Source organism: Lacerta agilis, chromosome 15, assembly GCF_009819535.1.
Source record: "Lacerta agilis isolate rLacAgi1 chromosome 15, rLacAgi1.pri, whole genome shotgun sequence".
Lineage (NCBI taxonomy): Eukaryota > Metazoa > Chordata > Lepidosauria > Squamata > Lacertidae > Lacerta > Lacerta agilis.
This window is the reverse complement of record NC_046326.1, coordinates 40,980,938-41,048,564: the sequence shown is the minus strand read 5'-3', so window position 1 is coordinate 41,048,564 and position 67,627 is coordinate 40,980,938. Positions and strand designations below refer to the sequence as shown.

The window sequence follows — 67,627 nt, the reverse complement described above, 5'->3', positions numbered from 1 at the left end:
AGAGGGTAGCATCAACCAGTTGATTGACACTGGCAACACCCTCTTCAGACTTCTCTGCAGCTTTTTGCAAACCCTGACAAATAGTTGATTGTCTCTGCTTTTATCTTAATGAATTACTTAAGTTCTCTCTCCCCAACCTATCTTTTTTAAACTTCACAGCCTCCTTTTCCAGTGACATTCACTGCTGGAGATGTATTGAGGCTCATTGGCCAGTTCATTGTCTTAACTGGAGGCGTGTATCTCCTCATTGATCAGGTACAACATACTCTTATTGCTCTTCCTGCTGCTGTTTGGGATGTGTTTGATGTCTTAGGTTGGCTACAGAAAGCCAGAAGAAAATAGGACTGGCTGCAGAATTAAAGGTAAAGGTAAAAGGACTCCTGACCATTAGGTCCAGTCACAGACGACTCTGGGGTTGCGGCGCTCATCTTGCTTTATTGATTGAGGGAGCCGGCATACAGCTTCCAGGTCATGTGGCCAGCATGACTAAGCCGCTCCTGGTGAACCAGAGCAGCGCACTGAAATGCCGTTTACCTTCCCGCCAGAGCAGTACCTATATCTACTTGCACTTTGATGTGCTTTTGAACTGCTAGGATGGCAGGAGCAGGGACTGAACAATGGGAGCTCACCCCGTCGTGAGGATTCGAACCACTGACCTTCTGAGAGCCCTAGGCTCTGTGGTTTAACCCGCGGCTGCAGAATTATAGAGCATCAAATCTTTCATTTTAAAATAATTAACAAAGTACCTAGTCCTTAAAGTTCCACACACATAACCATGATTTGTTTATCCTAACTATGGTTAATTTGGACATACAAGCTTACAACATCAGACTCACTATGTTTTTTTCAATCAACCCACCATGATGTGAAGCCTTGGGGGGGAAAATAGGTGATATCCTAACTAACCCAAGAGATATCCTAACCCAAGGATACGATAAAGCAAAAATGAATATTTCACAGAGAATTAGAGGCACGGGGGGAGAACACTGAGGAAGAGTTGTTCTGCATGCTCCAAAACCAATCATTTAGGAACACTGAAATCACAAGCTGCTAAAGTTTCAAGAGACCATTGTGCAAGTTCTGTCATGCACAACTTCAAGGAAAACACAAATTAAACCACTGAGATAGAAGATCTGGAGCACTCCAGATGATTTGCCTGTGTATGTACCTGGCCTGTATGTATACCTGGTCATGAAGAGTCAGACACGACTAAACAACAACAACAATACCTGGCTGAAAGGCGACACATGGGTGTCTGCACTGATCATTGCAATGCATCGCTAATTAATACCGTATAATTTTAGAAGGTTGTTCAGACTTAGTTCTGACTTATCATGAAGGGATCTTGCACTTCTGAATTTGCCACTGCACTATTTCTGCTGTACTGACAAGAGTGTTCCTGTCCATTTGCTTATTAGGCTATTTACCTGTGGAGAAGGCGCCGGTCGCTGACAACTCTGCTTCAGGATGGCTACATCGAGATTTTTCTGTATGTTGGGGGGGGGGGGTGGGAGAGAAGAGGGTTGTTGTTTTTTAAAGTTGTTTTAAAACTGTTTTAACTGATAGTTTTATTGTTTCATGCTTTTTGTAAAGAGCTTTGATTTATTTATTTTTTACATTCAAGCAGCACAAAACTTTTATGAAATAAATCATAGAATCCTAGAGTTGGAAGAGACCCCAAGGGCCACCCAGTCCAACCCCCTGCCAAGCAGGAAACACCATCAAAGCATTCCTGACAGATGGCTGTCAAGCCTCCGCTTAAAGACCTCCAGTGAGGTGTAGTGGTTAAGAGCGGTAGACTCGTAATCTGGGGAACCGGGTTCGTGTCTCCACTCCTCCACATGCAGCTGCTGGGTGACCTTGGGCTAGTCACACTTCTCTGAAGTCTCTCAGCCCCACTCACCTCACAGAGTGTTTGTTGTGGGGGAGGAAGGGAAAGGAGATTGTTAGCCGCTTTGAGACTCCTTCGGGTAGTGAAAAGCGGGATATCAAATCCAAACTCTTCTTCTTCTTCTTCTCCAAAGAAGGAGACTCCACCACACTCCTTGGCAGCAAATTCCACTGTCCAACAGCTCTTACTTTCAGGAAGTTCTTCCTAATGTTTAGGTGGAATCTTCTTTCTTGTAGTTTGAATCCATTGCTCCGTGTCCGCTTCTCTGGAGCAGCAGAAAACAACCTTTCTCCCTCCTCTATATGACTTCCTTTTATATATTTGAACATGGCTATCATATCACCCCTTAACCTTCTCTTCTCCAGGCTAAACATACCCAGCTCCCTAAGCCGTTCCTCATAATATTTTTTTGTGTGGAATTACTGAAGCCAAGGTCTCTCATTGGGACATTTATAATGTAGTTGTGGTTTGTTCCTGCTTCACCGGTCATAGTTTACCCCCTAGGACAAATCAGAAGCCCTGCTTTGAATGTAATGCAATATCCAAACCATGGCTTAGCTCTGGGTACTGTGTGGCGGCAGCAGGACCAAGGGAGGAGTGAAGAGGCTGCCTTTCCCCCACTGAATATCCACCCTGTAGCTCATTCATGCTTAGCTGTGACATTTGGCTTAGCTTTTGTGTGGTAGGCAGGCCAAGCAGACTCCTGTATGCCTGAAAGGCGCCTTCTCTAAGTGGAGTCATCTCTACATCCCACCTCACCCCCCCCCCCATTTTCTCATAGGCTGTTGCAGTCAGTGACCCTGCTGGTTTCGGCAGTGATGTACCTTGCAGGGCTGGAAGATTACCTGTCTTTGATGGTTTTCTCCCTCCTGCTCGGCTGGATAAACCTGCTGTATTACATGCGAGGCTTTCAGCAGACTGGGATCTACGTTGTCATGATACACAAGGTTGGTATAACTCCATATTCTAAAGGTCTAACAGCCTGTATTCCCATGCTTTACTTTGCTGCATGTTCTGCAATTTTCAATCTCTGCTTGCGCCCTCTCACCAAAGAGTACTCCGAAACCTGGATCTAGGTATCTGAAGAAGTGTGCATGCACACGAAAGCTCATACCAAGAACAATCTTGGTTGGTCTCTAAGGTGCTACTGGAAGGATTTTTTTTATTTTTTTAAATTTTGTTTTGACTATGGCAGACCAACACGGCTACCTACCTGTAACTGGATCTAGGCATTCAGGAAATTGCCTCTTTATTTTTTCCTTTCTGCCAAATATCAAAATATGAAAACCAACACACTGTACATAATAGACCAGACACACCTTTCTCTTGAAACTTAAGCACCTGGTGTTTGCAGTGTTCTTAAATGCTCAGTTTGCAGCATACAGAACTCCTCCTCCTCCTCCTCCTCCTCCTCCTCCTCCTCCTCCTCCTCCTCCTCCTCCCCTCCGTGTTCTCCCTGTCACTCACCTTCTTCAGAGTGACCCTAGGAGCCCACCCTCCGTGGTTGACTCACTTCTGCTTACTCCAATTTCCTCCAAAAGGGGTGTGATGATTCCACCAGTGTGGTGTAGTGGTTAAGAGCGGTAGACTCGTTATCTGGGGAACTGGGTTCGCATCTCCACTCCTCCACATGCAGCTGCTGGGTGACCTTGGGCTAGTCACACTTCTCTGAAGTCTCTCAGCCCCACTCACCTCACATTGTGTTTGTTGTGGGGGAGGAAGGGAAAGGAGAATGTTAGCCGCTTTGAGACTCCTTCGGGTAGTGAAAAGCGGGATATCAAATCCAAACTCCTCTTCTTCTTCTTCTTCTTCTTCTTCTTCTTCTTCTTCTTCTTCTTCTTCTTCTTCTTCTTCTTCTTCCCTTTTATGCAGTTTAACCTGCCTCATAGGCTTGCTGTGTGAGGTTAAGCCTGTTGGTTATATGAAGCTGATTAATCCCACACTTCAAGTAAACACAAATTAAGTCACTGAGAAGGAAGATTTTGGAGCACTCAAATAATTTGCCCATGTGATTTGCTCAGAAAAGTTGATTTAACTGAATGGCAACACATGGAGATGAGTACTGCTTATTGCAACGCATCCCTAAATATTGTTATATATTTCTAATATTGTACAAACTTTGAGTTGTATAATATTAGAAGGGTGCATGGCTGTGAGGGCACGTTTCTGTGGATACCATGAAGGGACCCTGCATTTCTGAATTCGCAACCACACTACTGTTAAACAGCAAGGGAATGTGATTGGCCCAAGGTCAACCACTTGAAAGTCACCCTTGGGCAAAAATCTGAACCCGAGTCTCTGCCCAGTCCTCCATCATGCTGGGGTTCCTCAATTCACTTATATCCTGCTCTGCGTTCCAGGCTATTCTGCGGAACCTCATCCATTTCCTCATGGTCTATGTGATCTTCCTCTTCAGCTTTTCAACAGGTGAGTCTCTATCTGTCCTAACAGGGAAGGGCCAGAACTGGCAGCAGAAGCCAGAATCCTACCCACTTCCTCCTTTAGCAGCACCGTTGACTGTTTTTTTTCCAGATGCATCCAATATACGAAGACAAGGGGAAATGACACATAGTATTAATCATGCCTAGTAATCATGCCGCTTGATCTCAGTTGCAAGGCTGGCCCTGCTATTAGGCAGAGTAAGGGGATTCATTGATATTCGTGCATTCCACTCTCCCCTGCAAAGGCCAGGGTAAAGGGGTGTGTCTTTGGCATATTACGGAAACTATATAATGGAAGTGCCCAATGCACCTCTGTGGGGAGAAGTTTCCACAACTTAGGGGCTACTACAGAGAATGTCCTTTCTTGGGTCACCTACCCCAAACTTCAGAGGGTCACAGAACTTCCAAGGAGCCCCCTCTGCTGCTCTTAATGCCCAGGAGGGTCTGTAGGGAAGTAGGTGGGGTTCCCCCCCAAAAAAGCTGTTTGGGGCCTATGTCATTTATGACATGAAACACTCACGTGAGCGCATCAAATTGGACCTGGAAACGAACTGGCAACCCAAGATGAGTTGTGGATGGCACAGTCTCTGACTGGTAGGTCCTGAGTTGTGACATCTTTCGGGGTAGGATTCTCATGCAAATAGAGAGGTTTACAAGGAGATTCTTCAAGGACCCCCTGATTTAAATATTCTGATGTATCATTTCAGCCCTTGTCATACTTACCGGGGAGGTTCCCCAGCCAGCCCAGAATGGGTCTTCCCTCGTCAGCAGTGATGGCAAAGACCAAGTCAAGTATGTCGGGCTGTTGCAGACTTCCCTGGAGCTGTTCAAGTTCACCATTGGGATGGGGGAGTTGGAGTTTCAAGAGAAGATAAGGTTCAGGTACTTTGTGATGTTCCTCCTGCTCTTCTATGTCATCATGACTTACATCCTCCTGCTGAACATGCTGATTGCCCTGATGAGCGAGACGGTCACCGAGGTCTCTGAAGACGGTCAAAAGATCTGGAAGCTGCAGGTAAGTCCAGAACCACTGGCGCTTTTTCTGCTGGGTGGGGCAAAATATGAGCCAGGGCCAGTACACCAAAGGCCCCTCCAGACTGGTTGTTTCTGTGTGCTCTGCAACATGTCTCTTTGCTTAATTCATTGGTGTTGAAAAGCACGGTTGGCATTGTTCACTGGCCAGGGAACATAAAGCTATATGTTGCGGCATACAGATCCTGTAAATAAATAAGGACACAAATTCCTGTCTCCTCATTCCCCAACTCTTGATCCCACTCTGACAGCTGCCTATTCGCTCAACCCTGACAAAGGATTCACACATAAGGAGAGCCCTGATGGAACAAGGTCAGATTAAAAGCCCATGTGGTTCAGCACCCTGTTCCAAAGTGGCCCCCTGGGTGCCTATGGCAAGTCTACAAGTGGGACAGCATTTCAGAGCATCTGCTTTGCATGCAGAAGGTCCCAGGTTCAAGCCCTCCAGTTTTCAGGAAAGGGCTGAGAATGTCCCTCGCGCCTGAAACCCTCAAGAGCCACTTCCAGTCAGGTCAACTATACAGAGCTAGATGGAGGAGTGGTCTGACTTCATATAAGACAGCTTCCACTGCTCCTATTCAAATCACCCCTAAATCTGAAAATGTGACTATTCCTCCTGAATTGTACCCACAGCGAGCAACTGCTATTATGGAGTTGGAGAAAAGCTGGGTTTGGCATTGGCAGAAACCCAAGCGATCTGGTTGCCAGCTGTCTATCGGCTCTGAAGACGAGAAAGATAAGAGATATTTTTTCCGGTGAGTTTGACTGTGCCCTGCACTGTTGCAGGTCCATAGAGCAACAAGGGCTACACAGATAAGCAAATATATATTGACTTTGTCTTTCCCCCAAGTGGGTGATGGGATTCAGGTGGTTCACCATTTACCGTATTTGTATGTTTTGCAGAGTAGAAGAGCTTGATTGGGCTAACTGGAAGAAAGAGGTGGGAGTCCTCAAGGAGGATCCTGCAGACTCAGACCACAACGAGACAGTGTCAAAAGGCAAGTGAAGAACAAAACCCTACTGCAGATGTGGAGAACCTGTGACCCTCCAGTACATCCAGTGTTTGGGGATGATGGGAGTTGTAGTCCAACAACATCTGGAGGTTCACCAAACCTGTCCTAAACAAGACTAGGGGAACCTGCAGCCTTCCAGATGCACAATTACAACCCTCAGCAGGCAGCATGGCCCAATGCTCAGGGGTGATGGGAGTTGATATCCTGCCACAACTGGAGGAAACCACAGGCAATCCACCTCTCTGTTACTCAAAAGCCTTGCTTAACTTCTTGCCTTCACAGTCATTAATGCACTATCAGGCAAGGCTATGTGGCACTTGAGGCTATTGTACAGCACCACAGCCTGCTTGTGGCTCTCTCTTCTTTGGCTGGCCAGCAGGTGATGTTGCTTTATCAGAATCAGGAAACCAGTTGCAGGAGAAAGTCTCATGCCTGCAGCTGAGTGACTTCTCCTGGCTAAAGAGTATTTTTGTTTTATTTATTTTTTAAGATAATATTCATGATGTCACAACTGCTCTCTCTATACTTCCTAGATTTTCAGAAGCACTACAGGTTTTCAGGAAAGAGTCTTTCTCAGTTCTTTATGGAGGAGCCAGGATTTTTGTTTTTTAAAAAACATTTTTTTATGTTGGAGATGCGGATTAAACAAAGCAGATTACATACATATCTTCTTGGATTGTTCTCAAATAGAAATGTTCTGAAAATCTCTTCAGGCTAATATCTCTGATATGTTAGGATACCATATACCCTTGGATCCTAAAATATCTCTGCTTGGTTATCTAAAAGATGTTATTTTGGAAAATGATCAAGAAATAATGTTCAACCCTATAACTACTGCTATGATTAGAATTGTTAAAGGGTGGGGCATATATCCTACTTTATCTGAATGTTGTGAAAATTTAGTCCATGGTAAGTATGATTAAACTAACATTATATAAACCAGCCTAACTTTGTTTTGGAGGGGAAATGAAATTTTTGATTTGTTTTGGAACAAGAAGTTCAGTGATTATATCCAACCTCATGCTGCTTTCAACCTGCTATAATAGTATTTCTTTATGCTCTTTATCTTTGGTTCATTTTTTAAAATAAATAAAAAATAATAATTTATAAGAAGAGGAAGAAAGCCATACAATAATGAAGGGGGAATGGATTTTGGGGGAGCTTTATTTCATTCCAGACAAAAATATGCCTAGAGTTTTGCACCACAATCATGAGTGGACAGGAAGTGAAGGCAGAAAGATATCAGGAGGAGATAGCAGGGATCGAACCTGGGACCTTCTGCATACAAAGGCCCAGCTACGGCCCCTCCTAACTTATTTGCCTGGGCACAACCGCTGGCCTCCTTGGAGACTTGCCTGTTCTTGCTTCACAGCCTTGATAGATACTTCCCCATTCTGTCCCATTCCAGGGAAGCGCCTGTTGAACCGAGTGTCTCAGGGGGCGAGGGCACGTTTCACAATGCCGGAGGTGGCGGAGGAACAGACGCCGCTGCGAGACGGAAGCCACTGAGGGAGAGAACGCCAGGAGGGCATGATGGATTGCTCAGACCACATGAACGCCCACCTCTCCAGCTATGCTCCTTAAACTGCTTGAGAGCAATCTGAACACGGCAACAACAAAACAAATCACTGTTAAGGGTGCCTTTTACAGTCTTGCTTTAGAGCAGGCACGTCCAACAGGTAGATCATGACCTACCGTTAGATCACTGTGGTAGATCACTGGTAGAGCACTGGCTCCCCCCAAAGAATCCCAACAACTTTGGCTCCCCTAAAAAAGCTCAACATAATTGCCCTACACCCTTTCTTCCCCCCTAAAAAAACCCCTACAACTTTGTCATGAACCGCTAAAAACGGGCCTTCCTCCTTCCTAAAAAAAGCTCAACAATTTTGACCTGAACCCCCCAAAAGGTGGTAGATCACCGCCAGTCTTTAACTCTGTGAGTAGATCACAGTCTCTTGGGAGTTCAAAGAGTTTCCTATCAAACAGTTTCAGCCGAAGAACATCAGAAGGGCCTGGCTGCAGTGCAGTGAGACCTGGGTGTCGTGCCCTGGGACGCAGGTGGATGTCAGTAACACTCACTAATTCAGACAACTTCATGTAGCAGGTAGAAGAATAGCAACATTTTGCATGAAACGGAAAAACAATAATGAATTTATAAACTTTGCTCAAAACTATCTGTTGCTGTAGTAATTAGGAGCAGGCTGCTCTGACCAATGAGATTAGTTTTAGGGGTCCACAGGCTGTTCATGCATTCTGTTATCCAATCATATTGCTGAAAGGGATTGTTCACGAGCTAGAGAGTGTTATGAAAGCATTTGAATTTTGCATTCTAGGTCCAGAATTTGGAGAGCTCCTCTGCATCATTTATGCTTACTTGCAACCTGCAATAAAATCTGAACTCCTCCCACGATGCTGCTGTCTTTATTTGGCTAAAAAGCACACCTAAGTAAAGGGCTGCCCCCTCCCCCCCAACCAATTTGTGAAGACTGAGTGCATAAAATGATGGATGTGATGACCAGAGAAGGGGTTACTTGCGTTTCCATCAGGGGCGGGGCTGGGTGGAAAGGATTAATTTTGACCATCACCCCCTCTCTTTTGGCTGCTGCCAAAATTGTCAGGGTCTTGCAAGGCTTGCCCCAAGGTGGTTTGTTGCCAGGGGAACACACATAAGCCCTGCTCACTTCATTAAGATGAAGTAGGAGGCTTTCTTCAGCATCCTTCCAACCCCTGAGCCGAAATTCCTCAGGATGTGAATAAAGGCAGTCTCTGCAGAACTCGCTGCCTTTGGAAAGTACAGCTTGCCCATATGTCTATGGGGCGTTAGAAGTTTGGAAGCCAAGCTGATGCTCCATTTGCAGCTTAAACCAACCAGCAATGATGGAGTGATGTTAACCCCACCCCGGGTAACAACTTTCTTGCTAAAGATCTCCTGAAAGGGCAGCTTGGCTGAGTGCCTTAGTTTTTCAGACAGAGCGCCACCTATAGTTGGAGCAGCGACACAACATTTAAACCTCTGGGCGGCTTCCAACATTTATTTTAAAAAAACATTTAAAAAGAATGATCTGTTTATGAATTTGCATTTTGAGCATTAATGTGAGCTTATTGGTCCCTACTGCAGAGAGAGACAGAGAGAGAGAGAGAGAGACCCCCACTTGAGGGTGCTGTGGTACCCATGGGCCTCACATTGGGGATCCCAGGTCTAAGCTCCTTTTAAACCACCTGAGTTGGTGGCTGATGGTGTAGGACATTTGGGTGCCCTTGGGCCAGTTGCTACCTTCCCAGCCTAGCCTACCCCACAGGGTTGCTGTGAAGATGAAGCAGAGAGGGAAGTGGGGGATACATGCATGTTCCACCGTGAGCTCTGTGGAGGGTAAGTGTGATAGAAATGTACCGTAATAAATAAAAATAATGGTGTAGCAAATGCCATCGTTTAAGAATATACTACATTAAGAAGTTCCTCCTTTGGTCTCTCCTGAATCTTTCAGCATTTGGCTTCATGAGATGACCCTGTTGTGGGTTCTCATATTCTGGCAGAGGGAAAGCAGCTTCTTAGCTACTGTATTTAAAAATGTGCCCAAATTAATATTGGTCTGCCTAGTAGCCCAGTGTTGCCTGCACTGACTGGCAGTGGCTTTCCAGGCTCCTAGAAAGAGAAAGGTCATTCCCGGAACTCGCTCCTCAAGATCCTTGTAAGCAAAGATAATTGGGATTTGAACCTGGGGCCGTCTGCATGCAAAGCTGGATAGCAGCTTCCATCAGCCAACTTGGTCTGTAGTCAGGGGTGAGGCAAGTTGTAGCCCAGCAGCATCCAGTGAACCAAATATCACACACACACCCTTTCTCTGGGTAGGGTGCCAACAAGTGTGGCAGTCCCTAGATAAAATCTGTCCTTCAGGTGGTGCTGTTTTTGGCCTGGAAAGTGTCAGAGCACCCAAAGAAAACTATGGCAGGTGAGTAGAGTCTGGGGCCTGTTCTATCTACAACCACCTTTCCCCTCTCTGAACGAAGCAGCAAATGTAGCCTAGAAGATGTTGCTTTTCAAAATTTCGGAAGATAGAGCGTATGATGAGTTACCGGTAAAAGGTAAATTGGGGAGCTGGCTAGATTATTATCAAATACACGATGTGTATTTAAAAGACAAGAAAATAAAAGGTTTTGAATATCAAAACTCAGTATTAGATAAAACTCTGATCCAGAGTAATACCAAACCACTGTCTAGACTATACGACTTCCTACTTGAATGGCACACCAAAGATGAAGAGATCAAGGCAGTAATGACGAGATGGGCAATGGATATAGGATATAACTTAGACTATGATAAATGGGTTAAACTATGGACCTGTGGAATAAAATCCACTGCCTGTACGTTGCTAAAGGAAAATCTGTACAAGATGATGTACAGGTGGTACCTTACACCATCTAAACTATTTAAAATGTATAAATCAGGTAGTAAGAACTGTTGGAAGTGCGACAAGGAGGAAGGAGAGTTTCTTACATGTGGTGAAAATGTGAGAGTGTTAAAAAATACTGGGATAGAATTTACAATGAACCAAAGAAAATTTTCAAATACACTTTTAAGAAAAGACCAGAAGCCTTCCTGTTGGGAATGGTAGCCGATGACGTTAAGAAAAGCGATAAAAAAAAATTCTGTATGTATGCAACTACAGGGGCAATATTGTTATTAGCACAGGTATGGAAGCAACAGCAAATATCTTCAATAGAAGACTGGAGACAAAAAATAATGGAATATGCGGAAATTGCTAAATTAACAGGAAAAAATCAGACAACATGAGGCAATTTTCGACAGGGAATGGAATAAATTTATGGATTACATAGCAGTAGAGTTGAAATAAATCACATTTGGCATTTGAACTTCTCAAATACATAAACTTTATTGGATCAACAAAGGGGAAACAAGCAAATTAATTATGTATATACATGCCACAAAATCCTTTGTGCGTTAAGTGTAACTTTTTATGTTTTAAGTAAAACAAAGCGCTGTAAAACATGAATGAAGGAAGACAGCTAAGGAAGCTTGGAAGCCATTGTAGATATAGGAAACGTGTGTGTAAATAGAAATTAGTGAGAATCTAAAAACAGTAAACATCAAATGTGTAAATGAGAAAATGAATGTAAAATACTTGTTCATGTCATACATGTTATGTTGACAAAAAATGAAAAATAAATAAAAATTATTGTGGAAAAAAACACCAAAATTTCGGAAGACAAAAGACGTGCGGCCCACAGACAGGTGCAAAACTGAAACCCCTTTGAGTGGGCTTGAAAGAGAGCAGGTGGAGGAAAGGTGGTACGTGAAGATAGCCTTTGATGCAAGCGGCGCTTCGGCTTCGCCTGAAGCCTCAGAGGCTCAACCACATCTTGAAACTCATGTGAGCAAACCCACAACGGGCTTGTCTCGAGTTGTGTCTCATCAGTGACAGAGGCAGCCGTTCTGGAAAAGGCCTCCCCTCTTTCACACCACGAGCGGCTGCTTCTCGTGAGTTTTATCTCAGAAGCTTTTGCACTGTTCACCCAGGAGCATCTCAGCCATGACCACTCTTCAGTTCCTCCTCCTGCTTCTGGGTAAGTGAATCATCTCTTCTGCACAATTAACAGAAATATATATATATATATATATATCTTTTTAATGTAGCGCTGGTGGCGATATTTTTCTGTCCACCTCCCTGCATCCTTTTTGCACGACATAGGAAGCTACTGTGCATATACTGAAGTCCATCCAAATAGAAAATTCTTTCCAGTAGCACCTTATAGACCAACTGAGTTTGTTCTTGGTATGAGCTTTCGTGTGCATGCACACGAAAGCTCATACCAAGAACAAACTCAGTTGGTCTATAAGGTGCTACTGGAAAGAATTTTCTATTTTGTTTCGACTATGGCAGACCAACACGACTACCCATCTGTAACTGAAGTCCATCCAGTTTAGTATTGTCTACTGTCCAGTTCAGTGGCTCTCGGGGGGTTTAGACAAGGGGACATTTCCAGCCCTACCTGGAGCTGCTGAAGATTGGACCTAGGACCTTCTGCATGAAAACCAAGTGCTCTGGCACTGAGCTACAGCTCCTCCTCTAAAGATAAAGCAAGATTCTAGTCCTCGTTATTCCGATTTAAACAGGAAGCTGCCTTATGCCATGGTCAGAACATCGGTCCATCAAGCCCAATATTGTTGACTGGGCATGGCTCCCCAGGGTTTCAGGCGGGGGTCTCTCCCAGCCCTACCTGCAGATGCTGGGCTTTGAACTCTGCTTGCAAAGAGCAGAATCATGTGCCTTCCTCAGATTATCTGGGATGTGATTTTAGGTTATGTTCCTCCTCCCCCAATCCAAACTGTATCCTATCGTGCTTTCCAAGCACAAAAGCTTCTTTCAAAGTGGTTTGCAATTATTTACTCTTTTTTTAAAAAAAAAACTTCAAAAGAATTCATTCAGTAAATGAAACAAGTCATGGAGAAACCTAGTATAAAGCAGTTTTTGCAACACTGTATGTGCTTTTAAAAATACTCAGGCCCCAAATATCGGCCCCTACAGACTTCCACAGATATAAAAATCAGTGGAGGGGGACCCCCAGAAGCATGGAAGGGGGGCAGCCCTGGAGCGAAGCATTTTCTGCAGCAGCCCCCCAAGCTGTGGGACTCCCTCCCCACGGAGCTGTGTTGGACACCTTCACTGTCAAGTTTTCAATATGAAGATGCATCTCCTTTGACAACTGAGATGTACATTCTTGGGACCAACTGTATTCCTGAGACAGTCATTTGTTTTAAACTGTTTTTAATGTCTCGTTTTAAATTGTCGGGGTCTGCCTTGGGACCTTAGGGTGAAGAGCAGGTCAAGAAATCAGATTAATAACAGCAGCAGCAGCAGCAACAACACCCCAATTCTCCAAGTCGCCGTGTCGATAAAATAGCTCAGGAAGCTTCAAGTTTTCCAAAAGTTGTTGATTACCGGTAGTTAATACATGTTGCACTTAGCACCAAGGCAGGCTTCTGTTTCATAGGAGAAGACCTGTAGCTCAGTGGTTGTGCTTCGCACGGAGAAGGTTTGATCCTCGGTGTCTCCAGGTAGGGCTGGGAATTGTCCCCTGTCACAGGGCACTTCGGGTGGGATTCAGTCACACACCCTGCAAATCCGGGCTGCACCATCATCCTTGATGAGGAGGCCCTGCGCTTTGCCAAAACACTGAATATTCTTTTCTTTTCTTTTTTAAGTATTTTTATTAAAGATTTTCTTGATTTACAAAAGTACAGGTATGTGCAGTGTCTCTTTCCCCCCCATGTAACATTTTTGCAAGTCAGTTTCGTTTGTTGAGACATTAGGAAGGAAAGGGGGAAAGAGGTGGAGCAGAGGGGGAAGATGGGTGAGGGTGGGGTCGGATGACGATGTTTCTATTTTACATAATATATGTAGGGTTTGAGGTCAGCGTCGCTTGTGCAGGTTTTCTGTTGTTCGCTTGTGTTCCTTTGATGGTGAGACTCGTAACGCACCTCCTCTCAGCAGCCAGAAACACCAATAACCAGACACTGGAAAGACCTGTCAGGACTAAGCATGGACCAATGGTACCAAATAGTATGGGAAACAGCCTTACTAGAAAAATTAACCAATAAGCTGAAACTGACACGGGGACAAAAAGAAGAAGATGCTTTCACCCCGGTATATAGTAATAATAATAATAATAATAATAATAATAATTTGTTATATATACCCCACCCATCTCTTTGTTATATATTTCCCCAGCCACTCTGGGCGGCTTCCAACAGAACATTAAAATACAATAATCTATTAAACATTAAAAGCCTCCCTAAACAGGGCTGCCTCCAGGTGTCTTCTAAAAGTCTGGTGGTTGTTTTTCTCTTTGACATCTGGTGGGAGGGAGTTCCACAGGGCGGGCACCGCTATAAAGGGGTATGGCTCCCCTTTATCACACACACACAGCCCAACAAGACAACGACAGAAATCCGCCAACAGCATACAAATCAATATGACTGAACATTCATTTTGTGAAAAAGGGAAGTGAAGGAGAAATGCTCTGGAGAGCGTGGTGGGCTGACGCAATGTCTCCTCTGACCTCCCCACAAATAAGTCAGAATGAATACTCAATAAACAGGTCACCTGGAAGACCCCTCAAACGCTGCTGCTGGCCCTGCCAGTCAGTGAGGCGGTGAGAGGGCATGTGTTTTCTAGACTCATGGGGGATCCACGCTTGTGTTTTACTGGAACACTCAAAACCACTTCTTCTTCTTTGGCGATCACTCGTAGCCGAGCACGATGGTCTTCCAAAGCAGGGTTTTATCAGTGAGTCCATAAGTGACTGCGGAGGCCGATTCTGGATCCACACGTCCTTTCACCGTGGGGACGTTAGGTTTCCGGGCGGGAATTGATCCCGCTGAGGGTTTGCCAAGCGTGCCTTCCTCTTAGCGCGTTTCTCCCTTGCGCCCTGAGTTCGAGTGTCTTCAAAGCCCACGGCACCTTTGGTAAAGGCTGTTCTCCAACTGGAGCGCTCGCAGGCCAGCGTTTCCCAGTTGTCGTTGTTTATACTACTTTTTTTTTAACATTTGCCTTGGGAGAGTCTTTAAACCTCTTTTGTTGACCACCAACATTACGCTTTCCACTAACCACTAACCGGATCCCAATGCGAAAGATGCACACTTGGGAATTATAATGAGCATTTGCCAAATTTTCACCTAAGAAAACCCTAACTCCTTTTGGCGCTTGAGATGTATATTTTAGGACCCACCTTATTTTTGTGATTGTAAGTTCTAAAAATAAAAATAATAATAATTATTATTATCATTATTATTTTACATTACAAAAAGCACTACAACAAAACCCACACTCCCTCCCACCCTTTCTGAAGACGCGAGGTCAGAGCTCACATCTCTTAAATTGTCATAGTCCATTTGTGTGACATACAGTCATAGCAAGCAACATTTCTTTAATATGAAGTGGAGAAGGTCCCACGTTCTCCTCTTTTGCACTGCGCATAATAAAAGGACGCCAATCCACTGGATACGTGTCTTTTTGTTTCATTTCCATTGCTATTTTTAGTTTAATGGTTAATTTTTCCGTCAGCGCTAATGGCCAGACTATTTTTTTATGCTGAGTCGTCAATGTTGCACCTTCTGAGAATTTCCAGTATTACCAGCCTGGCTCCTAATAAAGCCGGCCGAAAAGATGCTTAAAATGCAGGTTCAGACTGTCTTCCTAGAAAAGATTAAGTAAAATCTGGGCCACTGACTAGACTTTGTTATCTCCAATTTCTTTAAACACATCCTCTCAGAATGTGGCCACCTTATCACAAGTCCACCACATTTACATTGCAAGTAATTTTAAGCAGCTTTAACATTGTGTTTTAAATGTCACACAAACTGCCCCGGGACCTTAAAGTGAAGGACAGATGATGAATCACGATAATAGTAATAATAATAATTTTAAACGCTGAGGCACATTTCACATCATGTCTGGCTTGGGTCTGAGCTGAGATAATTTCCTTTTCCACGAAAACTGTTCTGCTCTGTACCTTCTTACGTACCTGATGCACAAATCAGTGTTGCCTACGTACCGATCTGATCCATGCATTAAAGGTTTTGGGCAAATTTGATTCAGCTGTAAAAGATTCACCTTCAGGAATTATAATGAGCCTTTGCAAATTTCCAGCTAAGGAAAGGCAAAGAAAATACCTCCTCCCCCCCCCTTTCGCTGCATGTTAAATGCTGAGACACATTTAGCGTCATGTCTAGTTTGGATCTGAGCTGCTATGCCACAGAAACCACGGTGCTCTGCAAGACTTCTTCAAGATGAGACTTCCCCATCTAGAAAAATGTGTTCTCAGGGGGTTGGGGAGCTTAGTCATATCAATAAAAATAGCAGTTCCATCCCACACTTGCACTGAACCTGTTGTTTAAAGCAGCAGCACCTACTGTTGGAACTCCCAGCCCATTGATGTTAGAAAGATGCCTTCACTGCATCGTTTTCGGCACCTGCAAAAAAAAATGTTTGTTTCGGCAACCTTACCAGAGCATATAATTTTGGCCTGCACTTTTAACATGTAATTTTTATTGTCTCCTTTGACTGGGCTCAGCCATCCAGGGGTCCTTTACCTTTTTTGTTTTTGTTTTAACAGACTGGTATTCTTCCTTCTAGAATTATCATTAAGGCCAGAGTATTCTGGAACCCTGGTGGGGCCCAAGGAATGGACCTGCTGTAGACATTGCAGGTTCAGTCTGCCGTCTTGATTCAAAACGTTGTCCAACCGTATCCAAGCATAGACAAAAACCTGCTCCACGACTTCAGGAACCCTTGTGCAAAATTTGCTTAAAATCAGTGCAAGAGAAGAAAGCGGGTGAGCCCAAGACTCCACACTGGGCATTATGTAACACTAAACCAAGGTTTGGAGTTACATCTGAACCACTGCTGTATCAGAACCATAGCTTTCCTGCCCAACTTGTGGCTTCTTTCTCCTTCCTAGAATAAGGTGGAAAGGATCTCCAAAGGCCATTGAGTCGAACCCCTGCTGCCAGTGGGCTAGGTGGCCACCCACCACCCTCTGTTAAAAACCCACTGACTTCTGAGGCAGCCCGTTCCATTGCTGTATCACCAGAATGTACTTCCTAATGTTTAAACCAATTCCCACTTGCTGTCATTTCAACCCGCCAGTCACTCATGGTCTTTCTCTCTCAGCTCTAGAACCTCTGAAGAGCTTTAATGTTGATACCAGCTGGAGTTGGGTCTCACCACAAGTCTCCTCATCCTTTGGACATCAGGTTTTCCAACACACAGATGGGCAACGGAACTGGTAAGGGGAAGCGTCTTGAGGCTGGTTGAGAGGAAAAGGAAACTGCCCCACTTCCTGCAACTGCCTTGCTCACTGAAAAGCCAATGCCATAGACAGAGGAGATTCCCATAATCACTCGTTTATTCAGCTGAGTAAAACAGAGTGGGCGAGCCACGCTCACCAGTGTGATGGTGAAGCCACGCCAAATAGCCTTTGTTCATACTTTTTACAGGCATCCCCCCTCCCTTTCCCCCTGTTGTAAGAATTTTAAGGTATTTTATTTATATATAATAATTATTATTAATGTACCAAAACAAATAAGGCCACATGTCTGAAAAGCAGCGCAGGACAGGCCTCACTCCATTTTGACTCCCAACTGACCAAGTATTTCTTTGTCTCAGGAACAAAGGGGGGGCGGGTTGCCCCTCCAGCTACTCAGAAGCCCTCTGCCTGAGTGATAATCTCTGGCATCCTGATACCTTGTGTCAGACAAAAGGGTGTGATTAACTTGGCTGGGATATAGGGAAATGTAAATATCTTTTGTTTCACCTGATGGGTTTTTGGTGGAGGGCAAGAGGAGACATGGGGGCAGGGTCCAAGATGCTCAGATCACTGTTACCTACCAGACCCTCCCAATTTGTGATGTACCAGTAATTCTAATGTATGGAGGGGTGGTCTTCAGCTGGAGGGGGGGCAATTTAAAAAATCTATATAGGAGCCTGCGCGCCTTTGTTCGTGGTCTTTTGCTTGCAAAAACACCCTGCTGCAGCAGTTCTAATAAAGGGCTACCGCCTTGCTTTGGGAGATTCTGTATCGTCTCTATTTATTCATAAGTGCTCTTGAGAGGAGGGGAGCCCTACTAAGGCTCTCCCCCGGGTTCGTGGACTTCCTTTCTGGGGTTGAACCTAATTTTTATTACATTCCTTTCGGGGTTCCTTGCGCTGTTCGAAATAGGACACCCTGGGAGACCTTGAAGGAGAGAGCTGCCTGGCAGAGGGAGGTTTTCCTGAAAATCACCTAGCAACGTTATCTGGTCTTCACATATTTGTGGCTCACCCTCCTAAATTCTAAAGCAGGCAGTGTTTTTTTTACAGAAGCAAAATGGCATCAGTTAAGCCAGGGGTCAGCAACCTAAAGCCCATGGGCTGGAAGCAGCCCGCAGAGGTAATTTGACTGGCCCACGAACCAAGTTGCCTGCTTGCGCGCTGTGCTAAACCGGCGTGGCGCGGCTACACACTTCCGTGGCGCCGAAAATCATGTCTGCGCACTCTCATGCGCGATCCAGCCCACGGAGCGATCTTCGCGGGACCGATCCAGCCCAGGCAAAATAAACCTTGCTGACCCCTGAGTTAGGCTAACCAAAAAAACAGGACAAGATCAGGCCTCTGTGGCTTTTCCTGAGACCCCGCACTTTCATTTATTTTGGAGATTTTGAAAAACAAAAATTTTAAAAAAGCTCAGCAAATTTGGCCGCCTCCCTGCCAAAAAAACGAAGCTCAACAGCTTTTGTGTCTGGATCGTGGCTCTCCAGATCTCTACTTTCACAGAGTTTCACACAAAATAGCAGGCTGGGTATATTCTCCATTTCTTTGGATCTGACCATTCTTATCCCCACTGCTCTTCTTCTATTCTCTGTTTGCTAAGAGACCTTCTCTTTCTCTCTCTCTCCCCCCCCCCACCCAAAAAAGGATTGTAGCTGCTTCCTTGGGGCCAGGCGACTTGGGCAAGCTGTATAAATGCAACCCGCAGGATAACCATTGCGAAGCAGTAAGCTTAGGCGGTACGTACTCTTCTTCATTTTTCATATTCGTGAATCCATGCCTGGTATTTCTTCAAAAGTATGCAAGGCAAGGCAGCTCGTGCAAAACCAACCCAGTGCAAGATAAAATAAAAAACAGGAGCAAAAACAAAAAAACAAAAACAAAACCTTTTACAAATATAAGTTTAAAAATACAGCCTTAAAAAAAAAAAAAACCAAAGGCAGGCTGCAACCTGGAAAACCAACAAACATAGGAAGCTGCCTTATCCCAAGTCAGATCAGTAGTCCATCTAGCTCTGTATTGCCTACACTGACTGGCAGCAGCTCTCCAGTCGCAAATGACTCTGGGGTTGCAGCGCTCATCTCACTTTACTGGCTGAGGGAGCTGGCGTACAGCTTCTGGGTCATGTGGCTGGCCTGACTAAGCCGCTCCTGGCGAACCAGAGCAGCGCACGGAAACGCTATTTACCTTCCCGCCGAAGTGGTACCTATTTATCTACTTGCACTTTGACGTGCTTTCAAACTGCTAGGTGGGCAGGAGCTGGGACCGAGCAACGGGAGCTCACCCCGTCGCGGGGATTTGAACCGCCAACCTTCTGATCGGCAAGCCCCAGGCTCAAGAAACGTAAATGGATACAAAATAAGGGATGTCCCATATTAAAAGAACTTACTTTGCAAATGACACCTTTTCTAAGGATTTTTGTCATTCCGCAAACCTTGGGGTTCAGCCAAATATTAAGAAAGCTGATATTCGTGGTGTGCTTCGGTAGTACTCACCCTCAAACATTGCGAGTACAATGAGTGGTTGTCCAATTATGCAGCAATATTCTTTCTGTTGCTTATTTCTTCCATGAGCCCTTATTTCTTGTGATTCTTTCCAGCACAATTTTCTCTCTGTTCTGCTGGTTGGTGAATAATAATAATAATAATAATAATAATAAATATTTATATATGTCACCCATTTGACTGGGTTCCCCCAGCCACTCTGGGTGGCTTCCAACAAATTAAAACACAATATGACATCAAACATTAAAACCTTCCCCAAACAGTGGAACAGCAGAATAGAGGAGGTGAAAAGAATTTGTGTGTGTGTGTGTGTGTGTGTGTGTGTAGTCATATCTATATCTCCAATTTCTTCTCCCTCTCAAGAAAACATTCGGAAACTGAAGAAGCTCCGGTCTGGTATTGCTGTAGCCCAAAGCCCGGAACATATCTTGGTAAGTCGCAGAGAGATTTTTGCAGAGTGGAATGGAGTGGAGCGTGTCCTGCTTTTGCAAAGAAAGTTGCCTCAAGCCAAGGACACAATTAAGACTGTGGCAACAAAGTCTAGTCGTGTAACCAGAGTGAACTGAAGCCTTCTGGTAAAGACCTCAGAAAATCTGAAAAGTATCTGAAACTGGGAAGTGAACCCTGACCAGAGGGAAGACCTCATGTAAATCCCTGGGAACAAGCCTGAAAGTTAACTGGAGCAGAGTGAGAAAGAGTAATTGACTAATATTCCTGTAACCGTAAACATCAGGAAAAACATTCTGACAGTAAGAGCTGCTGGACAGTGGTATCCCTTGGGAGGTTGTAGACTCTCCTTCCTTGGGGGGGTTTTAAAGCAAAGGTTGGATGTCCATCTATCAGGGATTCTTTTAGTTGAGATTCCTGCATTGCAGGGGGTTGGACTAAATGACCCTTGGGTCCCTTCCGACTCTGCAATTCCACGATTCCATCTGTAAAGTGAAATGGGCTCTACCCCTTTGCCATCTCACACAGAGTTCTCTTTGATGCTTTTGCGTTCTTCTGAATGGCCCATCCCCAAGCTAGCACCTCACCCAGGAGGCCATCCTGGCTTACTTAGCACTTAACACATGCTGATTCCAGAGAAGTAGCATTGTCTAGCACACAGCCCAATGCAAACAGGTCTGGCCTAATGTCTGTCTGATACACTACCGTATTTTTCGCTCTATAAGACGCACTTTTTTCCTCCTAAAAAGTAAGGGGAAATACCTGTGCGTCTTATGGAGCGAATGGTGGTCCCTGGAGCTGAATTGCCCAGGGGCCAAAAGCAGATTGTGCTTTTTATTTTACAAAGAGAAAAGGGAGTGTTGAAAGGACCCCGCTCAGCAGCTGATCAGCAAGAGATTGGGAGAGAGATAAGAGTCCCGGCTCCCTTTCAGCCCCGCCCTCCTTTGTTGAATGTGCTGCAGAGGGAGGTTGTTTGTTTCCCCAGGACATGTGACTGGCTGATTAGATTATCTGTCTACAAACAGTAGAAATGGCTCCCTTTCCTTAAGATTTTTTCAGAAATGTGAGTTAAACCCCATAAAAATGGGGCTTTTCCTCTTTGCTTTTCCCCCTTTGCAAAAGGAGCTTTGCTTTCCCCCCCCTTTGCAAAAAAAAGCTGCAAAACCTTTAGCTGATCCTAAAAAAAAACACCCAGGGCTTTTCCCTTTGCAAAAAAAAGCTGCAAAACCTTTAGCTGATCCTCAAAAAAAAAAAAAAAACCCAAAAACAAAACAAAACAGGGCTTTCCCTTTTGCAAAAAAGCTGCAAAACCTTTATCTGATCCTAAAAAAAAAACCAGGGGTTTTCCCTTTGCAAAAAAAGCTGCAAAACCTTTAGCTGATCCTCAAAAAAAAAAAAAAAAAACCAAAACAAAACAGGGCTTTCCCTTTTGCAAAAAAGCTGCAAAACCTTTAGCTGATCCTTAAAAAAGGCCTTTTGCCTTTGCAAAAACAGCTGCAAAACCTTTAGCTGATCCTAAAAAAAAAAACCCCAGGACTTTCCCCTTGGCAAAAAGGCTGCAAAACCTTTAGCTGATCCTTAAAAAAAAGGCCTTTTGCCTTTGCAAAAACAGCTGCAAAACTTTTAGCTGATCCTCAAAAAAACAAAAAAAAACAAAACCAGGGCTTTTAGAGGAAGAAAACCAGAAAAATATTTTTTTTTCTTGTTTCCTCCTCTAAAAATGAGGTGCGCCCTATGGTCCGGTGCGTCCTATGGAGCGAAAAATACGGTATTTCCCAGTTTTAGCACTGCCAAACATTTATTAAATTCTGACACTTGCTCAGTCCGGAGATCGCAGTCGCCTAGCGCCCGCAAACTCATATCAATATAAAGTCTTTGGTTCTCGGTTCCTGCCTCTCTCCCTTGACAGGCTTGTCTCCAGCACAGACGGCGTCAGCGGCGTCGAGTCACGGAAGAGCTGAACGGGCTGTGTGTGCTGCTTGCGGCTGACTTCCAGGAGAAGGCTTTTATCAACCTCACAGACATCAGTACGAGATTTAGATCTGTATTTGGATAGAATTGGCCGCAGCCGTGCTTGGTTCAACGGGTGCAGGAGGAAACTGGCCCCATGTCCTGAGCCCCCATTTGTGTCTGACATTTCCTCTAGCATATTTCCCCCTGAGCTGTGGTTTTGTGTCTGATTCCAACCCCAAAGCCACCATTTCCCCCGACGCTGTCAAGTTGCGCCTAGCCCTGTCCCTTGAGCAGCCATTTTGCATGATCTGATTCTGCCCCCCCGGCGGTTTTTCCAGTTTGCATATGGTTTCAAGAAGCCCAAATGAAATGCGAACTGGCCTGAATTTCACCCCTCATCCCTGCTCTACGCAGGTACAATGGAAAGAATGTGTGCTTGCCATAGCTGTCAAGTTTCGGATTTGTAAATAAGGGATCAGCGCCCTCACCTGTCCCGGAGACAGTCTACAGATCTCAGGGACAGTCCCCCCGAAGCTACAAATTAATTTACACCAGGCTACACACCATCATCTTTCCCCACATTCATAAGTGGGATTTGACTGGAGTAACACATGACTGGAAAGGTTTGCAGTTCCACAAACATAGGTGTGCACTGCCTCAAAAAAAAAAAAAAAAAAAAAAGGCTCACTAGGGGGGCATTGCTGAAAAAATGTCACCTTTGTAACCAGAGGTTCAACTGAATAGAATCTGAATCACAGCACCACAAGGCCTCAACTTAAGGTGGCTCCCGGCCTGGCTTTTTACAGGCCCCAGCTGACTGCACAACCTGGCCTTTGGAAACGCCATATAGACAGATACCTTTAGCTTCTGCACCCCTCCTTTGCACACCTGTCAACACAGCCACATAAGCATTTTCCACAACAGCTCCGCAGCACAAATCCCTTCTGCAGGCAGGCACCCGCGCGCAAGAAATGCGCTCCGCTCCCCACAGCGGACCTCTCGAATTTCCCCTCTGCAAGCTGCATCCATGGACAGAACATCGCACCTAAATATTTCCATTCTGCACAATGTGCAGCATTTGCACGACCCCCTCCTGACAGCACCACACACGGAGGGATAATTCCCACGCACAGCTTGATGGGCACATGTGCCCTCTTTCCCTAGCATGGTCCTCCAGCTGCGCAGGCGAGGAGGTTGGTGGGTGGTGGACTCTCCTCCCCCTCCCTCAGCGGTGCTCTAGGATTGCGGGGGGGGAGAAGCTCTGCTCTCCCCGGACTCCAACTCTCCTTCCCGGACACTCAGCTTGCCGCCCGGCCCTGGTTTCCCGCGCCACTGGCGCCATAGGGTAGAGACGTGCCTGGGGAGAGGAATATTCCCTTTGAAATAAGGGAAATTTAAGGGATATTAAAAAATCAGGGATAGCAGCGGGAAACGGCTTGGAATAAGGGAGTTTCCCACAAAAAAGGCAGACTTGACAGCTATGGCACTGCTTGCTGATTTGCTTTGACTGTCACACATGAGCATCCCTCTTTGACTTTGTTCAGCCTTTCTCCCGCTGCCTTTGACTGGCTCCAAAAGGGTGGTCTCCCTGCAGTAGCCAGACACAGGTTCTTATCAGGTGGTCCTCCTGTTCCTTCAGATGCCTTACTGTCGCTCTTGTTTTTATCGGTTTCTGCACTCCCTGTAGTCGAAACCAAGTTATTAAGCCAGAGGAGCAAAGAGCGGGGGAAAAGGGACACCAACAGTCACAAAATCGGCGCCGTCAACACCAACAAGTTTGATTTGGTTGCTAGTACTGTATGCAAAGGTGAGATTGAAAGATGGAACTTTTGTTTGGTTTAATTGATTACATTATTATTATTACTATATCATTTACATTTGATTTGGGCTGGGGTTTGCTGGAGGCATATGGCTGGGTGGCGCTGTGGTCTAAACCACAGAGCCTAGGGCTTGCCGATCAGAAGGTCGGCGGTTTGAATCCCTGCGACGGGGTGAACTCCCATTGCTCGGTCCCAGCTCCTGCCAACCTAGCAGTTCGAAAGCATGCCAGTGCAAGTAGATAAATAGGTACCACTCTGGCGGGAAGGTAAACGGCGTTTCCGTGTGCTGCTCTGGTTCACCAGAAGTGGCTTAGTCATGTTGGCCACATGACCCGGAAGCTGTACGCCGGCTCCCTCGGCCAATAAAGTGAGATGGGTGCTGCAACCCCAGAGTCGGAGACGACTGGACCTAATGGCCAGAGCAGCGCACGGAAACACCGTTCACCTTCCTGCCAGAGTGGTACCTATTTATCTACTTGCACTTTGATGTGCTTTCAAACTGCTAGGTTGGCAGGAGCAGGGACCGAGCAACGGGAGCTCACCCTGTCACGGGGATTCGAACCGTCGACCTTCTGATCAGCAAGCCATAGGCTCTGTGGTTTAACCCACAGCGCCACCCGTGTCCCTCTGTTATTAGTAGTAGACAGTGCTTTTTTTCCCTTAAAAAATGTTTAGGGGTACTCTCATTTTGACTCAAGAAAATCACCATTTTATAGTTCAAATCGGGGAAAATAAATACAGTAAATGGACAAAAGTACAATTGTTCACAAAATTGTTTTGGGGTATGTGTACCCCTTGCCTACCCCTGGGGGAAAAAAGCACTGGTAGTAGATAAATAACTCTGCTTTCCTCCAAGGATCAAAAGGTGGTGTACATGCTCCCCCCCCTTCTCCATTTTATCTTCCCAGTGACCATGTGAGGTGGGCAGTGGCTAGGCTGAAAGATGGCAACTGGCTCAAGGTCACCCAGTGATTACTGTCACCCAGTGAGAGCCAGCGTGGTGTAGTGGTTAAGAGTGGTAGACTCGTAATCTGGTGAACCGGGTTTGCGTCTCCGCTCCTCCACATGCAGCTGCTGGGTGACCTTGGGCCAGTCACACTTCTCTGAAGTCTCTCAGCCCCACTCACCTCACAGAGTGTTTGTTGTGGGGGAGGAAGGGAAAGGAGAATGTGAGCCACTTTGAGACTCCTTCAGGTAGTGATAAAGCAGGATATCAAATCCAAACTCCTCCTCCACCACCACCTCTTCTTCTTCTTCTTCTTCTTCTTCTTCTTCTTCTTCTTCTTCTTCTCCTTCTCCTTCTCCTTCTCCTTCTCCTTCTCCTTCTCCTTCTCCTTCTTATTCTCCCCCCTCTCTAAAATCCTTAATCCCTTCACAATTTATTTATTTTTTTAATTACAATTTTGTCCCACTGTTCCTCCAAGGAATTCTAGTAGAAATTGTCCCTCCCCCTGTCGTTTCATCCTCACAAAAACCCTGCAAGCCAGGTCAGCCTGCAAGATGGTTGACTGGCCCAAGGTCATCCAATGAGCTTCGTGGCTGAGTTGAAATATGAATTCTGTTTGCCAATAAAGATTGATTAATTGATTGGTTGGTTGGTTGGTTGGTTGATTGAAACAGTCCTATTCTGACACTGTTTATACTTTATTTCCCCCTTTTTAAAGAAAACTATTCTACAGATGGGAGCTCTGAGTTTGGCTGCAAAATTCTTGAATCTAACAACAACAACAACAACAACAACAACAACAACAACAACAACAACAACAACAACAACAACAACGGAAACAACTACTACCTGGAGGATGAGGAGGAAGATGAATCCTGTAAGTCAGGAATGTGTGTAGAAGGAAGAAGAGGCACATCTATATAGATGATGTCCAGGACTCAAGCTCCCTTCATTCCCAAACTGTTGGTTCCTGGGGCTCATCTAGACACAACATCCTGAGAGTCACAGGAACCCCAAGTCTGCAGTATAAATCTAAGATAGTAATAAATCCAATATCAGGAATAAATCAAATGTTTGTTTCCTTCTGTTTACCCTGTCTCCTCCTGACGGCTACGGTCTCGGCCCAGGGTTCAGCAGCACAGAACTGGTCTGAAATACCAAAAGTCGTTATTATAGCTGAGAGGGTTTCTGAACATCCACGGGTTAAAGTCCCACCATGGGCGAAGCCAAGGGGGGCAGCACACAGCTTCCCATAATCCTCAAAAAGTATTGAAAAGCATTAAAAACAATTAACTGAGGTTCTCCCCCCCCCCAACAAAAGCCTGCCCTTTTTGGAGGGATTTTTACCCATGGTTTTTTTTTTTCAAAAAAGCTCAACAAGTTTGGGGGCGATCTCCCAAATAAAGCTCAACAAGTTTTGGGGGACCCCCCCTCAAGAAAAACCCTGGCTTTGCCACCCCCTTCACTATTGAGCAACCACAACAGTCCACAGGCATTTGTGCTTAGAGAGAAGGGTGTCTTGGTCCAAGAGTATAGGATGGCCCCCAAACCTCTCACTTTTAGAAATCATGTATTAAAATTAGTCTGTTTAAGGGCTCTGGATTAAACCTCCTTCCAACGTCTACCTCCGTGATCTTTTTCGCGGCAGACCTGCGGACTGAAATCGCCTTGGTCCTGGACGGCTCCGGGAGCATCGACCCACCAGACTTTGAGCGAGCCAGGAATTTCACCTACAGCTTGGTGAAGACGTCCTACGAGAAGTGTTTGGAGGTGACTGCCTCTGCGTTTTGGGTCGAGATGGGTCTTGTAAACAAAATCTGCCCTTTTCCCCTTATGGGGTACCCAAGAGCCCGTATAGAGTCCTTAAGTGGGTTCCCTATCGGTAGGAGGAAATAACAGAGGCCAACCAGAGGATATTGAGAAGCAAAGCAGCTAGTAAGCCTGTACTTTATGAAAACTGTTGCGACAAGGTGCTCCCCCCACCATAGCTGTCAAGTTTCGGATTTGAAAATAAGGGATCAGCAATCTCACCTATCCCGGGGACAGTCACATATCAGTGGTGGGCGGAGCCAGAAGCAAAAGTGGGCGGAGCAGCAATGTAAACTTCAAGCGGACTCGGGCTCGGAGCGGAGCAAAGAGGAGGGCAGCCAGCAAAGAGGAGGGCAGCCATGTGCTCCATGCAATGGAGCCCCTTCTTGTCTGATCCCATCAAAACAGGACAGGAGCCGCAGCTGCTCAAAGGCAGCCAGGCTCCGCCCGCCAGCTAACCCTATTGGCCGGCTGAGGGGCTCAGCGGCAATGGATAGGGGCTGATGCAGGGGGAGGAATACACCCCCCTGTAAGCACGGGAAACGGCTCCCACTTGCTTTGAGGGCTGAGGCTTTTCTCTCCAAGTAGGCGAGGTCTTCCCACCCAGTCCCTGGCCAGCAGGGGAGGAGCTGCTTCCATTAAAAACGGGAAATTTAAGGGAAATAAAAAATAAGGGAGAGCAGCGGGAAACTGCTTAAAATAAGGGAGAATCCCGGGGAAAACGGGATACTTGACAGCACTGCCCCCCCCCCCGCAGGAGAGAGGAGGAGGACCCAGAACAAAGGGGTGCCCGCCCTTATGTAGACTTTTGAAATTGCCCACCCTCAAACTCCAAACCACCCCCAGAAACATCATACATACATCACAAAAAGAGGTGGTTTCCAGCAAAATCTTGTCTGGCAGAAAACCTGTCAGTGGTCACTGCCAGGCTGGCCATTCTTTTGTAATGATAAACACTTAAAACAAAATAGAATAAAAAAATTCCTTCCAGTAGCACCTTAGAGACCAACTAAGTTTGTTCTTGGTATGAGCTTTCGTGTGCATGCACACTTCTTCAGACACGGCTACCTACCTGTAAGATACCTACCTGTAAGGTAAACACTTAATTCCTGAGTCAGGTCACAGGCTCACCCTGTTCACACCTTAAATGTGCCCTTAAGGCAGGATTTGTGAGCACAGAGACAATGGGGAGGTTTTTTTCATTTCCTCCCTCCCTGCAGAGAAACATTTGGTGAGTTTGTGAGAGTCAAAATGGTTTCAGGACTGTCTTCCTGTACTGTTTCAGACATGTGATTTATGTACATGTTTGCCTTGTACGTTTAATTTACATATTTGAGACCTTAAACTTATCACAATGGTGCCGGGGTTCTGCCAGGGACCAGGGCAGGTGTGTCATATCCTGAATGCAATCTCCGCCTGCTCACACAGTTTCCTTCTTTATTCCAGTGCGCCTTCGCCTTAGTTCAGTATGGAGACATCATCCAGACAGAATTTGACCTGCGAGAGGAGAGGGGCAACGCCGCCCTGGGGAAAATTAAAGCCATGACTCAAGTGCGCAACATGACCTGGACTGCATCTGCCATCCAGCATGTCCTGTGAGTTAATGGGAACCCTTGAGGAAGAACTCTGTGTGACCCAGAGGTCTGCTTCTGGGATATTCTGCCCCAAAGCTTGCAAACCAAACAGTCCTAATTCTCCCCCCCCCCCCGTTTTAAACAGAGATTCCATCTTCAACCCAAACTATGGGTCGCAGCTGAATGCCTTGAAGATCATAGTCGTGTTGACAGATGGGGAGATTTTTTTGGACCCCTTGGACATAGAAACGGTGATCAGTTCGACCAGGGAGGCAGGCATCACACGTTACGCCATTGGGGTGAGCTCTCTGGATTCAGCAAGGATCTTACAGGCATTTATCCTTTGGGCGTATCAGAACCTGCATTCTTTGGCATGACATCAGGTTGGGGAGGTGGGTTTTGGTCATGTGAAGGGAATCAATCAATCAATTAATTAATTAATTATAGTAACAACAACAATAACAACCCACCCTTCGCCCTAAGGTCCCAGGGCGGGTGGTAAGGTTTGCACAAAAATGTATATATCAATGAAAATAATTTACAAAAATGCATTGGATTAGGGGAAATTGCTTTGTAAAATGTGTATTTTAGGCAGAATTGCATAAAGAAATGTAACATGAGGAGGAATTCGCACTAATATGCTGATGAATTTTCATGAGGACTTAAAAGAACGATTGCAAACTGATGAGAAAATGTGGAGAACTAAACTTAAAATCGGAAAAATTAGAGACCAAAATTGACCCATTTGTCTGTTGCTAATCCACGCACAAGGGGGAAAGGCATCAGGAATATTTGCTGATAGTACCAAAAACCAACAATTGTGGTGTGTGTGCATGTGTGCGTGTGAAAACAGCCCAATGAGAACTGAGCATGCTCAGTATCCCTAGATGGCATTAGGGTGATTTAAGTGGAAAATCAGGGGAATGGAATATGCTGGAAGAAGGCATGGCTGGCTGGCAGGAAGGAACATGTGCCACCTGCACTGCAAACATTTTGTTGCAGAGCCCAATGGTCAATACCTAAATAAATGCCTATGGTAGCTAAATGGAACCTCCAGGTTCAGAAGCAGTCTAACCCAAAATATCAGTTGGGTAGGCAGGAAACCTGGAGAGGCCTTGCTATGTCCTGCCTGGCTTCTGGATTCCTTGGGTAGCCTCTGTGGGGAAAAGAATGACGGGTGAGATTCAGCCTGTGCCAGCTGGGGATGATGGGAGCTGTAGTCCAAAACATCTGGAGGGCACCCGGTTGGGGAAAAGGCTGCCACAATCTGCAGCCATCCAGTATTGCCTGGGTTGGGGTGTCATCTACAGGTCGGGGAGGCCTTCCAGAAGCCAAAAGCGCTGCAGGAGCTGCAGCTGATCGCCTCCGACCCGGATGAAAGTCACCTCTTCCGCGTGACAAACTATTCGGCCCTGGCCGTCCTCCTGTCCATGCTGCAGGAGAAGATCATCGGCATTGAAGGTGAGGGTATCTGGAGTATTTGGTCTCAGGCAAATCTGAAGGTGAGCTGAAGGGGAAGGGGATGAACCCAAAGGACAGCAAAGGAAACTAAAAGTCTGTATGTTAAGAGAGTAAGTTAAGAGAGTAAGCTATGAGCCAGGATGTCCTCCTGAGCAGAACATCAGAAGAAGAAGAAGAAGAAGAAGAAGAGTTTGGATTTGATATCCCGCTTTTCACTACCCTAAGGAGTCTCAAAGCGGCTAACATTCTCCTTTTCCCTTCCTCCCCCACAACAAACACTCTGTGAGGTGAGTGGGGCTGAGAGACTTCAAAGAAGTGTGACTAGCCCAAGGTCACCCAGCAGCTGCATGTGGAGGAGCGGAGACACGAACCCGGTTCCCCAGATTACGAGTATGCCGCTCTTAACCACTACACCAAACTGAAGTTGCCTCACACCAGATTGGCCTGCTCTGACTGGCAGCAGCTCTCCAGAACATTCCTAGCCATACCTGGAGGTGCTGGGGGTTAAACCTGGCGTGCAAAACAGGTGCTTTGACAGAGGCCTGGGGTCCCCCCCCTAAAAATAAAGTAAGGTGCTAGTCCTCATGGTCCTGAATAAAGGGTTGATATAGGAATATAGGAAGCTGGCTTATAGCAACTTAGACCAAGGGTCAGCAACCTTTTTCAGCTGTGGGCCGGTCCACTGTCCCTCACACCATGTGGTGAGCTGGACTATATTTTTGGGGGGGGGGGAATGAACAAATTCCTATGCCCCACAAATAACCCAGAGATGCATTTTAAATAAAAGCACACATTCTACTCATGTAAAAACACACCTATTCCCGGACTGTCCGCGGGCCGGATTGAGAAAGCGATTGGGCCGCATCCAGCCTCCGGGCCTTAGGTTGCCTACCCCTGACTTAGACCATTGGGACTGGGGGGTTTTGTTGTGGGGGGGGGATTGTTGCTGTTGGTTTTTTGTATCTTTTTTTAGATCTTGTTGTGATTTATGTGGAAATTGTTCCATTTGGTTGTGAATTTTTTTACTGTCTTATTTATTTTTCAAGACTACTTTTGTTATGTTGTAGTAGTTGCGCGGCCAGGCGAAGTCCCCCCGGACCCCGGGGCAGCCCCTGAGGGAAATAACGACTCATGACAACGTTGTATGGGATTAAATTGGCCACAACTTTATTAATATTTCAGATGTAGGAAGACCTTGGCTCAGGCATTGGGCGTTTATCCTTCCCAGGCCCCCAGCTGGGGTTCTGGGTAACTTCAGGGTTATCCAGCCTGATTGGGAAGTGGGCTAGTCTGGAGAACATATGTTCAAGCAGATAGCCCACCCCCCTATGTTCGCTGCCGCTGGAAGGGGAGGGCAGTGACGACCCTGGGCGTTTGGTCAATGCCTCCCCCTGAGACCCCTTTAACGGGAACCCTGTTATCGCCACCGCAATGGGGGCGGGGGTCACCGCCCCACGCCCCCCCAATCCTGTAAATGACTAAAGGATTCCGCCCAAGGCCTGCAACCGCCAAAGTTGTGACGAATTGCTACGGGAAAGGCAAAACCTGCCAATGCAGGGAAATTCCTTTCCGGCCCTTTAACAGCGACCTTGTCATAGCAGCGCCTGCGTGCCTGTGTGGCTGTGGAAAAAAGGTGGTTAAACCTGCAAAGTAAACGTTACTTGAGGGTGTGGAGGGTGGGGAAGCTCTGAATCCAATAGGTCGCTTCCCAGGTATGACTCAATCTCTATTGTGTGTACTGCATAATCCCTCCTTCTACCTGGCCAATCCCCTGGAAACACCTCCCCAGCTGGGATTGGGCGGCTGCTAGAGTAGGTGGAGTCCACAGGTATCCCAACCTGGGAAGGTGAAGCCAGACCAACTACCAGGAGCTGCCACTGTGATCCAATGGGTCTCCTCGCGACCCCGCAACATGCGCACCCCATTTTATGTGGGGAACGCTCATTATCTAATCCCCACCCCCACCCCGGTTACAAGCCGCCTTGAGCATGGTTTGAACTGTGGGAAGGCAGCATCTTCTATATATATATAAATGTTCCCATTGCATGTACGCCGGAAACCTATGTTCTCCGTAACCGCTGCACCAAACAGCATCAAATTAGGACAAAGCGTAACTTGACCATCAAGGAAGGATCTGGCATAATAAAAATTTTTTTTAAAAAAACCACACCTAAAATAAAGGATAAAGGGGGAAAAAGTGGCGCGCCTATTATACCTCACCAGCAAAAGGAATGACGACTCCAACAGCATCCAATAGAAAGGCGGATTGCCTGCTGACGTCATCAGACCTGCGCCGACAAATAATGCCCCGTCCACCATTTTATAACTGCCATCTTTAAGCACCCAAGGACTTTCTGACATAAACTGCTTAGTGGAAATGTGGGAAAAAGACGGAGCGGGAGGCAGGGCAGTTGCGGAAGAGATGGGGGAGGAAAAAAAGACTGGCTCTGAGGGGATTTTGTCGCTGGGGTGCGTAATTTTGGGACTGGGGTGGGGGAGAATGCTCTTTTTAATGGCGTAGAGCATGGGGCCAGTTAATTGTGAGGAGGGGGGTCTTTGTGTGTGGGGTGCGCTTTTACAGTAAAAAAACCACAGCAAGGCCCGCAGTAGGCCTCCATAAGGTGCCCAGTGCCCTCACTTAAAATGGCCGCTGCACACTCACAGGCATTTTAAAATTTCCCAAGTGCCCTCACCTAAAATGGCCGCCGCAGCTTCGCATGTTCAACACACACAGTCCCAAGTGATCAATACCACCGACCAATGTGTTCTTTTATGTAAAATGCACCTCTGGGTTATTTGTGGGGCATAGGAATTCGTTCATTCACATGGTCTGAGGGACAGTGGACCGGCCCACGGCTGAAAAAGGTTGCTGACCCCTGCTCTAGAGGGACAGGGAAGAACGAAAACAGGAGCTTCCAGAATACTTTTGGGGTCAGAATTTTAAAAAGCAAAAAAAAAAAAACCACAGCAATGCGTGGCCAGGCCAGCTAGTACAAAATAAAATGTGTGTGTAGCTCAGTACTGTCTACCCTGACTGGCAGGGACTTGCCAGGGTTTTAGGCAAGGAATATTTCTCAGCCCCAACTGGAGAGGCCAAAGATTTAACCTGGGGCCTTTTGCATGCAAAGCAGGTGTTCCACTATTGAGCTTTGGCCCTCTCAGAAATACCTCACTGACTTTCCTTCTCAGGAACGGAAGGTGCCATCTTGGAATTCGATCTGGCCCAAAGTGGCTTCAGCGTTCGCCTCCTGCATGAGGTAAAAATGTGGTGTTGGGGTTTTTTGGGAGGCGGGCAATAGAAACAAAGAATGGTAGAGTTGAAAGGGACCCGAGGGTCATCTAGTCCAACCCCCTGTAATGCAGGAATTATGAGCTTACTGGCCAGCCAGTACTATCTGAGTTTCTTTGGTTTTTTAAAAAAGACCTATTTAACTTCTTAAACCAAGGATGAGCAGCCTGTGGGTTCTCTAGTTGTCGTGGGACTACAGCTACCAAGACAGACAAAAGAAAGCACTTATTCACACGGTCTGAGAGGATTACCTAAATTAATGGAGGAAAAGGCTTACCAGAGGCTAATGAAAATATTATGGCACACCCCATCGTATGTAATTCAAAACAAAAACAATATTAAATACTAAAATAACATTTTAAAACAAAACAAAACATTGATTTATTGCAACACATGGTAGGATCTGATTTCCTTTTATTTCTTCGATCTACATTAGGGCTGCCAACTTTGTCCAGATTTTCACTTTGGGGAATATGGCAACCCTAATCTATATTAGCAGGATGCTCCCTGATTTAGGTGGGGATAACTAATAAAAAGGGACCCTGATGATTGATAGATAGATGATAGATAGATAGATAGATAGATAGATAGATAGATAGATGAGAGAGAGAGACAGAGAGAGAGAGAGAGAAGCAGGGGATCTATCTATCTATCGACTAAACTTTCACTGACCCAACTACTATCTGTTTCAGCGCTACATACTTTTTGGTGCCGTGGGAGCGTTTGACTGGGCCGGAGGGGTTCTTCTCTACGACACGGCAGACAAGACCATGGTTTTCTTGAATGAGTCAATGGGCACTCCGGGTGCAAAAAACGGCTATTTAGGTAAGGACCCTCTCAGATGACTGTTGTTCCGCAACTCCTCTGAATGATTTGACTTTTAGGGACACAGGAAGCTACTTTTCCTCAGGGTCTGACAGTTAATCTATCTAGCCCCATATTGTCAGCACAGAATGGCAGCAGCTCTCCGGGGTTTCAGGCAGGGAGCCGTTTCCCAGCGTTGCCTGGAGGAAGATCAAACCTTCTGCATGCAAAGCAGGCACACACACGCGCTGCCATCGAGTTCCCCTATAAAGAAAGCAAGATTCTAGTCTTTGTGGTTCTGTGTTAAGGGTTGAAGTAAACAGGAACATAGGAAGTTACTTTATACTGAGTCAGACCACTGGTCCAGCTCTCTGGGATTTCAAGCAAAGGGTCTTTATCTCAGTCCTAACTGGAGATGCCGGGGATCAAACTTGGGACCTTCCGCATGCAAAGCAGGTGCTCTGCCACTGCGCTACAGCCCTTTCAATTGGCTTCGAATGAATGGGTTTCATCCACTTAGCGCTGATTGACTGGGAGTGTGAGAACAAACAGATCGATGCAACTCTTGGCCTGTAGAAGGACAATGAGATCGTATATATCTTCATTGCTGACAGAGCCATCTATCCTCATCCATGCTCAAGGAGTTAGGTATGGGAAGAGGTCCAGCTTTCTTTCGTAACAACCGTTTTCTGACTTTCTGCCCTCACAAGGCAGAATCCCCTGGGGGGGAGGTTTGATGAGGAACCTGTGTCCCTCCATCTGCTCCTGGAAGCAGCAGTCGCTGGTGCCTATTTGGGACTGGTAGGGCAGCGGGCAGGGAGACGAACAGTAGGGGGAGTCAGAGCAAGGGGGAGCTGGTTGAGGGCAGAGCGAGGTTGGTGGGGTAGTGCTACCCCCCCCCCCCAGTGGAACAGTCTCCACTGCGTTTATTATTATTTTCTATTATATCATCGACACATACTGCATCTCTGGGTTATTTGTTGGGCATAGGAATTCGTTCATATTTTTTTTCAAAATATAGTCTGCCCCCCCCCCCAAGGTCTGAGGGACAGTGGATCGGCTGAAAAAGTTTGCTGACCCCTGGTCTATGCACTCATAAACTCATGAGGAGGGAAAAACGAGAGAACCCCAAAACCAACCGTCTATCGCTCTGCATTGTTCTTTGTGTGTAAAAGTCCCACCAGCTTCGGATTTTCTTCTTGACCTTGAGGAAGTTCTGCTTCTGATCTGTTCTGCTTTAGGCTACAGTGTGGGCGCCATCGACACGGCACGGGGCACTTTGGTCGTGGCGGGGGCCCCTCGACACAGCATCAAGGGGAAAGTGATGGTGTTCGAAGGAGACCATTTAAAGCAGATCCTCCATGGGGAACAGGTATGTCATCGCTGGTTCTTCCACAACGCCTGCCTTAGGTCCTCCTCGTCTTCTCATTTGCTCTCAGGCATTTCCTGGATCAGTGCCCTTCTGGATCCAGACCAGCGGTTCGCAACCCACCCACCCCTCTCTAGCACACTTGGAAGTTGCTGGCTGGTTTCGCTGGACCACTTAAGAAATTGTTTAGCTCTTGTTCTACAAACCAAAGCACATACATGATTTCATTTTAATAACGGCAGCCTCGTCTCTAGCTCAGGGTTGGGGACCTCAGGACTCTATCTGGCCCTGTGGGCTCTCCCCAGACCATGCTTCCTCCTTTGCCACATCCCGCCCCCCAGGTGTCCGAGACCAGGCTAAGGAGTACAACTCTGATGGGGAATGGTGGGAGCCTACCCCAACCCTACCCCCCCGCTCATGGCCAGGATCCTGAAACTGCACAGGAACAGTGGAGTAGTGTTGATTTGGAACAACGGTTTGCCGAGGGTGACAGTTTGGAAGATAATAGTTGGGCAGAACTGGGGGGTGAACAGCAAGGAGAGGAAAGGGAAGAGAGTGAGATAGCAGACTCTCTGTCACTGGAAGATGTGCAGCTTCTCTGTCCCAAGGCTAGGAGGTTAGATAAGGTGCCTTCGCAAAAGGCTCAATGGTTGAGAAATCAGGTGGCTAGGAGACGGGAGGGCGGAAGTGACAAGAGGGAAGTGCACTCCAAGAACTTAAATCAAGCATATCCATATTCTCTCATATCCATAGATCTATCTATCTATCTGATATAAGATAGATAGATAGATAGATAGATAGATAGATAGATAGATAGTGGATACCTTTTTGTGGTCAGCATTTGGAAGTGGTCGGCACAGAAATTGTTCTCTTGGATTGCAGATTGGGTCCTATTTTGGCTCCGAGCTCTGCCTGTTGGACATCGACCTGAATGGGGTTACAGATCACCTGCTGGTTGGAGCTCCATTTTTCCATATGCAAGGGGAGGAAGGAAAGGTTTACCTTTATCGCTTGGATAGCCAGGTAAAACACCCTACTGTGCACATTTTACACCTGTGCTAAAAAGATTGCACAGGCTGCCTGTTTACTACTGTTATTGTTGTTTAGTCGTTCCGTCGTGTCCGACTCTTCGTGACCCCATGGACCAGAGCACACCAGGCACCCCTATTCTCCACTGCCTCCCGCAGTTTGGTCAGACTCATGTTGGTAGCTTGGAGAACATTGTCCAACCATCTTGTCCTCTGTCGTCCCCTTCTCCTTGTGCCCTCCATCTTTCCCAACATCAGGGTCTTTTCCAGGGAGTCTTCTCTTCTCATGAGGTGGCCAAAGTCTTGGAGCCTCAGCTTCAGGATCTGTCCTTCCAGTGAGCACTCAGGACTGATTTCCTTAAGAATAGATAGGTTTGATCTTCTTGCAGTCCATGGGACTCTAATTTACTCTGTTTACTACTAATCAGTTTAACACAGAAGAGTGTCTTCAGTGGACAGAATTCTACACAATTCTTAGGAGCTGCCACAGAAAATGCCCTCTCCCACTGCTCCGAAATCCGAGGGCGGTGGAACGACCAAGAGAGTCCTTCCAAATGCATTTATGATTTATTTTTATTTCACAAAATGTGTACAGTATTCTGCTTGATTGTAAGCGGAAACTCTAAGCAGTTTACAAAAAAAAAGGTTGCCAGCAAAAGACAAACTTAAAATGAGGATTTAGAAAAATATTTTAATACAAATGTAGTTAAAATCAGTAGTTAGACTAGGGAAAAAAACTAATTAAAACACCTTATCAACTTCGACATGTTTTGGATAGCTTTCCCTGAACAAAAAATGTTCCGGTTTGCCGTGAGGGGAGAAGGAAGCCGGTGCTGTGATCGCAGCAACCCAGCTGCTGCTTTTGGGAGTTTAGGGGTAGCTTGAGGGTGGCTCGAAGGTCCTGAGGATGACCAGGACACCAAGGGGTCCCACAGCAATGAAAGCAAACTCCCAGTGGGCCCGTCCAGTTCCAGTGGAAAGTGAGCGAGGTCCCTTGCGAAGAGGTTTGGCAACTTAGAATATGCAGAACTTGAAGGTTCAACCCTCAGAATAAGAGAGCGAGATGAACGTACAGTGGTACCTCAGGTTAAGTGCTTAATTCGTTCTGGAGGTCCGTTCTTAACCTGAAGCGTACTTATTTATTTTTTTAAGAGAATTTATTATATTTCAGAAATCACAAAAAGAAAAACAAATTATAAAAGTACACAATACAAAATACAAAATACAAACACTACAACTAAACAACAAAAAATAAAAACACCAAAAATACAACAACAACAAACAAACAAAAAACAAAAGAAAGAAAGAAAGAAAAAATCCTAAGCATCCTTATACTTATTTACTTCTTACTTAGTGGACTTCCTCCCATCTTCTATGCTGCGTTCATTACCAATTTACTTTAGTAACTTTATAACAACTTTAAATCATCATTCACAATTAATCTATACCTTATTTATCTATCACCTTATCTCTAGCTTTAACAACTTATATCATTCCTATACACCTTAACAATTCTATCAATTATATCCTACTTTTACTAAACATAATCTATTCTGTTGCCATTAGTCCAACTGATTTCCAATTCAAATCTCTTTTTTTTTTATAAAGATTTTTATTAACCAATTCAAATCTCTATCTTTTCGCATTTTTTCATATAATCTCTAAATTTCTTCCAATCATCTTGCACCGCTTCCTCCCTCTGGTCCTGAAGCGTACTTAACCTTGAAGCACCACTAATGGGACCTCCTGCTGCCGATGCGCTGCCAGAGCACGATTTCTGTTCTTAAGTGGAGTTCTTAACCTGAAGCGTACTTAACCTGAGGTACCACTGTATTTTTAAAGAAGAGTGGAAAATATTTATTGAATATGTGGAAAATAATTGCACGAAGCTGAAAGCACTGGCAGCGTTCAGATAAATTCAACAGAGTAAACAATATTTGACTGATGTAAAAGTGGAAAATTGCTTTGAATGGTTGTAGTAAAATAGGCAGGAAAAGTATGAAACGAACCATGGAAGGAGGAGAAGGGAAGCCACTGGATATTTCAAAGTTTGTAAAATGTTTGATTTGAAATGTAGAAAAATGAAAACTCTATTTATTTGATGGAGTGAACATACATGGGGCAAGGGGATGCCTCAAGTAAACTAGTCCCAAGCTGTTAAGGGCTTGAATCCTGGCCTGGTAAATTGAGTTGAAGGAACCTCCACCAACAGGTGGAAGCAGCAGGCAAGAAGCATTGTCATGTAACTTTCTCCTTTTCCTCTCTCTCCTGCTTTCTCCCAGGCCAACAACTTTACTCTACAGAGACATTTATACGGCCAGCCAGGGTCCCTTTTCTCCAGGTTTGGATTTGCCATGGCTAGCATTGGTGACATGGACCAGGATGGTTTTGGAGATGTTGCCATTGGTGCGCCCCTCGAGGACCATGGGTTGAGCCCCAACTCTTTTGGCAGTGTTTACATCTTTAATGGTGGCAAGGAGGGGTTGCGGGATCCCTTCTCCCAGGTAAGGGGGCCTTGTGGAATTGTATTTCAAAGAAAGAAAGAAAGAGAAAGAGAAAGAGAGAGAGAGAGAGAGAGAGAGAGAGAGAGAGAGAGAGAGAGAGAGAGAGAAAGAAGGTTTATTGAGCATCCCTACTGATTTGTTTACATGGAGATTAGACCATGTCGGCCATTTATTGAACCTTCAATCTGCTTACCTCAGTCCTGTCTACACCAGAGCTTTCCAAACCGTGTGTCGCCACACACACACCTCAAAGTTTTTGCTGCTCTTCAGCATGGGTAGGCAAACTTAAGATCCGGCCCAATCGTCTTCTAAATCCGTCCCACAGACGGTCCAGGAATCAGCGTGTTTTTACATGAGTAGAATGTGTCCTTTTATTTAAAATGCATCTCTGGGTTATTTGTGGGGCATAGGAATTCGTTCATATTTTTTCCCCAAAATATAGTCCGCCCCCCCCCACAAGGTCTGAGGGACAGTAGACCGGCCCCCTGCTGAAAAGGTTTGCTGACCCCTGGGCTAGTTTAACCTCCGGTTTGCTCGTAAAACTGGGTTGCTGTGTCGTGCGAAATGATGCATGTCTACGGAGTGTGTGACCAACATGAAATGTTTGGAAAGCTCTGGTCTACACTGACTGGCAGTGTTTCTCCAGGGTAGTAGCTCAGGCAGGGGGCATTCCCAAGCCCACCTGGGGATGCTGGAGGTTGAACTTGGGGTCTTCTCTGCCTGCAAAAGAAACACTCTGCCCCTGAGTTACCGTATATGACCCTTCCCCTAATCATAAATCAAAATTCCTCTCCTCGTGGCTCTGATCAAAGGGCTGGTTTGAACAGCTGACTTACCACATGAGTTAAGCAGTCGAGAAAATGGTTTTCTTGTTAGAAGAAAACAGTTCCCTGACTCAGGTCTCTGGGTAACAAACTGGCCTTTGAGAAAGTAGCTTTTTCCCCACTAATGGGAGATTAGCTCATGAGTACCAGCGCCTGTGTCAAAAGCTGCTGGGCTGAAGGTCAAGCTTTGAGGCTTGCTAATTTAAAGCACTACGATGACACTTTTTTAAAGTTGCAGCTGTTTCCCCCCAAAATTGTAGTTTGTTATGGGTGCTGAGAGTTACTAGGATGCCTCTGCCCCTCACAGAGCTATAATTGCAAGAGGGTCTTGTTAAACCACTCTGCATATTTTATCTTTGTGTGGGGAATGAGATGTCATGTGCGTGTGTCTCCAAACCATTTTCAGCACCTTAACAAACTACAGTTCCCTTTTGGGGGGGAGCTCTGGCTGTTTAAAGTGGCATGATGCTGCCTTGTTTTAAATGTTTGGTGTGATTTAGGTCTTAGAAGCTTCTAGACTGGCTATCTAAAGATATCCCTCTACCCTTCTGTTTCTCCTTAATTGGAAAGGGGGACGCCCAGAGCAGTTGACTCACACAGAGTCAGACCGGGGAGCCTCTTCTGCAGGTGGTTATTTTGTGCTCGCCTTGAGGGGGGCTTTAAACGATTATGAAGACTCCTTTTATTTCTCATGGCACACTGGCTAGTCCCTCACAGTGCACCGTTTAACTGTCCCATTCAAGGGAAACCCTCTTCCATTATTTAATTATTGCAATTATATCCTTAAAAAAGCTCAATAGTGGTGTTTGTGGTTCTATCTAGTGTTGACATATTTCAAAAAGTGAAAATCCAGACCAAAAACTCATTGGGCTTTGTTCTGGCCAAAGCCGTTGAGCTTTTCTCAGTTTTGCCCAAAGTTCCCTATTTTTAAGGGAAATCACAAAAATAATTATTTTTTATTTTGTTTCGCAAAAAAAAGACACTGTTGACATGGTTGCCATATGTCCAGATTTCCCCGGATGTTTCAGTGATTCTGCCCGGACACTGTTTCCGATAGCCGATTGCTGGCAACCCTGCTCCAACCCCATTTTACCTGCACAACAATCTTGTAAGGTGGGTTAGACCAAGTAGGCTTCATGACTAGCACTGAGCCTAGGGCTTGCTGATCAGAAGGTCGGCGGTTCGAATCCCCACGGCGGGGTGAGTTCCTGTTGCTCGGCCCAGCTCCCAGTTCGAAAGCACGTCAAAGTGCAAGTAGATAAACAGGTACCGCTCCGGCGGGAAGGTAAACGGCGTTTCCGTGCGCTGCTCTGGTTTGCCAGGAGCGGCTTAGTCATGCTGGCCACATGACCCGGAAGCTGTATGGCGGCTCCCTCGGCCAATAAAGCGAGATGAGCGCCGCGACCCCAGAGTCGTCTGCGACTGGACCTAATGGTCGGGGTTCCCTTTACCTTTACCTCCAGGGCCCTGGTTCAGAACACCCTTCTTCCCTTTCCCTCTTCTGATTCCAGAGGATAACAGCTTCTCAAACCGGTCCATCTGGACTCATGTATTTTGGAAGGTCCATGGCTGGTGGATTGGACTTCACTGCGGACGGTCTCCCTGATATTATTGTTGGATCATTAGGTTCTGTTACTTTGCTCCGGTAGGTAGTAATGATCTTTGGGTTTTTTCCTGGGGAAAAGAGAGACTAAAAACCCCTCTGGTTTGCAGTCTTCTTGAGCTGAGTTTTTCTGTAGACAAAAATACATTTTTCAGCTGTTGGGGGGAAACGTGTCTAGCATCAGCGTGCCAAATAAATTCAGAATTCATGCCCTTTTTCCATGCAGTCATGAGGGTAGGCATGGGTTGGCAATTTGGGGTCCATGTTGCAAGTGTCGGTGTCCATGACTGTCCCGGGTAAATTTGGGAGAGTTGGATGTTACAGAGCTGATCAAATCAGCAGCTCCTAGGCTAGAGATGGAGAACTTTCAGCCTTCCCACCCTCCCAGACCAGGGGTGGGAGTGTTTTTCAGCCCAAGCACCTCCTTCCATTCTGATCAACTTTTGGGGCACGGTGGGGGGGTGGGCAGATGTAAAAGTGGGCAGAGCAATGGATTTAAAATTTATCTTTGCACAGTAGGGCTGGGGGATTTATCGATATCTCGCTCAAAGCCGGTTCAAAGTCCATATTGCGATATCAGTTTAATAGTTTTTTACCTGGCAATATGTTGCAAATCAGGGTGTGTGTTAGGGCTGGACGGTGTATCATCTAAAGCCGGTTTCAAATCCATATCATGATATTGGTTTCATAATTTTTGACCTGGCAAATATATGGCGAATCAGGATGTCTGTGTGTTTTGCAAAAATCACAATGGGGGGGAGGGGACCCTGAAGCCAGCCAATGCCTCTACATAACTCCACCCTTATTACAAATATCGTGATATATCAGTATATTGCGATGTCTAGCTGGTGATTTATTCCGATGTTGAAAACCAAACCAGAAATCGCCCAGGCCTATTGTATAGGAGGCTACTTTGTACATGCACACCCCACTCTACCCTCCATCCAGACAAGCAAGAGACATTATCAAAGTTCAAGGACATATTTCCAGCTGGGCAAAGCCACTTAAGGAGGATGTGAAGCAGGGCCAGTGAGAGACGGTTCCAAGGGCCAGGTAGAGAGGCCTGGGGGGGCCACATTTGGCCCAAGAGGTTCCCCAGCCCTGCCCTAAACCATGCCCCTTTCACTTCCCCAGCTCACTGCCCAAATACCAACCCTATTCTGCTGCATCTATAATAATCTGGGCCGCTGAATTGGAGCGCTCTGCAGAGGCAGCCGTCCTTGAAATATTATGCTTCCACTTGCCTTTGGGGTTTGATTTTAAAGTCAAGCCTATCTTTCTTTCCCTCTTCCTCCATTTAGCTCCAGGCCAATTATTCGGCTGAAACCCACCATGCGCTTTACCCCGGAGAGAATAGTCCATTTTGACGGCGTCATTACGGCCAGATTGTGCTTCAATAGGGCTTCCCCTCCTGGGACCGTGCAGCCAGGTAATGAGCATCCACATGACAAGCATTTTAGCAGCCGTTAACTTTAGCCCAACAGGGACGCAGCAGCAGCTGTGCCGTACGGTTGGCACTTAATTTTCCTCTAATGGTAAAGGTAAAGGGAGCCCTGAGCATTAGGTCCAGTCGCGGACGACTCTCGGGTTGTGGCACTCATCTCGCTTTATTGGTTGGGGGAGCTGGCGTACAGCTTCTGGGTCATGTGGCCAGCATGACTAAGCCACTTCTGGCGAAGCAGAGCAGCACACAGAAACGCCGTTTACCTTCCCGCCGGAGTGGTACCTATTTATCTACTTGCACTTTGACGTGCTTTCGAACTGCTAGGTTGGCAGGAGCAGGGACCGAGCAACGGGAGCTCACCCCGTCGTGGGGATTCGAACTGCTGGCCTTCTGATCGGCAAGCCCTAGGCTCTGTGGTTTAACCTACAGCGCCACCCGCGTTGCTTCAATTTTCCTCTAGCAGCAAACAAAAAGGAAGTTATCTTTCTGCTGGCATGAAGTACTCTAACAGCTCTGCAAAGCTACAGTTGGAGGTCAAGCAAAGGGGCAGCCCGGTCCCATTTTCCATTCAGACTCTGTATTTTGGATGAATCTGCCTTCTCGATTTCTCTCTGCTTCTCACACACACCCCTACCCCAATTCTTAAACTCTGTTCACATTTCTGTAGGAGGTTGCAGATTATTCATTCATTGCCCTTTTAAAATGTGGGGAGGGGGGGCGGGCAGGTTACAGTGGCGCCTTGGTTCTCAAACACCAAAATCCCAAAAGTAAGTGTTCCGGTTTCTGAACGTTTTTCGGAAGCCAAACGTCCGATGCGGCTGTCGGCTATTGTTTCCGGGGCACCTGCACCAATCAGAAGCTGCGCCTTGGTTTTCGAACATTTCAGAAGTCAAAGGGACTTCCGGAACGGATTACGTTTGAGAACCAAGATACCATTGTTATTGGGTTCTTGTTTCTATTTTGATTATGTACTTTGTGTTTTTATGTTGTGATTTTATCCTGTGAAACACCCTGAGACCTGCAGATATAGGGCAGAATAATAATAATAATAATAATAATAATAATAATAATAATAATAATAATAATAATATTTTAATCCCTGGACTTTTTTTCACCATCCTCCCCACTGCCAAGTGTTTCTTTCTTCCTCCTAGGGCTGCCTCAACTCCTTCTTCGCTACACTGTGGATTTAGATGTTGAGATGGACAAGAAGAGGGTGCAGTTTGAGGACCAAACAGTCTCCAGCAGCAGCGAGACCCCCTACACTGGGAATTCTTGTCCTGAACTGCAGCTCCACATCCTGGTGAGTGCAAGGAGAAAGCGAGTTCTACGCTGTGGGTGCACATACAAGCAGCAGCTGCAATTTGGAGGCGGGGGGGGGGGGACACCGTGGTGGAGATACCCCAAGTCATAAACATTGGCCTGAGAGCACCCTCTTCGCTGCAAAGTCAACATGCATTGAGGATAGATCTGTCACTAGCTAAACAAAACCTCCATGTCTAGAAGCATTTTTGGGCAAAAAATATATATATGAAAGGGACAAATACATGATGGGTGACACCTGGCTTGAGAGCAGTACATGTGAAAAGGATCTAGGAGTCTTGGTAGACCACAAACTTGACATGAGTCAACAGTGTGATGCAGCAGCTAAAAAAGCCAATGCAATTCTGGACTGCATCAATAGGAGTATAGCGTCTAGATCAAGGGAAGTAATAGTACCACTATATTCTGCTCTGGTCAGACCTCACCTGGAGTACTGTGTCCAGTTCTGGGCACCACGGTTCAAGAAGGATACTGACAAGCTGGAATGTGTCCAGAGGAGGGCAACCAAAATGGTCAAACCTGCCTAATTTGCAGATTCCGAAACAATATTTGGACTGCAACACAGACATTCTTTAAAAAACACACTTCTAGAAATCTTACAATGCACTTTTCCGGCTAAGTACGGTATTGTTTACAAAAATGCATGCACTAGGGTAAAGTGTGCCTAACAGGATTAGTGAATTAGTGAAAACAACATACGGAAATGGGGGAGGGGGAGAGAGGGAATGCAAAATTGTGTAGAATTGTGTGCAAAATTGCATACAAAAATGGGTGTGTTAAGAGAAACTGACACTATAAAATGCTGAAGAATTTGGAAATTGCAAAGTGAGAGAAACAAAAAACCGATAGGTTCACCCATCCCTCGTGCTTTGATGATTAAAAAGAGCTGGGTCTTGAGCTTGACCAGAGCAGGAGTAAAACTAGAAAGCTGTGTTTAGCTAGGTCGGACTATTTGATCATAGGAACAAAGGAAGCAGCCACTCGGGTCTCTCTCCATCCAGTCAAGCAAAAAGGCAGATTAAAGGCACGTTTCCAGCCAGGAAAATGGACTCATTGAGGAAGCCAAGCTGGGCTCGTGAGAGGTGTGGTCTGAGGAGAGAGGGTGTGGTTAGGGAGGAGGTGTGGTTTGGGGGAGAGTCCCGGGGGCCGGATGGAGAGATCTGGAGAACCGCATTCAGCCCTTGGGCCTGAGGTTCCCCACCTTTGCCCGGCTTGCTTGCAAATTCATCTCTCCCTTTTTCAATTTCAATATCAGCCCTGTACTGATGACTGTTACTCTGACATTACTCTGCGCCTCACTTACGAGCTTCATGACCCTGACGGAAAAGTCCTGGACTACCCCAAGCCAATGCTTGATATGTATCAGAAACCTGAAGTGTATTTCCAGGTAACAAGATATAAGTTTTTTTTAGGGGGCTTAACTTTGTCTAATCTTTATACTACAAACTGCCCTGTGAGCTTTGGATGAAGGGCAGTATAATAATGAGAATAATGATAATGATAATTATTATTATTATTATTTCTGGCAGAGTGCCCAAGAGTGCTTCTGCTTAAACTGAGGACTCAGCTACACTGCAAATAAAACATTTTTAAGTGTTGAAAAGTGCAAATGTGACACTAGATGGCGATGATGAGCTATGGCAAATTCAATATATATTTCAAAACATTTTTTAAAGGATTTTTGCAACTTTTTTATAGATTCCACCAGAGAAAGGCACCTGGAAAGGTGTGCAATGTGGTCCCACTTACAGTTTTCTGGCTGCTGTTTGAGTTGTCTGAGCCCTGGCCAAATATTATGGGAGGAGCTTGCACAGAAACCAAACTGCCGTCAAAAGTGTCCTTCCCAACCAAGAGAACCCTAGTCCAAAGGGGGGACCTGGCAGACACCAATGTCTTCCATATGCAATATTAAGGAGTTCCAAAAAAAAACAAAACAAAACAAAACAGATACCAAAACTGGGTTCATGTTATTTTATTTATTTCATAAAATGTATACACTGCTTGATTGTTGTTTTGTTTTTGTTTTTTTTTAAACCCAATAATACCAAGGGGGGGAAATCACAACCAAAACTTTATAACATGCAAAAGTTAAAAGACTAAAACAGATTAAAATTGCCTCAACGTTCTAAGCAGGCACTTGGTAGGCTTGCCAAAACAAAAATGTCACCATTTCTCAGAGTGGCCTACTCTGCAGGATTGTTGTGAGGCTGGAAGTGTGGAATGACACACACACACACACACACACACACACACACACTGGGGTTGTAGCCAATCAAGTCCTACATAGAGTAGACCCAAGTGAGTTACGGCCATTTTCAGTGGGGTCTACTCTGAGAAGGACTAACATGGGCCATTCCCATTTTCCTTTTGGGAAGGGTTGAGTTGCTTGGATTCTGGTTGGCTTCAAGAGTATCCACAGGCATAAAGATAATAATAATACCGGTACTCTTTTCTTGTCCCTTTGACTCCCGACATCCCTGTCAGCTGCCAGTCATGGAATACTGTGGTGACAAATCCGTCTGCACACCTCGCTTGAGCTTAGCTGTCGAAACTGAGTGAGTCTTCTGAGCGCTTTTTTCATTTTGTAATGTGCTTTTGGCCACATTTGGGGGGAAAGCCCTAACTATTTAAAGTGCTATCAAAGTGCTTTTCATAGATGGTATGACTGTGGCCTGTGTGACCCACCCCACTTAGAACAGAGAGAAGTAAAATCCATTCACTGAGCCTACGCTGTAGAGGCAGCGCATAAATTTAACCAGAAATGTCCCTTTCCAGCCATACTTTTTATTGCGCATTCATGATGATTTGGGCTCACGATGGTATCATGGCAATCCCACTTTCGCTACCGTTTGTGGATGTTGCTGATCTGGGCTCTCTGACAAAAGCTTCATAGCCCTTGTGCTAAGTTTTTTTTTTAAAAAAAAAGATGCCACAAGACCTTGCGCTGTTTTTACAATGTCTGTGGGTCTCGAAAAATTATCTCTTTATTTCCTTTGCAGGAAGGAGCTGGTGGTTGGCTCCACCAAGGAACTGGCAATGAAAATCTATCTGTCCAACAGTGGCGACAACTCCCACATGACGTCTCTGGTTGTGCAGTACCCTTCAAACCTCCATTTTAAAAACGTCCAAGAGGTCATGTCTTTCTTTGAACTTTCCCAGGGTTTAACTGTCTTCTGTACCCCAATTTGAGCTGGTAGGGGGTCTACAGCACATTGGCAGAGAACCTGCTCTGCGTGCCTAAGGCCCAGGGTTCAATCCCTGGCATCTCTACGTAGGGCTGGGATATGACTCCTTGCTGGGAAGCCTGAAGACCTTCTGCCAGTCAGTGAGCTATATGACCAAGGGTCTCACACGGGAAAAGGTGGCTTCCTGTGTCCCTATTCAGAATCACGAGGACAGGAATCTTACTTTATTTTGCGCCCAGAAAGTCCCAGGCTCAGTTCCCAGCATCTCCAGGTATGAAACACGCCAGTCAACATAGATGGACAAATAAGACTGAATCAGTATAAGGCAGCTTTCTATTTAATTCAGAACCATGATGACTGGAATCTTGTTTTCTTTTTAGGGGGGAGGAGCCATAGCTCAGTGGTATAGCACTTATTTTGCACGCAAAAGGTCCCAATTCTAACCCCTGGCATTTTCAGTTAAATTGATGGGAAAGGCCCATTCTCTGCCAGAGACTCTAGACAGCTGCTACTGGTCAGAACAGACAGCTGAAGGGTCTGACCCTGGTATAATAATAATAATAATAATAATAATAATAATAATAATAATAATAATAATAATGTATTTGTACCCCGCCCAGCTGGCTGAGTTTCCCTAGCCACTCTGGATGGCTCCCAATAGAGTGTTAAAAACAACACAGCATTAAAAACTTCCCTAAACAGGGCTGCCTTCAGATGTCTTTGAAAAATAGGATAGCTGCTTATTTCCTTGACCTCTGATGGAAGGGCGTTCCACAGGGCGGGGCGCCACCACCGAGAAGGCCCTCTGCCTGGTTCCCTGTAACCTCACTTCTCGCAGGGAGGGGACCGCCAGAAGGCCCTCCTCGGTGCTGGATCTCGGTATCAGGGCTGAATGATGGGGGTGGAGACGCTCCTTCAGGTATACTGGGCCGAGGCTGTTTAGGGCTTTCAAGGTCACCACCAACACTTTTGAATTGTCCTCGGAAACGTACTGGGAGCCAATGTAGATCTCTCAGTACTGGTGTTATGTGGTCCCGGCAGCCACTCCCAGACCCCAGTCTAGCTGCCACATTCTGGATTAATTGCAGTTTCAGGGTCACCTTCAAAGGTAGCCCTACGTAGAGTGCATTGCAGTAGTCCAAGCAAGAGATAACTAGAGCATGCACTACTCTGGTGAGACAGTCTGCAGGCAGGTAGGGTCTCAGTCTGCGTACCAGATGGAGCTGATACACAGCTGCCCTGGACACAGAATTGACCTGTGCCTCCATGGACAGCCGTGAGTCCAGAATGACTCCCAGGCTGCGCACCTGGTCCTTCAGGGGCACAGCTACCCCATTCAGGACCAAGGAGTCCCCCACCCACCCCGTTGCCTCAAAACAGTATGTCTTGCATTCCTAGCTATTTCCTCAGGTGTGCGCTGTATCAAAGGTTTCTGGGACATTCTGGATTGAAGGAAGATTCCTGTTCTGCCCCACCCCACATGTCTCAACAGATTTCCTCTTCCGTCACCGACTGTGACACACCTCAGCCAGTCTCAGTTTTATTCTCATCTCTCCGCTGTAGGGTTGGACATCCGATCTTCAAGAAATCTACCGTAAGTTCCTTTGCGCACGCATTCAGCTGCTCCCTAGGCTTCTCTTGCCTGTTGCCTTTGACACCAACCCCCTGCCAGCCATTGGCTGGGCTGCTGCATGACATCACAGAATGTTTGCCAAATATTCCAGCTGCTCAGGCGGTCACAAGAATATTGATATACGCAGCACATGCGGCGCTTTGTCAATGCCAGGTGTACCAGGAGGTTTGGCAAGCAATGTGAGTCAAACCAAACAGCTGTTTCAAAGGCTGCCCATCCAAGCTTAAAAGTGGAAGGATGAGTCCAGGATTTGATTATTTTGCTTAAATACTCATTATCTAATTCTTGCTCTCTCTTATTTCATTTACTGCACAGGCAAATTTTTCAGTGACCTGGCAACTAGATGGGAAAAAATTCCCCACAGAATTCGCTGACTTCATGCTTAACGTTGCCAAGTAAGTGGTCAACCTCTGCCGAAAACAACTGACTCGGACAGGGCAAATGATCATGTCCGGTGCATGCCTTTTTTATGCTGGTGTTTTATTAATGCGCACTGCCAAAGTAGACTGGGGTGGGTGGGTTACAGGTAGGTAACCGTGTTGGTCTGCCATAGTCAAAACAAAATAAAATAAAAAATTCCTTCCAGTAGCACCTTAGAGACCAACTAAGTTAGTTCTTGGTATGAGCTTTCGTGTGCATGCACACTTCTTCAGATACACTGAAATGGAAGTCACCAGACCCTTAAATATAGTGAGGGAGTGGGGAGGGGTATTACTCAGAAGGGTGGTGGGAAAGGGGTGGGTGGGTGAGCTGGAATTTCCAGAGGCCACTATCTAGGTTGGAGAAGGCTGTTTTAGAGTCAGCATGTACTGCAGAAAGGTGACAGTCCTGTTCTGGGGAAAGAGGTGGGATATAAATGATACAGCTCATCTGTTTGATTTTCACAGTGCCAACAAAAACAGCACAGCCCTGAGAGAAGACCGTTCCCTGGGTGTGAGATACTCCATGAACGCCATCCTCACCAGGTCGAGTTCAGGATTAGCCAAAAGCAGAAAGTCTCTTTGGACACAAACGAATGAGAGAGGACTTAGGCAGTTGGCTGTGCTTAATTTTTTTAAGCTATTTTTTAAATTTTGATCCTCTTTTGAATGTTGTGGTCTAAACCACTGAGCCTCTTGGGGTTTGAATCCCCGCAATTATGGGGTGAGTTCCCGTTGCTCTGTCCCAGCTCCTGCCAACCTAGCAGTTCAAAAACATGCCAATGTGGCGGGAAGGTAAACGGTGTTTCCGTGCGCTCTGGCACTCATCACAGTCCTCTGTGCGCCAGTAGCGGTTTAGTCATGCTGGCCACATGACACGGAAAACTGTCTGTGGACAAATGCTGGCTCTCTTGGCCTGTAAGCGAGATGAGCGCTGCAACCCCATAGTCGCCTTTGACTGGACTTAAAACGTCCAGGGGTCCTTTACGTTGACCTTAAACCCGTTTTCAGTTGATAATTTTAAGGTTTTATTTTTTGCTTTTCCAAATGTTAAGAGTGTTGTTTCTCCCCTCCCTTCAAGCTGTATATAGATTGTGTTAAATAAAATGAAAAAAGTAGTAAAAAAAAAAAAAAACTCCCAGCAGCCTGGCCAGTGACAAGTCAGGAGTCGAACATCTGGAGGGTACCACCATAAACACTTGGTATCAGGTGTGTGTGTGTGTGGCCATATCCGAATAGATCCAAGGAAGACCAAGGTGGCATGAATGCATGGAAGTGTGTGTGCATCACCCAAGTTCCCTCTGCTCCTTGTGCTCTGCCAATGCTTTGTTTTCCAATGATCAAACAGCTGTCCAATTAATTTATTTTAAAAATGTTTGTCCACAGGCAGCTTCCAAATGTGTATGTGAGCCTGGATGAAAGAGCCTCCCACAGCACCCAACTGACATTTAATGTAGGTACAAAGTGGCTGTACTCTTCCTCTCATCCCTAAGGTTCATTGCTACCTGATTGTTGCTGTTTATACCCTTCATTCAATTTTTATTTGTTTATTTTTTTGCAGATCACAGGGAACCAATTTGGGGCACAGCTTGAGTTGCGGATCTGGGTCCCTGTCAACATAGACAACCGCCAGATTGCAAGCATAAAGAACGTGGCAGGGGTGCAGGTAAGTTTTCTGGTTTCCTCCCACCTTTTTTTTTTTTAAAAAAAAACTACGTGTGAGTACAGCTATAAAGATATGAAGCTGCTGGGATGACAGCGGTGCCAGCATGTGCCCCACTGCGTCTTGAGGGGGCATTCCCCAACCACTGGTGGCGGGTGCTCATTCGGCCTGCTAAGACAGAGAAGGCAGGGAGCCCAAACGGGGAGTGGAGTCAGAGCCAGCAAATACACAATTCTAGCCCATGCTAGAATTAGGTTGCCGGCTTCCATGCCGAGGAAGTTGGCAATCTGGACTTGGTTGTAAGAAGGCAGACTGAAGTTGGGGAAGCAGTTTGTCACTCCCCCAATGGACCATCTTGCACTGTAATCCCAACACAGTTGTAGCTCACCACCACCCTTCAGCCCAGGTGTGTGTGGAACCTCTGGCCCTCCAGATGTTGCTGAACAAAGACATCAGTCCAAACAGCATGACTAGTGGCTAAGGATGATGGGACTTGTAGAACAGCACCTTTTCTGTAGCCTGGGGATAAAGTAAAACCTGGCTAGACTGATGTGGTTCATTTATGTGACCTCTGGGTTTACTAGGTTGTTAGAGAGGAGAGCTCCTGAACCTCAAGGGTCCTACTAAAGAGACATGAATGGGTACAATTTATGGTAGACAAACTGTATTGTTCCAACCATTGCAAAAATACAATCATTAAAAATATACATACATACATACAAGTTGGACGCCATATAAATCTTTACCAATATAAAGAAGTGCTCTTAACAGGTTTAATACTGTAAAAGTTAAACTAGCAAGTGCATGCTACAGTCTGAATGTTATTTTTTTATAAAAAGATTTAAAATAAAGGCTTTAATTAAAAATGCATGGATCTAAATTCTGAATTAAAATTCTGAATTTAAAAGCAATTTGGTGGAGGGGAGGTGTAAATTAGGCTGAAATCTATTAGACAAAACACAAACCAATTATTTTGAAGATCCATTGCAATTGACCAAAAGTGTAACTAAAAGTAGAGAAAAAACACCTTATCTTTTATTATATACATAAATCATAAGAAATACCTGCGTGCTTACAATAGCACCTGAAAGTTCCACCATTCGACAACTACAAGGCTCAGTTTACTCACTGAAAGAAATTGCTTGTGCTCAGCAAATCTGTGGCAGACTTGAAGCTGAGGACCTCCTCAGAGAACAGCTTGAGCTGCTTCTGTGCCTTTTTCAAGGAGGAAGTTGTAGGCTTCCTTTTGTAAGAAACCTCTTTCAGAAGTTTGTCTGCTAAATAGTGAAGCCACAAGACATTGCTGTGGGGGAAGTAGTCAGCCCAGCTGTTTGCGTTCTCCTCTCTCATCTGCCTGTAAATGTCAAACTGATAGTCACCTCTGCCTTGGAAGATCTCCTCATCAGTGGAGAGGTCACAGTACACAGTTAACCCATCCCTCTCCAGCCTGGAGAAGGTGTAGTCAATAATGTTGACAAGGATGCCGTGAGTGGGGAGCGTGTGGGTCTCCCCATTCAACGTAAAGCTCACCTCCTTTAAGGTGGTTTTCTTCACCAGCACGTTGCCCCAGTGGAGATCTCGGTGCTCAAAGTGCAAAGATTCCTCAGCCACGGCCAGCGAAGCTGTGACTTGGTGCAATATGCTCTTGGAGGCCAGCACAGAGCTCAGCTGCTGGTTACGCATGTATTCCAGGTTCATGCCTCCATACTCAAACTCCAAGACCACAAAGAGCTGCCGTTCTCCAAAGAAGTCTGGCCGGTCGTTTTCAGACTCTCTCAGCCTGTGGTATTCATCCCAGGCAGCCAGGAGACGGTCAGGGTAGCTGCCCTGGACGCAGTGAATGGAAAGCAAGCCGATAAACCCAGACGTTTGGTGAACCTCCTCATCTGCCAAAAGGCTGAGCTCTTTTGAAATGATGATCTCAGGTAAGATCTCACCAAAGGTCTTCTGAGGTTCTCCGTTGACTCGGTCGCTCCCTTCAATGGGGATTATTTTTAAAGCTGTGAGACCCCTTTCACCTTCTGTCCTGAAAACCTCCCCAAAAACACCTTCTCCAATTTTCTCACACTTCTGCATCTTATCAGGGGTGATGAATTCCTCAAAGGAGATGGGGCCGTCCTGCTTGCATTCCCTGTAGACTTTTTCCTCATCCGTTAGAACCCTCTCTGATGTGGCAGAAGAGGTCATTGACGACAGCAGGACCATAGAGGAGGAAGGGGATATAGAGTAGCCCAGCTTTTGAGTGAAGGGGGTCTTGGGAGTCTCCATCACGGAAGGATAAGAAGCATTGGCAATGCTGCCACTTGAGCTTTCCGCCTCAGACAGGATGATCTTTTTCTTGTGGAGAGAAAAAGAAGCCCGGATCCTGCGCCACAACCTGGAGTTCTTGAATGAGCACTCTGGAGACAAAATTGACGAGGAAAGATAGTCTTCCATTTTGCTGAATTTCAGGCGTTCCTGAAGGAGGGAAGGATTAGCCTGCCTTTTCCACCCCAAGTTTCTCTTCTGCCTTGCTTTCTCAAGCTTCCCTCCTTGTCCCCATCGACTGGTACTGAATCCGCTGATGCAAGCTTTTCGACCAGTGCCTACGGTGCTACAGGTGGGGACCAACTTTTTGCTGGTGTCAGATAGGCCACAGAGAGAATCTGACTGCAAAGTATTATGTTTTTTCGAAGAAAGCTTGACTATCGCTTGTTTTTTGGTGGACTGACTAGCCAACCAGTTTGGCACCACCCGACTGTCCAGGAGCACAATGGGCTGAAGCTGGGGGCTACTATAGTCTTTTATGCTATCATTCCCTTCTTCCGAGACTGCTCCATTTAGCTCACCAACTGCCTTTGGATAACTGGTGCATGCTTGAACTGAGACACGCTGCCTCTTGTTAGCAAGAGGTGCTGCATCTTTTGGAAACCAGAGGTAAATCTTGTCATCGTGCAAACTGGCTTGTAGCTGCAAAACACCACAAAGAGGCTCTTTGGGTGACACTGGGAGGCTCTGGTCATGATCTGCATCTGGGCTTTGAAGACAACTGGGGCTGACCACATAACACCCCGGCGAGATTGTGAGCCCTTCCCTGTTTTGCAAAGATGCTCCTGTCTTGCTGCAGGAATTGCAAGACTGCAAGGCAGAGCTTCTTTTGAACAGTGTATTAGGTGAGCTGCTGCAGTGCGGCTGAAATAACGTCACAGGCAGAGGTTCAGCCTGGGAATCCTCGTGCACAGACTTCCGCTGTAGACTCGGGACATCCTCCAGGGTGAACAGCTCCAAGCTGCCTCCCATCTCCCTGGCATCCCCATCCATCTTCACTGAGCTCAGCTCAGAGAGGCCATCACCGCCACCACGACAGCAGTCCTCTTGCACCACTTCCTGCAGGTGGTTGGGATGAAAGCAGGCGTAAGAGACAGGGCTGCTCCGCAGGATGCTCTCCTCGCCTCCCTGTTCCTCCAAATCCCTTTTTGCCAGTTGCAGCAGCCCAGGGGTGCTCGAGAGCAAAGGGATCTGTATATTCATCCCTCTCTGGACATGCTTCCGGCGGCGCTGAGTGATGTTCCTGCGCAGCGGGGTGGGGGGCACAAAGGTGCTGGTGGCAGCAGGCTGGCCCCCGAGCTCTCCCAGCGGGGCCTTGTTCTCCTTGGCCCCCTCCCCCTTTTTCTTGGCGGTGCCCTTCCTGCGGGGGGGCTTTTTGCGCAGCCGGGCCTTCCTGGTGGGGGGCAGGAAATCGGAGTCTTCGGAGGAAGGGGGGGCAGCGGGGGCCTTTTCCTGCCCTCGGGCCTTTAAAATCCTCCTGCGGGGATCTCCGAAGGAGGGAGAGGAGGCCGCTTCTTCGAAGGACGTGGAGGAGGAGCAGCTGCTGCTGAAGAGGCGCTTCCTGTCCACCGGGGGCGAGATCCAGGGGGCGGGAGGGGGCAGCCGCCTCAGCCCAGCCCGGCGAGCGGCAGCAGCGGAGGCCGCGCCCGGCCTGGCCCCGCCTGGTCCCCTCCGCAGCCCCGAGTACGTCCTCAGCAGCCGGGCCCCAGGCTGCTCCATGCGAGCGGAACCAGGCCCTGCCCGAGCGCCCCTCACCCCACACGGGAAGTGGTCGGCCGGAAGCGGGCGAGGGGGCGTGGCCCCCGAGGGGCGGGTCCCTTCTCCTTCGCTAGGCTACGGGGGGAAGTTCGGCGCGGCCGCCACCATTTCAAATCCAGCTGTCGCGAGAACCCCGGCGAAGCTTTCCCTCGCGAGAGGCTTCCGCGACCACCGCAGCCAATCGGGAGAGGCGGCGCGCGGCTCAAGCTCTCGCGAGCTTTTCGGGAAGAGGTGGGGTTCGGGAGCGGTTTGCTCCTTTCAATTACTGTCTTGCCTTTCCCGTCTCTATGGTATAGAGCGCCGCCCCGCGCTTCTTTCCTCTTTGACGGCCCCTAGAGGAAAGGGGAATAGGGGCGATGCTCGTACACCTTAGCGTCCTGTTTGGGTTCTTGCTCGCCATTTGAGGGGTAAGGCTGGGGAAAGCTGCGTTCAGTTGAGGGTGTGTGGCAAGATTATTCTTTCTGCTCCAGACTGAGGTGTGAGTTTAAAACATGTTTGAAAGAAGTGTGTGTGTGTGTATTATAAATATATAACGGGTGGTACTGTATGTACTTTTATGCACAGAACTATTGAAATTAATAGACGTCAAGCCCATTCATTTTTATGGGTCAACTTTTGAGTATCACTAACGCTGAAAAAATAAAATATTTCTTTTCCGTTTATTTCTTTTATATTCTTTATATTTATATTATATTCTTAATAAGCAGGATTTCAAAGCAGTGCGCATAAACTTCAAAGAAAAACCGTACACAATAAAAAATATGAATTCATCATGAAAACAGAAAACCACCTTAGAATGCCTGTTGAAACGTTTATATCCAGCTGCCTTTGCATCCTGTCTAATGTTTCCCACATGAATTTTCTCCCCCCACCTCAGGACTGCTTTGCACAGTGCAATTTTTAAATTGCTGCTAATAAAATGAATTCCAAACACAGCAATCTGCAATAGGTGGCACATTAAGCACATAAATAGTTAATGCCTTTTGAAATGATACATTTAAAATTGATAATAATTAGAAATAAAGTTTCTCATTAGCTCCCTCCCCAAGAGCTCCGCATAAACTATATGGTTGAGCATTGTATCAGCTGTACTGTTCAAATAAACATGTAATTAACCAAGTAATTAAAGCCAGGCTGCCGAGGTCCCTGGTGTACAGTAAGACAAGCACCAGCAGCTCGAACCTTTACCATCTGCTGACTTTCTTTCTCCTCTGCACGAACGTATTTAAGTCAATATGTGGGTTTTTGTGTGTGTGGCTTTTTGTAATACCAAATTTATTCTGTGTCTGCCAAATTGTTGGTTTTTGTTCTATTTGACCTCCTTGGTCTGTTTTGTAAACTGCCTTCACACTCACACACACACACACACACACATACTGATTGTATTTTTATAAGAGGTGGATACTAACATGAGTTTGGCCAAACTGCGAGAGGCAGTGAAGGATAGGCGTGCCTGGCGTGCTCTGGTCCATGGGGTCATGAAGAGTCGGACACGACTGAACGACTGAACAACAAAATTTGTTGTCCCCAAAGCATCTCGCAACTCACTGCTGAAAGGAAGCATGCAAATAAACTCAATTTATTATTAGTGGCAAAAGTTACTGCTAGAATCAGCCCTACACTTGTAACAGGGGCATAAGAATTCTGGACTACAGGGTGGCAATAAAACACTTCCCGACCCCTTTTTTTGGGGTGGAGAGGGCTTGTGTTCCTATCTCTGGGCCCTTTGGGGATTAAGACAAATTCATGGTGGATCAAGCTTTCAATTGGCCACAAGCTATGATGCTTACCTCCACTGTCAGATTCAGACCAAGTATCCCTAGGTTCCAGGGACATCCCTGATTTAGAGAAGCTGTCCCGGTTTCTGATTGGATCCCGAAATGTCCCACTTTTCCTTAAAGGTAAAGGTAAAGGGACGCCTGACCATTAGGTCCAGTCGCTGACGACTCTGGAGTTGTGGCAGTCATCTCGCGTTACTGGCCGAGGGAGCCGGCGTACAGCTTCCGGGTCATGTGTCCAGCATGACTAAGCCGCTTCTGGCGAACCAGAGCAGCGCACGGAAACGCTGTTTACCTTCCCCCTGGAGTGGTACCTATTTATCTACTTGCGCTTTGACGTGCTTTCGAACTGCTAGGTTGGCAGGAGCAGGGACTGAGCAACGGGAGCTCACCCCGTCACGGGGATTCGAACCACCAACCTTCTGATCGGCTAGCCCTAGGTTCTGTTTTCATTGGAGGGTATGGAGTTATCCGATCCCCAAGCTGTCTGCAGGCAATCCTGTATAGGGAAGGTTTTTTTTAATGTTACATGTTTTTATTACGTTTTTATATATGTTGGAAGCTACCCAGAGTGGCTGGGTCAACCCAGTAAGATGTGTGGGCTATAAATAGTAAAATTATCATTATGGAATAGGACGTCCCTATTTTCATCGGAGAAATGTTGGAGGGTATGCCTTTCAATACCAGTGTGAAAATAGGATGCTGGCATCAGGCTCTAACTGATACAGCAGCAGGTTCCAACTTAAGTCCTTTAATTTCAGTGGGTCTTCTCTGAGTAGGATTAACATTGGGTACAAGCCAATGTTATTATTTTAAAAGAGGCAACAGTATACAATCAGAAATCTGTACGGCTTTAATACTGCACACGCTCTATACATAAAAAGTGCACTCAAACATTGTTTTCCTCAAAGGATTACCCTATACACAGTTGCAATTCACAGCAGTTCTTAACAGACTACAGTTCCCAGAATTCTTTTAGATAAGGAATGTGTTTAAAAGTATATTGTGTACATGGCCTAAGTGCTATGAGTAGTATCTAATTAAGTGTTCTTGGTAGACTCATTGAACTCAATGAAGCTGAAATTAGCACCCATTCATTTCCGTGTTGCTTACTCTGAGTATGACCAACATTGGACACAACCTTGTTTCGTTGATTTTTTCCCCTCCTCTTTCATCAGAATACCACTGTGTGCAAAACGGACCTTGGACGCACAGACTCAAAGGTAAAAATAGGACTGTGGAGGGAGGAAGCATGTTTGCTGATCATACTCCTGCCCTTTTGCCTCTTAAGAAGGCAGCTTACAACAAGAAATCCACACAGTACAAAAGTTGGTGGGGTGGGGGGGGGGGAGACAGAGAAATTAAACAGGAGTGGAAAAAACAAATAACCAGGAGTTTTAGTTTTTTCAAAGCAAACAAAACCCAAATGTAATTAATAGGTGACTTTTTTTTACCAACCAAAATTTGTGGGTTACAATCAAAGGCTGCTTCTGTTACCAGGAGAATACCCATTGCAAGTTGTTACCAGAGAAATGGTGCCTTTTGATGGCCCAACTCCCCAAGTTCATTACCGGTCAGAGATTAATGAGCTGAGGCAGAAATCCAGTGAAAGCAAAGCTGATTTTTTTAAATTATCTGTTGCAACAGAGTCCCACCCCCCTTTTATCAGGAGGTGAAGGACCCAGAACTAAGTAAAAACAACTCCTCTTAAAAGTTTGCATTTTGGCATGGAGGAGGGCCTTCCTTTCTGCAGGGTTGTCTGGGATAAGTGTCATGGTTACATCACATACTAAGGTGGAGTCAGGCAAACCGGGGTGTCACCTTCCTGAATAATAGCTTGTTTTCACACAGTTCCAGACAGAGTGTACACAAAGTATTGACATTGTACATAGAGTTTGTGAATCCAAGATTCTCTAAAACAGATCCTGCAGTGAAGGTGGAGTCGCATTGTGCACAATTATTGTCTCTCTTCCTATGGATCCGCTCTGTTTTGAAATATAACTGTGCTCTTTCTCTGTCAGGACAGCGAGGGAGTTGGATACCAGCTCGTGAGTTGTACCATCACATCGGAGAAGGAGGACGTGGTTGTGACGGCAGAGCTACCTTTAGCCAATTCCTTACAGGTATATGTTGCGGGGAGAGGTTATTTTCCAGGGTCAAAGTTCCACCACTGAGTAGATCAGGGGTGAGGAATGTCTGGCCATCGGGACAAACTTGTCCTGACAGGTTCAGAATGGACCGGTGAGGCTGTTTCCCCCTAAACCACACACCCCACAGCCGGCATCATGTGTGATGTCAGACACGACTGGGAGCCTCGAAGTGCACTCCTGGTTGTGCTTAGTCAAGAGAAAACAGGCTTCGGCGGTTCAGCCCAAAGCCTGCTGGATCAACTGCATGAGTTCTCTGCAGGGAGCGCAATTGTGGAGCCTGGGAAAAAGCTGATGAGTGCTTTGACGTCCCGACTTTGGGGTTTCAAAGTGCCCAGTCCGTTTTATTGTGGCATCAGGTGATCAACAGGTGGGTTGCCCTGTCCTCTTTACAAATTTGACCCAAGAGGCAAGAATCTGGTCCACATAGCCTTAATAGTCCCCCCTCTGCGCCATGGAGAAACTTTGAAATTTAGAAAGCTGCTTTGTGTTGAATCAGATCCTTGATCTATCTTTGTCTACACCAGGTGTGGGAACTTCTGACCCCTGAACTGCAGCTCCCTTCCATCTCATGCCATTGGCCATGCTTGCTGGGGCTTGAATGCCAGCTTAGGAGAAAGTCAGGATATACTGTAAATGCAGCAAATAAGTAAAGAAACAGCAGGAAGGCTAAAGGTTCCCCACGCCTGGCTGATACTGACTTTCCTCATTTAACTATTGGAAATTCCAGTTGGGTGCCATAAACATTGCTGCTGCTTCCGCTGATCCTTCCTTTTAGGTCTTAGAAAACAGGACTGACTTGCTGGTTCGAGGGGAAATCGTTTTCGACAGGAACCTTTACGTGGGCCTGAATGCGGAAAATTACAAAACAGAGGTAACTAGCGGGAGGCAAGGCACTTCAGGCCCTTTTCTACAGGGAGGGATGAAAGGAGAACCAAAAGTGAGAAATGGAGCTTTTCTCAATCTTTAGCACAGCAGGGCCAGCCCTGTCATTGGGCCCTGGGGGGGCAGCTTCCCTCTGCGACTGGTTGTGGAGGGGGGGCCACGAAAGGGCAGCAAATGCTTAATAATATGATTTATTATCTTATGGTTGGATTTTCAGGCAGCTGTGGATGTGCAGTCCACTCACGTTTATGAGGGAGCTGAAACATTTAAACCGATTTAAGGTTGTAGCAGAGCACTGAATGCCTCAAGGGCTTAGGACTGCTTCCCCTGCAAAATTCACCAGCTTCCCTTGTTTCCTTTTTTGCCCCTTGTACGTAGATCAAGGTGATCTTGCTGAGGGAGAAAGTGTTCGATTTCCTTCCCTTCCTCATTGGCAGCTCTGTGGGCGGCGTGGCGCTGCTGCTGCTAATTATCGCCGTTCTTTATAAGGTTAGTATTCCTTCCACAGAGCCGTGTTTTAAAAATAGGCTAGATCAAGTCAAATCCAATATTTACTGTTGCGTTGAAGAAGCAAAGCAATAAGCGCGCGTAGGATGCATTATCCAAATGACTACAGCAGGATAAAATAATAAGAGCGGCACAGAGTAAAATAAAACGGGCGCCAACATTTCAAACTGTTGTAGTCATGTCAAGAGCTCCAAAGATGAAAAAAAAGTACATAATGTCTGGGGTCAGTTCCTGGCGGGTTTTTGGCCACACTGAGAGCAATAGATGCATTTTGATCACCGGGGAGTAAAAGGATGTAAAATGCATTGGTTGTCCTGACAGATTTAATTAAAGGGGTTCAGTAAAGATTTTGCACGGCTCTCAGTCAAGGAGCAATACAGAAGGACATGGGCCACTCACTCGGCCTCCCCCAGAGGCGCTGGGGCGCTTGTGCTCGTGGTAGCGGGTGGTCCAGATTGTTTTAGGATGTTGTCCGTGAGAAGATGCTGAGATCTGAGTCGCTGCTGCCAGGGGGTGACTTTGTGAGCGAGCATCAAGGGGGTTTGCTACAGACCACAACAGAAGGGTTTTATACCTGGAAAGGGCTGTAGGTCAGTGTTAGAGCACCTGCTTGGCATGCAGAAGGTCTCTGGTTCAACCCCCAGCATCTCCAGGCAGGACCGGGTAAGACATTGGCCTAAAACATTGGAGGGTCACTGCCAATCAGCAGGGAGACATGGTACCCTCCAGATGTCGTGGGGTTCTAACTCCCAGCAGCGCCAGCTGCCAACAGGATCAGGGATGCTGGGAGTTGTAGTTCAGCAGCATCTGAAGAGCACCAATTGAGTTGGATGGGTCCGTGCCCTGACTCTGTATAAAGCACCTTCCCATGTATATACAGGGATGAGGAGCCTGTGGCTCTGGACTCTGGCTCCCATCATCCCATGACCATCAGCCCTGTTACCTGGTGCTGATGGGAGTTGGAGTCTAACAACCTCCTGAGGACCACAGTCTCCCCTTTCCCATATCCGTAGGATTAGAGTGAACTTCTATGGCACAGGAGCACGCCAGAGAGTTTGTATTAGAACTCTCCCATCACGTTCTTTTACAAACATGAAAGGCGTCTATTACTATTCTCTGCCTTTAAAATTGAAACTTCTGTTGTTGTTGTTTTTTTAAAAAAACGGAACAAATTAGCTGGATTCCCCGTTGCTTATTTCTGCTCTCTTTTCACCCCCTTCTAGTGTGGTTTTTTCAAAAGAAAGTACAAAAATAGGATTGCAGAACAGTGCGATTCCTGAGAACGAAGTGGAGAGAGATTCTGGAATGGGACGATGGGTAACCTTCCTCAGACTGCGAGGCACAGTCAGATTGCAACTTGGCTTTTTATTAATGTATTCCTTGATGTAGGCTGAAAATAAACCTTTTGCCCTAGTCTTGGGTTCCTGAAAACCACTATTACGGATTTCAGTGCACTCCCCCCCCCCCCCGGGCACACAGTACCGGCACCTCTCTCTTTTGTTGTTAAAATGTGTGGCACTTACTGTAGCAACTTCACAGTGAGTACCGGCACCTATTTTTCTAGAAAAGAAAGCCCTGGCGGATTTAATTTGGGAGCCTCGTGGGCCTTTGTGTGGCTTTTTTGGAGGCAACCTCGTACTCCGCATGGCTTAGTTCACAGCCAGCTTGAGATTGTGAACGTATTTCCCCCCCCCCCGCCCGTTTTCTCACTCCTGCCGTCATCCATCATCTCCCATTTTCCATCTTAAGACCGTGATCCGGGGCCCGTGGTTTCGCCAATGATTTTCCTTCCTCAAACCTCCCAGGTTTAGTGGTTAAGAGCGGCAGACTTGTAATCTGGTGAACCAGGTTCGCGTCTCTGCTCCTCCACATGGAGCTGCTGGGTGACTTTGGGCTAGTCACACTTCTCTGAAGTCTCTCAGCCCCACTCACCTCACAGAGTGTTTGTTGTGGGGGAGGAAGAGAAAGGAGATTGTGAGCCGCTTTGAGACTCCTTCGGGTAGTGATAAAGCAGGATATCAAATCCAAACTCTTCTTCTTCTCTTATTTACCAACCTGCCAAAGACTCCTGGGGAACACGAAAGCTTTCACACTATTTTTGTAGCATTTCTCGTCAGCCTAATAAAAGTATTGCCCTAATATTGGTGGGTTGTTGTTGGGGTTGTTTGTTTGTTTGTTTTGGATTTTCCTGGTCTTTGATTCCATATAAAGAAGAACAATTGTTCATTTAAAAGACTGGAGTGAATTTAACTTTGCAGTGCCCGAGGACCTTTCATAATTGCAGAGCACCTGTCTACAATCGGCTTTCTCCCCAGCAGCTGCTAATTCAGTGGTAGACTGCTCCTGAACCCGGAGGGTCCTTGTAGTCACCAGGACTAGTAGCCATTCGTGGAGCTTCCACCCTCCGCAAAGCATCTGACCCCCTTTTAAAACCTTCCAAGCTGGTGCTGACATTACAAGTCCTTCAGGGTAGAAAATTATCTATGTTTATTAGAAGTGTCTTGGGAAATTATTTCTTTTCCTGGACTTTTCTCTACCTCCTGTCAATCTGTTTTGTTGGCTAACCCTGAATATGAAACTTAAGTATTACGAGAGGTAGAAAAAAAATGTCTATCTTCTTTCTTTATGACATATTTAAAATTACAAACGTTGTTCCTCCTCCCTGCCATCCCATCCCAACACAGTCATTTAAGCTTCAATTCAACACTTATCAGGGAGTAATTTCTATTGAATTCAATGGGGCTTGCTTTTGAGAAGAAAAGTATAGAATTTCATTGTTTTGTGTGGGATTCTCCCCCCAACCCCTCCAAACTTTCTCCTTTCTTCATAAGGAAGGTGTTCCAACTCTCTGATAATTTTGGTTGTGCTTTTCTGAGCATTGTGTTTCTTCAAAAGAGGAAAGACTAGGTGGACCTGGCAAGATTGAGGGTCCTAAGCTTCTCTTTCATCTGCACAAGGCTTTTTTTTTTTAATCTCCTTCATTGTGTTTCCCGTGTCTATTTGACCCATCTGGCAGTGTTTCCAGTTTGTTATGGCTTGCTGGCATTCATTTATTTGGCACCGAGGGCCTGGCTGCAGGAACCATCCAACTTTAGAGAGAAACCCTCCATCCATTTTAAATGATACCATTATCTTTTTGGACAGTACAGGTGAAACTCGAAAAATTAGAATATCGTGGAAAGGTTCGTTTCTTTCAGTAATTCAACTTAAAAGGTGAAACTAATATATGAGATAGACTCATGACATGCAAAGCGAGATATGTCAAGCCTTTATTTGTTATAATTGTGATGATTATGGCGTACAGCTGAGGAGAACCCCAAATTTACAAATTCAACTTTGGGGTTTTCATCAACAGTACACCATAATCATCACAATTATAACAAACAAAGGCTTGACATATCTCGCTTTGCATGTCATGAGTCTATCTCATATATTAAACTCCAGTAGCTACAGGTAATGAAAACAATTGCTTACATAAATGGACTTTTCCACGATATTCTAATTTTTCGAGTTTCACCTGTAGGTCTTGGGGATGTGGCCTTGTCTCCTGTGCAAGTTGAGTGCAAGACGCAACCTGTCATTTTTTCAGCAATTGCTCTTTCTCTCATCAGACCTCCATGTCATTTAGTCACAGCCTGGGGAATCCTTCACATGACTCTGGGGAGTTTATGTAGGCAAAACAATCCAGCAATTCGAGGACACTTTGGGGATATATAAACAGATGTCTCTTTCTTCGGGGAGGGGGGGGGATGGGTTGATGCAGAAAATTGGAATGTCTGCTTAACAAAAGGTTTGCAGCACTGACTGCCCCTAAACTGGCATCTGGCACCTTCATTGTATGGCTTTTGCTTTATGCAGAAGACAACTCTTTACCCTGGCCTTTTGACACTAGAGATAGATAGATAGATAGATAGATAGATAGATAGATAGATAGATAGATAGATAAGGTAGGTAGATAGCAGTCTAATGTAAGAAATCTAAATCTCCATTATCCCTCACTTTTTGCTCTGTTGGCTGGATCTGATAGAAATGCATCCAACATCATTTACTTGGGTGGATGGCCACAGGTTCTCCATCGTTAAACTAAATTAATAAAATAATCTCTTGTGCTTATAAGAAGTTGGAACAGGTGTGGGGGAACCTTTGGGCCTCCAGCTGTTGCTGAACTACAACTCCCATAATCCCGGGCCATTCGCTATGCTTGCTGGGGATGATGGGAGTTGTGGTTCCGCAATGTCTGGAGGGCCAAAGTTCCCCCACATCCGAGTTAGAAGGATGCTGTTGGCAGGCACACAAGCCACACACAAAGTTCTCTCTTCCAGCCAAGCCCCTTAGCTACTGTGGATCTGTCCTATGTCAGGCAGGAGACCCTGTCAAAACAAAGCAGATGAACATAAGGAATGCATATATATTTGAGCCAGACATACAGTAAGTGCTGCGTATATATATATATATTTGCAGTGTGATCATCCCTGGCAAGTCGGAGCGGCATAAAACTGACCGTCCTTTGGCAGTTGGCCCAACAAAAGAAGGAGATTTGTAGGAGCACATTTGAGAAATGGGAGTTGGGCCAGACTGCTGTTCCAGCAGATTCCTTCCTGGATCATTAATCCAGAATGTCCCATTCTGCTCCGTTAAATCCCTAAGTGGCAACCGTGAGCCACTCGCAAGGAAGATCTATGCATCAACGAGGGAGCCTCAGCCCTGCATGTCTTGTAAGTCCTGTGGGATGGGGGCATCTCAGTGTGTTGCTCATCTGCGGAGGGCAAAGCCTTTAAAAATAACCAAAAAGTCTCCTGTGAACTCCCGACACAAGCCGCCTGTCTGTGCCAGCCAATCTCAATTCCCTGCCTTTTCTCAATAGGCAGAACAGCAGCAGGACCTCTGAAGTTGGGAACATATCTCAGTGGGTGAAACCTCCACTTTAAGGTCCCAGCTTCAAATCCTGGCATCTCCAGTAAAAAGAAGATGGAGGAACCTCAGAGCTGGGGGCCAGATGTGGTCCTCTGGATCTCTTGATATGGCCCTCAAAACTTTCTCCAAGCCACACCTCCTCTTTCCAGGCCACATCCCTCAGTCAGCTAAGCTGTTCATTCCCCCACCCACCCAATGTTTTTTGTCTTGATGGAATGTGCCCCGATCTCTGACAATGCACCTGATTAACTCCGCCGGCGGTGATGCTTGAGAAGAGAGATGGCAGGCCAACCGTGGCCTCTCCCAAGGGCAGCAGACACACAAATCAAGGTGAAAAATGACCTTCTCAAAAAGACGCTCGCCGTCAGCAAAAACATCGCTCCAGGGGAGTGCAGAAAAAGTGAGGGGAAAGAGAGACACTGGAAGTTTTCCTCAACGCAATTTTGGTTTCTACTCTGTGGTTTTGTAGTCAATGTCAGAACTTGGGCGCTGGGGTTTTGAGGTGGTGGAAATAATATCTAAGGCCACGTTCAACTGTGATACCAATTTAAGCAGTCATGGAGTTGAGAGCGGTTAGACCTCTCTATTCCCCTCCCAGAGTTCCCTGTGAAGAGGGATTGATTGTTAAACTACCGTGGGAATCGTATGCGGGAAATAATATTTTCAGCACCCTTAACTAAAGCACAGTTCCCAGGATTCTTTGGGGAAATCCACGGCTGTTTAAAGTGGTACCAGAATGCCCTAAATGCATGGTATGAATGTGGCGTTAAACAGGAATGGATAACTTTTGGTCCTCGTGATGTGGCGGGGACAGCATCATCCTGCGCCATTGGCTGATAGGGTTGATGGAAGACGTGAGTCTAAGGTCACCTGGAAGTCCACATAGTGCCCCCGTCTCTGACCAAAAACAAAGCATTGGAGGGGAATAATGCAGTTTTTGAAGGTCAACAGCTATTGGGTCTGTACTAAAACACATTCCGAGCCTTGATGTTGGGACCAGCTGGTCTCAAACTCAGAACTCTTTACCGTGCCTGCATCCCCACCATCCATTTAAAGCTCACCTCCCTCACCTCCCTCACCTCTAGGAAGGATCCTGGGAATTGATTTGTTAAGGATGCTAGGAACTGTAGTGCTGCACCAGGTAAACTACAGTTCCCGCGATTCTTTGGGAGGGTGTGTGCTTTAAATGGATGGTGGGTGCGCAGCTTGCAAGAGTCCGGCACCAATTCGGTGGCTGAATGGGCGCTTCCTCTTCTTCATCATCATTGTTAAGCGATGGCCTGTGGTTCGGTTTTTAAAAAACACACACACACAGATGATCCCTGCTGCTGGGGAACAGTGGCAACCATGGACCTGTCTGAGGATGAGCCTTTATAAATGCATCTCATGTTCTTATTTTGTTGTTGTTGTTGTTTAGTTGTCTTAGTTGTGTCCGACTCTCCGTGACCCCATGAACCAGAGCATGCCTTGGAAACTCACTTTCTTCTCCATGTCCATGGAGTTTTCTTGGCAAAATACTGGAGTGGATTGCCAGTTCCTTCTCCAGTTCTTATTTTAAATGCCCTTTAAACTCTGGGGGGAAGCCAGCTGCAGAGGGTGCCATCTGGCTAGCATCTGTGATGCCCCCAACCCTCAAAGTCTTTCCACAGAAATCCTTAGTGTAACGTTTTTCAGTTGTGCGTATTGGCCTGCTCCTGTGACATCCCGAACACACACACACACACACACACACACACACACCCTCCCATCCTAGCCTTTTCACAGCTAGGACTCCTGTTTATTTCCGATGCCTCTGACAGATGGGCACCGTTAACTAAAGGAGCCGGGGAGAACTTATAAACACAGAACAAAACAAGCTGTCAAGATGTAATGAATTAAACCTCTGGCACACCTCCAGGGAAAACCAACTTAAGATGGAGTAAATAACAGTCAAGAAGAGGTGGGCGGCTGGGAAACGTTAAATCAATAAGCGTCGACTATTGAAATATCGTAGTAAAATGCATCTCTGGGCATAGACGGATGTAACATTTCTTAGAGCAGTGGGAGCCCCCTCACTGGGATTGTTGTTGTTGTTCAGTCGTTCAGTTGTGTCCGACTCTTCGTGACCCCATGGACCAGAGCACGCCAGGCATGCCTATCCTCCACTGCCTCTCGCAGTTTGGCCAAACTCATGCCAGTCACTTCGAGAACACTGTCCAACCACCTCGTCCTCTGTCGTCCCCTTCTCCTTGTGCCCTCCATCTTTCCCAACATCAGGGTCTTTTCCAGGGAGTCTTCTCTTCTCATGAGGCGGACAAAGTACTGGAGCCTCAACTTCAGGATCTGTCCTTCTAGTGAGCACTCAGGGCTGATTTCTTTAAGAATGGATAGGTTTGATCTTGCAGTCCATGGGACTCTCAAGAGTCTCCTCCAGCCCCATAATTCAAAAGCATCAATTCTTCGGTGATCAGTCTTCTTTATGGTCCAGCTCTCACTTCCGTACATCACTACTGGGAAAACCATAGCTTTAACTATATGGACCTTTGT

General features: G+C 46.2%; 3 protein-coding genes and 1 long non-coding RNA gene across 4 annotated transcripts in view; 3 read left to right on the top strand and 1 right to left on the bottom strand.

Moving 5' to 3' along the window:
• The window catches only part of LOC117060379 (transient receptor potential cation channel subfamily V member 2-like), an 11,261-nt gene extending 4,884 nt beyond the window's left edge, over positions 1-6,377 (top strand). Inside the window, exons 7-13 of the mRNA XM_033172595.1 lie at positions 160-255; positions 1,419-1,489; positions 2,673-2,838; positions 4,252-4,318; positions 5,040-5,347; positions 5,998-6,119; positions 6,268-6,377. Coding sequence (XP_033028486.1) covers positions 160-255; positions 1,419-1,489; positions 2,673-2,838; positions 4,252-4,318; positions 5,040-5,347; positions 5,998-6,119; positions 6,268-6,370 — 933 coding nt within the window. The 3' untranslated portion in view covers positions 6,371-6,377. The remainder of the gene's footprint in view (positions 1-159; positions 256-1,418; positions 1,490-2,672; positions 2,839-4,251; positions 4,319-5,039; positions 5,348-5,997; positions 6,120-6,267) is intronic.
• Positions 6,378-22,062: 15,685 nt separating this feature from the next.
• LOC117059908 lies at positions 22,063-25,675 on the top strand. The gene is made up of 3 exons (XR_004427959.1): positions 22,063-22,181; positions 23,795-23,914; positions 25,592-25,675. It is a non-coding gene; the product is annotated as an uncharacterized LOC117059908 (long non-coding RNA).
• A 54-nt stretch (positions 25,676-25,729) lies between these two features.
• ITGAE (integrin subunit alpha E) lies at positions 25,730-61,539 on the top strand. Its single transcript, XM_033172594.1, has 26 exons — positions 25,730-25,754; positions 26,522-26,643; positions 28,129-28,277; positions 28,402-28,555; positions 29,567-29,717; positions 32,907-32,974; positions 33,699-33,846; positions 35,052-35,182; positions 36,062-36,202; positions 38,490-38,711; positions 41,047-41,180; positions 42,440-42,567; positions 43,737-43,885; positions 45,005-45,292; positions 46,390-46,460; positions 46,905-47,037; positions 48,583-48,684; positions 49,039-49,118; positions 49,569-49,688; positions 50,529-50,595; positions 50,704-50,808; positions 57,827-57,871; positions 58,670-58,771; positions 59,574-59,669; positions 60,059-60,169; positions 61,411-61,539. The coding sequence occupies exons 1-26, from the start codon at positions 25,730-25,732 to the stop codon at positions 61,465-61,467; spliced, it is 3,099 nt and encodes a 1,032-aa protein (XP_033028485.1). The 3' UTR covers positions 61,468-61,539.
• Positions 51,820-54,868, bottom strand: HASPIN (histone H3 associated protein kinase). The gene has a single exon (XM_033171832.1). The coding sequence runs from the start codon at positions 54,829-54,831 to the stop codon at positions 51,931-51,933; it is 2,901 nt and encodes a 966-aa protein (XP_033027723.1). The 5' UTR covers positions 54,832-54,868; the 3' UTR covers positions 51,820-51,930.
• Positions 61,540-67,627: the final 6,088 nt, after the last annotated feature.

What these genes read in the sequence shown, in the direction of transcription:
- ITGAE (XM_033172594.1), top strand. Translation starts at nt 25,730, where the DNA reads ATGAGGAGGAAGATGAATCCTGTAA. An exon ending in AACCTGAAGTGTATTTCCAG is followed by an intron (nt 45,293 to 46,389) that starts GTAACAAGATAT and finishes CATCCCTGTCAG; the next exon opens with CTGCCAGTCATGGAATACTG. An exon ending in ATTTTAAAAACGTCCAAGAG is followed by an intron (nt 47,038 to 48,582) that starts GTCATGTCTTTC and finishes ATGTCTCAACAG; the next exon opens with ATTTCCTCTTCCGTCACCGA.
- HASPIN (XM_033171832.1), bottom strand. Translation starts at nt 54,831, where the DNA reads ATGGAGCAGCCTGGGGCCCGGCTGCTGAGGACGTACTCGGGGCTGCGG.